This window comes from Drosophila persimilis, unplaced genomic scaffold, assembly GCF_003286085.1.
Source record: "Drosophila persimilis strain 14011-0111.01,24,50 unplaced genomic scaffold, DperRS2 tig00000000-arrow-pilon, whole genome shotgun sequence".
NCBI classification, from domain to species: Eukaryota; Metazoa; Arthropoda; class Insecta; order Diptera; family Drosophilidae; genus Drosophila; species Drosophila persimilis.
In genome coordinates, this window is record NW_020825288.1 from 11,292,558 (window position 1) to 11,359,035 (window position 66,478).

The 66,478-nt window shown below is 46.1% G+C and overlaps 9 protein-coding genes across 12 annotated transcripts; 8 read left to right on the forward strand and 1 right to left on the reverse strand.

Annotated features, from left to right (window-relative positions):
* The first annotated feature begins 3,111 nt into the window (after positions 1–3,111).
* Positions 3,112–10,631, forward strand: LOC6587809. Of its 2 annotated transcripts, none has more exons than XM_002013254.2 (6): positions 3,112–3,569; positions 8,399–9,165; positions 9,228–9,341; positions 9,404–9,565; positions 9,638–10,082; positions 10,161–10,631. In XM_002013254.2, exons 2-6 carry the CDS (start codon positions 8,478–8,480, stop codon positions 10,369–10,371), a joined length of 1,620 nt encoding a protein of 539 aa, XP_002013290.2. In that variant the 5' UTR covers positions 3,112–3,569; positions 8,399–8,477; the 3' UTR covers positions 10,372–10,631. The 2 variants fall into 2 exon arrangements, with proteins under 2 accessions (XP_002013290.2, XP_026850613.1); XM_026994812.1 differs by having other exon boundaries at positions 9,638–10,105; positions 10,161–10,185.
* Positions 10,632–15,274: 4,643 nt separating this feature from the next.
* LOC6587827 lies at positions 15,275–17,424 on the forward strand. The gene is made up of 5 exons (XM_002013255.2): positions 15,275–15,318; positions 15,805–16,195; positions 16,264–16,410; positions 16,585–16,721; positions 16,807–17,424. Exons 2-5 carry the CDS (start codon positions 15,807–15,809, stop codon positions 17,346–17,348), a joined length of 1,215 nt encoding a protein of 404 aa, XP_002013291.1. The 5' UTR covers positions 15,275–15,318; positions 15,805–15,806; the 3' UTR covers positions 17,349–17,424.
* Positions 17,425–19,873: 2,449 nt separating this feature from the next.
* LOC6587762 lies at positions 19,874–21,033 on the forward strand. Its single transcript, XM_002013256.1, has 3 exons — positions 19,874–19,963; positions 20,189–20,364; positions 20,430–21,033. Exons 1-3 carry the CDS (start codon positions 19,874–19,876, stop codon positions 21,031–21,033), a joined length of 870 nt encoding a protein of 289 aa, XP_002013292.1.
* Positions 21,034–21,768: 735 nt separating this feature from the next.
* Positions 21,769–24,405, reverse strand: LOC6587738. 2 transcript variants are annotated; one of them, XM_002013257.1, is made up of 4 exons: positions 23,904–24,405; positions 23,103–23,451; positions 22,746–23,044; positions 21,769–21,836 (listed from the first exon to the last, which is right to left on the reverse strand). In XM_002013257.1, exons 1-4 carry the CDS (start codon positions 24,403–24,405, stop codon positions 21,769–21,771), a joined length of 1,218 nt encoding a protein of 405 aa, XP_002013293.1. The 2 variants fall into 2 exon arrangements, with proteins under 2 accessions (XP_002013293.1, XP_026839897.1); XM_026984096.1 differs by having other exon boundaries at positions 22,740–23,044.
* A 5,711-nt stretch (positions 24,406–30,116) lies between these two features.
* Positions 30,117–31,004, forward strand: LOC6587857. 2 transcript variants are annotated; one of them, XM_002013258.1, is made up of 2 exons: positions 30,117–30,441; positions 30,691–31,004. In XM_002013258.1, the coding sequence occupies exons 1-2, from the start codon at positions 30,117–30,119 to the stop codon at positions 31,002–31,004; spliced, it is 639 nt and encodes a 212-aa protein (XP_002013294.1). The 2 variants fall into 2 exon arrangements, with proteins under 2 accessions (XP_002013294.1, XP_026840162.1); XM_026984361.1 differs by having other exon boundaries at positions 30,694–31,004.
* A 6,529-nt stretch (positions 31,005–37,533) lies between these two features.
* LOC6587783 (keratin, type II cytoskeletal 2 oral) lies at positions 37,534–38,798 on the forward strand. The gene is made up of 2 exons (XM_002013259.2): positions 37,534–37,692; positions 38,076–38,798. Exons 1-2 carry the CDS (start codon positions 37,549–37,551, stop codon positions 38,796–38,798), a joined length of 867 nt encoding a protein of 288 aa, XP_002013295.1. The 5' UTR covers positions 37,534–37,548.
* Positions 38,799–52,046: 13,248 nt separating this feature from the next.
* LOC6587840 lies at positions 52,047–53,056 on the forward strand. Its single transcript, XM_002013260.2, has one exon. The coding sequence runs from the start codon at positions 52,066–52,068 to the stop codon at positions 52,927–52,929; it is 864 nt and encodes a 287-aa protein (XP_002013296.1). The 5' UTR covers positions 52,047–52,065; the 3' UTR covers positions 52,930–53,056.
* Positions 53,057–58,412: 5,356 nt separating this feature from the next.
* On the forward strand, positions 58,413–59,360 carry LOC6587875. Its single transcript, XM_002013261.1, has 2 exons — positions 58,413–58,919; positions 58,992–59,360. The coding sequence occupies exons 1-2, from the start codon at positions 58,413–58,415 to the stop codon at positions 59,358–59,360; spliced, it is 876 nt and encodes a 291-aa protein (XP_002013297.1).
* Positions 59,361–62,430: 3,070 nt separating this feature from the next.
* LOC6587240 lies at positions 62,431–63,985 on the forward strand. Its single transcript, XM_002013262.2, has 3 exons — positions 62,431–62,620; positions 62,699–62,954; positions 63,579–63,985. The coding sequence occupies exons 1-3, from the start codon at positions 62,486–62,488 to the stop codon at positions 63,884–63,886; spliced, it is 699 nt and encodes a 232-aa protein (XP_002013298.1). The 5' UTR covers positions 62,431–62,485; the 3' UTR covers positions 63,887–63,985.
* The last annotated feature ends 2,493 nt before the right edge of the window (positions 63,986–66,478 follow it).

Genomic DNA, 66,478 nt, shown 5'->3' on the forward strand with positions numbered 1-66,478 from the left:
GGAAAAAAACAGCCAAAAAAGCTTTTCAGCTTATGGGACATTGAATAGGGACATCGCATATATATCCATCTGTGCAGACTGTCGCCTCTACCAGCGAAGGGCCAGACAATACTTAACCTTTGACGCTTTCCGTTGCCCTGCACGTATGCGATACTCTAGCAGCTACCACATAAAAAGCTATGACCCCATAAAAAGGGCGTAAATGTAGGCGAACTGTGATTATGGTTACACAAACATGTCTAGTTAAATGGATTCCCGGCGGAAGTTGTGTGTGGCATGAAGTCGACAAAGACTTTAAGGTGGCTAAGAGCATTCAGGAACCGTTGAGCAAAAAAAACAAAAAACATCAAAAGACCGCAGAGAATGCAACTCACATGCGGCCACGAGCATGTGGGTAATATAGTACTCATTACTCTCCAGTTTCATTCGGACGGGAAGCTTTCGTATTACCTTTTGAATACGTACTCAGGTAAGAGAGAGATGATTACAATTCAATTAGTGGAGCCTACGCTACGGTGGACCGCACACTGGGTGAAAGGTCAGCCATCACAGATGCCGGTTCCGCGACGTGTGACAGAAACGTGACCAGCGGCGAGTGAATTATGTGAGACAACAACGCGGACGAGAAAAGTGAAATGTTCCCACAAGGTAGAGTAAAACATAAAACAAAATAAAATAAACTAATTAAAAATCTCTACCCATGAGGAATCAGAGATGTCGCCAACTGGTGATGCTGCTGCGACTGCTGCCAGCCCACTGTTTTGACGGCTTGTAACGCTCTTATGCACTTGCGGCTTGTGAAAGTGTTTACTTTACGTTTCTGTCACTGTCAGACGCCGGGGCGTGGCCACAGCATAGCACAGCACAGCTCCCTCCACTGCTGCACGGCTGCGGTCGTCATTGGACGATGATTATGAAAACCCTATTCAACTTTCTTCCCAGCCAGATTGCGTAATGCAAACAAGCCCATTCTGAATATCGATGGCAAGTGTGAATCTTTTAGTCCAATGAAGTTTCCGGCGCTTGGTCATGAATTGGAATTTGACTGAGAGAGGAGCGGAGAAGAGCCCAGCGTGAGCCCACAATTAGCATATTTATGAGTAAAAGTGAAATTAATGATTGGACTGAAATGCAAAGAAAAGGTTCGCAAATATTGACAACATTCAACCAATTTTGCGGCAGCCCAAAAGCAGCTGCCTCGCATGGGGCCGGTTCGGGCTAAGACTCTTCCGGAAACGTCGAGGCATAGCATTTGGTGAGGAACAGCACAGATTCAGACGTAGACTCAGACTGATAACGTAATATTTGCCTGGGTTCAAGGCACTTACACCAAGCCTTCTGTCCGAGAGTCGGGCAGACACATATAAGTTGCATGTGACGGAGAGATGTCAGAGGGCTTTCTACTATGCCATCAATTGGCATCTCCATCTCTCCCGTTTTGCTTCGCATCGGGTCGCATCTTGTAGCCTAATAGACGCTAAATGAATTCGCTTTTAAACACTTTCACAAGAGTATGGCCAATCTTTGCAGATAATTCATGCATTGTGTTCGCATAGAAGTTGGCCCCAATACTATTTTTTAGAAAACATTGCACACCCCATTGTTGCCGTTGCCATTGGTTTGTTACATTTAGAGCGGTTATTGATTTTGCGGTCTCATAAACTGGCTTTCATTTCGTTTTGCCTTTTGAGCTCTTCAGTGCGGTCAGGGGGAGTCGTTTCCGCTTGTTGGCCACAAGTCAATGGCAAAGTTTGTCACCAGAAATTAATAACAATGTGCCGCTTAGTTGGCCAATTCTAGACGACGACTTTCTCATGCGTAAACCGGCCAACGAAATCCGCTCTCTCCCGCTCGCTCCCGCTCCCAAGCCGATCATCAATCAGAGTCTGTTCAGGTACATACATATGTATGTACGCACCATAAATAAGTGAAAATCTGCTAACACTTCTGCACTCGTTTCGCTGCCATAACCAGACCAGAAAACAACAACGAAAATGTTTGGCAAATGCGCCCAAATGAATATTTTATTATGCATGGCCACAGCATGGGCCACCATACTGCTTTCGTGCACCGTAATCCTGTAATCCCTCCGACAATACCATTGACAATACATATGCGTGTGCACACCATTATTGGTTGCACAAAGCAGGAAAAATTGGAAAGTCCTGAGAGGTACATTTAGAAATCAGTGCAGCATGGTGCTCTGACCAACCGCACACGGATTCGGATTCGAATACGGCCAATTCAGCTTCAGCTCAGACAAGAGGCGAAAAATGTTGGTAAAACTTTTTTGCTTGTCAAAAAAATTCTGCCAGAGTAGATGCGCTTATCAGATTCTTGCGTTCGCAAAATTTTTTCTTTATAAAAACTATTTTTCAGGCGCTGACCTTTTATGACCAGAGTGACCATATTGTTGAGTCTTCTTTCCCTTCTCTGCGCAATGGTGCAATTTGTGTAAAATGGCGCCTCTGGCAGAAATGCAAAAGAATGAAAATGTAAAAAAGAGTCCGAACTTTAATAAAGTTTTGTGGCAACTCATTGCCAAGTTAAGATGACCCAGATTTCCAGTTGGTAACGTCAAACAAAATCGAAAGTTCGCGGACTAAGTCACCGACTAACAGAGTGACTAAATGACCGCCTGCCGCTAATGTATTCGCAAAGAGTTTGAGGCTCATTGTGCGACATGATGCAGCGTATTTCTTGCTGTTCATAATATTTCCGAACAAAATTGACAAGCAATTTCACGACGACAACACAACATTTTCATATTACATTTCTTTCACTGGAAAAAGAAGGAGTTTTCATTAGTGACTAATTTTCCATAAGCAAGAGAAAAGTGTTACCGCTGTTGCTGTTGCTGTTGCTGCCACTGACAGGCACCCGGCGACTTTGTGTTCAGCTCCAGCTCTGGCCTTTCCCGTCAATGTCATGGCATGTGACTGTGGTGCTCTTAAGCCGCTCTCTGCAACACCAACCGAACCAGAAACCAGAAAGCTCAAACTGGTTGATCGCACCCGCCGTTAGCTTTCGGGCTTTCAGGCCACAAGCGCGCCGCAGTCCGATTCGTTGAGAGCTGAACAGCAGACGCAAACGCGCGAGAAAGCAAGCGAGCAGACCCGAGTGTCTGAGTGCCTGAACGTTTCATTGGCCCCATTGATTAAAATAAATGTCAAAATATAACTAATCATTGGCGTGTGCTAGTACGACAGTTTCGCCAAGGTGCCATTGTTCCCGCGAGACCTGGAAGTGAAGCGCAAGCGCCCCAAGTGGCTTAAAGTGAAGTGAAACGATAGAAACGCAGTAATTGCATTGACAAAGGAAGTGAATAAGAGTGAACGGGTTTCGTCGTCGGTCAGCTTTGTTCAGCATTTTCACCGAGCCAAATCCAAGAGGCGACTGACTGGCGCGCAGTGAATGCAATTCCGATTTCGAAACGAGCGAAACAAAACGAAAGTCTGGCGAAGAAAGTGCCGGAGCGAAAAGTTCTGCGCCGATGAAATGTCCATGCAAAAATTCAATTAGGCGGCGACTCCTGACGGAATTACTCGTACTGTGCGTTATACGAGAAGGTAAATTGAGTTGTAATTGATGACCCACTGCGATGGCAATCATCCATCATGGACCCAGAGAGATATTCTCAATAGCAGTAATGATTGCGAGCTTTAATTCGGTTAACAATTAATGAATCATGTACTCTACTCTGTTTTATCGCGGGAGAATGTTTAAACAACAAAACGAAAATGATTGTTAACATTTCACTGTCGACACGTTGGCTGTTGTACCTTTGTTGTTTTTTTTTTTTTTTTTTTTTGCTTTTTAAAGGCATTTATTTGTGTTTCCATCTGTATCTGTATCTGTGCACCGCCGAAGCCGCTATTTCAGCCGCTGTGTGGGCTTGGAAAGCTGGCCAGGCAGCGAACTTAATAAGAAAGCTCGGACGCTCTATAATTAATTGTTAAGAGATGCGATGCTGTTATGTAAGCCCCAGCTGGCCTACCCCAACTGACAAAGAGAATCAACCGAAACAGCTCATCTTGGCCGGCAATCGAAAAACGTCGCATCGCTTACGATACTTTCTTTTTTGCCTCGATCTGGCAGCGATTCGAGTGTGTCATGCGTACCACCGTTGGAGAGGGCCCACGGGGCCCACGGGGCCCACAAGAAAGTCGCAGCAGTCAATCAACTGCAAAATTATGAAAATGATACGGCAAGAGAGCTTCGCCCATTTATCAGTGCCTCTTAACGGGCTGTAGACCACATATTAATTACCGTTGAGCTGGACAGTGAGCCGTGGAATTGTGGTTAGTGGTGCAGCTTAGTCGAGTGCATCCTCGATGGTAGATGGCACCACTACCACTCGAGAGTCATGTCTGTTTGCCAAGTTGCAAGCTGGTTGCAATTTGCCCCACTCGCACTTTCATTTCAGCAGTGAGTGCTGCAAAAGATTTTAAAATCCCGCCTGCGGGATGCGAACGACGTGCGGAAGATGCTGAGATGCTGGGGAGGCAACTTTCTTGGCTGACACCGGTTTGAGTGCTCTCATATCCGACAGCTGCAGATCCAAGCCGAATTCATATCACATCCACTTCTGCTACACATCTACAACCCCCAAGAACTTCCATATGGAAATGTTTGTTTGCTGAAGTCTGACATTCCCTGCGGAGTGGGAGTGACATCTTCCGTGGGCGTGGGCACGGGCTTGGGCCGCCCTTGTACATGGCTATGTCAAAATGTGTTTTCCGCTCACTTGAGCTTGACACTGAATTGGCTGTGAATTGAATGTAATTTGATGAACATTTTGCTCCACCAGCGATTGCATCATTTGCAAACTCAAAGCAATTTTAATTTGGGTTTACAGCACAGCACAGTTTTAATGACATAAATGGCCGCCTGACTGCCTGCAAATGACGCAGATGAAACTTTCTAAAACAAAAGCGAAATGGCAGCGAATCGCACATATGTATGATACCAGGGATTGTTGCCACTTCAAAATATTTAAACAAAATGCGAGCAGCACAAGCACAGTACAAGTGTACAAGTACAGGCACGCATGTAAATCACTCAATTTCGGTGAGTGGCCGGGCTAGGCCCCGACGACGCCCCGAAAAACAATCAGCGCCTAATGGGCCCGCGTACATTCCGGCCAAATTGGTAGCTAATTGGCGAAAACATCATTCCATTTGACGCAACACAGAGAAATTGCATTAACAGCGCACCGAGGGATCAGCCCGAATCGAAAGTCCTACTCAAAATCGATAAAAGCCATTCGAAAAAGGTCTTGAGAAACCAGCAAGCCAAGGCAAAATGGCTCACGTAGGATCCATTAGTTTGTATAAGACAGAGAGAGAGAGAGAGAGAGAGCGCGTTTGGAATGGATTTTGATTATAAAGAAAGTTAGTGCCCATTCAGGATCGGGGCAAGGTGTTATGGAATAATATTTTATTTCTTTGACTTAAGCGAGATAAACTGTTATTACACATAACACTGTGCGACAGAGACATTTTACTTTGTATCTGACAAAAATTAGGTTGTAGGCGTATGAGTATGTATGAGTATGAGTATACCGCATCCATCCACATACTTAGAATGTGCAATTCAAAGAAGTCATTGAGAATAACAATCTCATATAAATAACATTACATCTTATTATTCTGGAATACAGATCCAGATCTGTGTCCACTAGCTCTAGTTTTTATTCCATTTAAGAACCTGTTTATGTCTGTTTATATTCTCTACATGGTATGACCTTGCGAGTAATACATTTTCATTAAATTTCTGCTGTGCCAACGCAACTTTGGGTGAATGCACTTGTCAAGCCATATAATGTTGGCCACCGACTAGACCTCCTCCATGGCTCTCTTTAGAGCTTAGAGTTTCGCGGTCGTTTCCAACTTGTTCTCGACTGCGTGCGGACTTTTGCCGGAGGGAACAGTTATGTCACACACAAACAGCTATGATGCAGCCACCACGGTTGCTTTATGACCGCTTTTGACCGTTAGTGGACGCCGTTTGTCAACCAGCTACACTCTATAGTTCAAATCCAAATCCCGACTTCAAACTGGTTGCCCGTGCCCGTGCCTCTGCCCGTGCCTCTGCCCGTGCCTCTGCCCGTGCCTCTGCCCGTGCTTTGTACTTTGTCGCTTCACAGCTGGCGTTGGCAGTAGTCGAGAGCGGTGTCGGTGTCGTTGGACGAGCGTGTCGCAAATGATAATTGTCAGCTTATTAGCCTCATGACCCTTACACTCTTATATAAAGCTAATGGATATGTGTGTGCCGATGGTGAGCTGGCGAGACTAAGACTCCACTTGCCCCCCAGCACCAAACCAGACATCATTGCGTATTACAGAAGATGGGCGCGCGGGCTGTCAGAACACTGAAAACTTTTGCGACTTAATTGAGAAACTTCGTTTTGGCTGAGCGCCGCTGCACAGAATAGACCAGAGCGCAGCACCCGAGAGAGTAGAATATGGTAAAAGCCAGGCGGCAGAGGCAGCAACAAATCTGATTAAATGCTGCTGCTGGTGCTGCTGGAACTACTAAAAGTTTGCCTCAACTATATCAGGGCGGAATATTAGAGCATGAAGGCAGACCGAGCACAAACTATAACTAATTCCTACTTTTTACCTGGCTAAAATCGGGCGAGAGGGAGTATAGAGCGGAGCAAAAGGGTTCGAAAATGACGTGCGTGTATTAGTAGCTGCTTCTAAGCTGAGGCAATTTCAAGTTCTAATTGTAATTGTTCAAACAAATTTGCATAAAGCGATAGCCACGGCCCTGAAGCGAAGCACCCTGGCTGCGAATAATTAATGCAATGCCCACACGGGATAGCATGAAATTCACATCAGCTCAGAGAATATTTTTGTGAAATATTTGGACAGCCCCATAGCAGCTGCACAACAGAAGTTCCGACTAACAGACGAATGAGAAATGATAAATGGTGCCCCTAGATGGCCAAGCAATGATACTTATGTTTCCATTACTCTGAAGGGTTCATGGCTTACTGTCGAGTAAAAGAAGATGCATCTCGCTGCATAGACAAAGTGAAGGGAAATGCTTCGCCATCAGCCCCAGGGCCAGCAATCCGATTACAACGAACCGAGTTTCCATTCAAACGCAACCAGCGTTAAATCAGTCAACGGATCATTCAAAGCCGTCTCAATTTGAATGTATTTACAAGCCTCAAAGCGCAGACCAAGATAGCTCATAGATAAAAAAGTATCTTGAGGCATTTCTGCATCTCATTTGGTGCTTTAAGTTATCACTAAGTTTAATAGGTTTTCTTGTTTAAAAAATTCTAGGCAATAAAAGAGGGAGTTTCCTGCTTGGCTCTCAAAGTAAAGGGAGTGACTTTACTCCCTCCTCGAACTGCTGAACATCCTTGACAGAAAACTACGATGAAGCGTTCTTATTACCTGCCAACATGTGTTTCAATTAAGTTTACTGTCAGCTGAAACCATCGCTGAACAAACGCAAACAAGAAGTTTTTGGTGGCGGCGGCAGTGGCATTGCGCTGTGTGCATTTTTTTTGGCGCAATTTGCGGCAATGAAACCAACAAACCGAGTTCTGTACGAGTAATCGTCATTCAAGGCATTCGTTTGTGGACCTACTTGGCGCTGTTCGTTTGTGAAAACGAAAGTGAAAATGCAACACGAAAATAACGTGATCTGGGCGTCTGATGGCAACGCCAACGCCACTGCCAGAGCTCCAGCCAGAGCTCCACCCGATGCTTGGCAAGAGCTGCTCCGCTGAAATGGCTGGGATGTGTAAATACAAACAAAACTGTGTACATTTTCACTTTTCCCCAGAGCAAAGCCTGAGTCTGACTGCCTCGCTGCCTGACTGCCTGGCTGACTGTCTGACTGTCTCTCTGTGAAGCTCGCGTGAATGGCGTGTCAAACAACGCAGGCTGGCAAAGGCAAATAAAAAGTTGGCGACGTGCATTGTTTGGCCAAGGCAAGACTGAGGTGCTTGGGAGGCGGGCACGCGCCCTTAAATTGAGAGACACCCGTCAAATTGGCAACAGAAAATCATTTGTTTTTGCCAGGCTGATTAGCGAGTTGGCAGAGCCTTAAAACGGGGTTTCGATGGGGTCAGGAGTGAATGAAGGAAAGCTGTGCATATTGTACGAACTCTATTAGCTGCCTTATACATACGTCCTACGAGATATGCCGCTTGGCAAGGTCATAATGTGCTTATCAAGCAAATCGTTTGGTTTCCTGTCACGTGCCTTAAGGTGCCATAGAGTTTGCATACAGCTTTGAAAGATCTGGGTGCGTGACTGGAACTTCTTACAATGTTTAAATGTGGCCGTCCATCGTGTGCCAGGCACTGAGTTAGTCCCCAATCTGCTCCAAAACGTGAAATAAAGCATTTTAATGATGCCATTCTTCGTTCCAGAGACTGTGCACTGCATCCGGAGTACAGAAAGCAGCGTCTGTTGTGGCATGCAAGTGAAGGAGCAGTAACCACAAGAATAATGAAAATGTTGAGCCAAGCCCTTCTCGGAGCAGGAAGCACGCAGGCAAAATTAAAAGCAAACACCCACCGGAAGCGACGGTGCAGACCGCTGTTTTGTTGCGTTCTGGTGCTGTGTCATCTCTGGCTGGTTGCCTCACAAGCTTCGGAGGCGAGTAGATCAAACTTGGAAGCACCCTACAGTCAGCCCCTGACAACGATGGGTGGTGCGCCCCGCAACGATGACAACACGTTTCGACCCATTCTACCCATCGACATTAGCCCAGAGTTCATATCCCGCAATGTTTTCACAAAGACGGGACAATATCGCGTCTTCCAGCCCGCGGAGAGCGAGAGTGACCTTCGCCTAACGGTGGCCATGAGGCGGCGCAACTTTAAGCATCGCCCAGAGGCAATTCCGGCCACAAAGGTCGAGTCCAAGAGTATTTCTGCAAAAAAAGTTGACGGTCAGCAGGGAAACAGCTCCGCCACTCTACAATCTGAGCTAAAGGGCTTGGAAGATCTGCTAATGGAATATGTGGAGCAGTTCTTCAGTCAGGGCAAGTATGAGCCCGCACCTGGCCTGGTGATTGCTCTACAACAGAATCACACGAGTGCACAGCGCATCACACGGAGTATTTTGGAAGACACCAATGTGGAGGTCAATGTCCCACGAGCTCTGGAAAGTGCCCGGCTTCTATTTTTCAGCGGTAAGCCGTGAAGGAATAAAGACTGGAATTCATTACACAAAACATACGATTTTCCATTGCAGGCTTGAAGAAAATAATGTGGCCCATATATATGGGATTACAGGTGCTGAAGAGTGTGCTTTTTGCCATGTTCCTGCCGACCATCGTTAGCAGCGTGACTCGGCTGATTGGCAAGGGTAAGATCTGTCGAATTTTCCCCAGAAATTTCAGTTGTCTTCAACATTTCAACACCGACCAGGTATTACGTCCGGCTCCGCCAGCTCCGTGCCTTTGTTTGTCCGCCCCATGGAACCGCCGCAGGAGCTGGACTTCCGAGACAACACTCTGAACTTTGACGACGACAGCAAATTCAGCTTGGCTGACGACAGCAAAACTGCTGGAGCCTACGAATACAATGCAGGTGGGTGCTAGTTGCGTTTTATCTGTGTATATAAATGCATAATAAATCAACAATTTAATTCGCGCCCCCCAGAGGCCTCCCAACAGCAGGCCCAGTATGCCAACTTCAATGGCAACTCAATCAACCAGGCGACCCTTTCCCGCTATGGCGGCCAGCAGATGATGCAGGACACCTACCTCAATGCGCTACAGAACATCGGTGCCGCCTCCTTCAAGAACTCACAGAGCCTGTCGGGGTCGTCGAGTGCAGCAGGAGCTGCCCCCGGCATGACCAAGAAGCCATCGCCGGCGGTAATGAACACATTCCAGAGCTTCCAAAAGGTACCCAACTCCTCGCTGCTGCTGTCCAACTACGACCCCTTCTACAGTCCGCTGCTGTCGCGTCTGGACTCGGTGTTCGCTCAGCTCAAGCTGAACTCGGCGAACGAGACCTGCCGCGAAAAGCTCATCTGTCTGATGTACTCCAACCCCGCGAAGTATGCTCCATATAGCAATCTGGTGTCCGCGCAGCTGAGTCGGTGAGTACGACGACGTCCGGAAAGTATGCTAGGGAATGAATTTCCCCATTAGTCTCAACAAAACTTATGTTCTTTCAGAGAGCTAAACGAGTTGCGCAAGCCCACCTCCGATAATCCGGACATCCTGCGCTTCTTCAAGTACATGCGGGCGGCCAAGGACGGACAGGATGGCGTCGACTGTGAGCAGTCGTTTGTCAAGTGCACGGAATTCAAGGATTTCGAGAATCCAGCAATGCTTTCCACCTACAACGACATCAACAAATTGGTCCAGGCCCGTAAACTGACGTAGACGAGGAGCAGCATCCAGCATCCAGAATCGGATGGGCGGAACAATGACAGCAAAAGTTCGCAAAAGTGAAGTCAAACTACGTCTGATGTCTGTTGTCTAATGTCTGAAGTCTGGGGACTCGAGCTGTAATTATGCAAATCGTACTTTAGATAGCCTAGCCATATACAAGTTCGTTAGACGCTCCACCGGAGGCAGCTGTCAGCAGACGTTGTTGCGGCCAGGTCGGCCAGGTCTGCCTCAAGAGTGGGGCTTGTTGGGGGTTTGGTTTTGGTTGATTGGGGAGGGGAAGGGGACTCCATTAACATGCTGTAAATAGAAAACTTTTTAGTTGTTTAATTAGCACGAGAGCACCAAGCAACGGATGATGCTGTTATATTTAGCCATTTAGAGGAATTTAGTATAGTATTTATTTATAGCCTAACGTATTTTTAATAATTTATTCTGTTGTTGTTATCCACGTAGTCATCAAAAGTTGTTCAAAGCATTATTTATAAATAACCAATAAAGTTATGTTGTACCATCAAGATAATTTGATAAATTAAGCGGCCTTTGATTGTCCTTTTTACTACCAAGAAATTTGGGAAAGGGAGTCTGTTGGCCACTCCTCGAAATACCCTATAACATTCATGATTGATTAATTCAATATGATGTGTGGATGTCCATAAATTCTATATATATTTCTCCCATTGATTGGAGCTGGGCCCTGACTGTCCATTTTATACGTCTCCTCAGAACTCAATTGCTTCAATTCATTATAAATAATTACATTTCAATTGTGTTAGTTATCCATTCGCTTCTGCAGCTGTTTCGTACTGGATTTTTTTCATTTAGTGTACAATTTGATTATTTCCACTCCGTTTGCTGGTTGCATAATTAATTCCAACAATAATTATTTGATTTATTTTAACGAAGTTGTTTTTGGAAACACTTTTGCAAAGTGAAAATGAAAGTGTAATTATTCGAAAATGCTTTAAGCTGTGTTTGAAACTGCAATAACTGAAAATGGAACTTAATTTATCTGCTGCGTAAAACCATAATTATTGTATCAATCCAATTGAATCCAATTAGTGCTGGTATAATATCCGCAACCGGATATTACCAGGCACGAGGGACTGCTCGCCAAGCTCAAGGTACTGCTCAACCCCCAGCTGCCCGAAATAGTCAAAAGCTTCCTGACAGAGAGGACCTTCCGTCGTCCAGGATGGTGCAGCATCATCGACCAAATCCATCAGGTCAAGAGCATCGCAAGGAAGTGTGCTTTGGCCGACGCTACACTCCCATTCACCCACGACATGCCAAAGCCCACCACGGTCCGAAGGCAAACGGGGCAGACCCTCAAGGTGGCAGCGTGACTTTCGGTAGCCGCCATCCGAAGCGTTCGGAGCAAGGCTCGAAAGATGTATTGTCTGCTTAAGCATAAAAACAAACTTAGGCTGAAAAGCAAGGCCTACAAAGAAATATTATTGTCGCTGAAACAAACCTTACGAGAATCTGTACCTTCCAGAGAAAACTGCAGCACAGGAGGAGACTGGTACATCCGGATCTGCGACAACTCCAGTCCCAATTGTTGACGACGTTATAAATGGACCAGCCGAGGGCCATGCTGTAAGGTACAGGCGACTTACCAGTACCAGACTCCTCCGTAAAGTAGCCAAGCTACACCCAGCGGACCTACCCAACAGGAGGATGTAAGATGGACCTAAGCCCTGAGAACCTGACAGAGAATTCCCGGGATAAAGACCCACATGCTGCTGACCCAGGACCGCTCCAGGACTAATCCTATCATTCGAATTTTATCCCAGCCGATTATGGAAGTAGCTGTAACAGTTTGTATAACAGTTTTGTGTTATTTTTTATTAATAATAAACAACACAATTAAAAAAAAAAATAAAACCAAATACAATTTTCATGTTGCTGTTCAAAAGTAATGTGCAACATAAACTTTATTTTTTTATGTCACTGCCTTTAAATACTCGCCTATATATTTATTTATATATATGTATGTATAACAGAGTGTGAAATATTTTTGTGAATGCATGGGTTCACTACACTGGTATACCAGTTCTGATGGCGTGATCCGAAAATAAGCTAATTAACCAATGTTTCTCCGAATCATCGAAAATACTCGTAAATAAAGCCTCGCTGTCGACTGATTGTAAATATTCATCGCACTTTCCTCAGATTTGTTTTCCCGCTGGAAAAATCCTTTGAAGGGCAAGTGGAGAATGCAATTTCCAATTGTGTAATACATTTGCATTGGATTGGGAGGCTGAGGCTAAGTAGATTGACAGTGGCCCCACGATTCCATTGTCATCGGTCTGTGCCTGCGTCACAGCCACAACACTTGACATTCTAGGAGCAGAGCCATGCTTTTGAGGCATACCCACCGAACGACCGACATGCTGAACCATTTCCGCCTGGCGAACGATTGTGTGGTCGGTCAGGGAATTGGAGGAACAATCTCAGAGGCGGCGATTGCCACAGCATCGAAATGCGGGAAAATCCACATTAATGTTGCGAGTCTCGGGGCTTTTCCCGGTTGCAAGTAGCAGTTGCTCCCGCTCCCAGCGGTAATCACGCCACTGCCACCACTGCCCCCACAGCCCTGCCCAGCTTTCGGCCAATGTGGTGCACACAGACACTTGTATGCTGATGCAGCCATTTCCATAGTTTGTTCACATTTGCCATGACTTTTGGCAATGTTTGTGGCGCCCCTTTTGTGGGCGTTTGCAAACCAGTTCAGCAAAACGGAGCTCAGTAAAAGCAATCATTGCCTGTGTGGCAATCAGTCGAAAATTACATAATCCCTGGCTGGGAGTGACGTACCTTTTCCCGCCGATCCATGTGTGGATGAGTCACCCGAACAGCGGACAGCGGCGGTGTTGTCTCTTTAAATCAAACTCAAATTAAAGCCAAGGCCTCGACGTGCGCCACAATAATTTTTGGGGTTTTCTCAAGGCACACGAACGCTCTCCCAGCCGGACACAAGTCGTTGACGTCGCACACCTACAGAGCAAGCCCTCATCGATCGGGTATCTCGACCCCCAACCTACCTCAAGCTCGAGCGTGTTGATCGCTCGGGCTCCTCTGCCTCTCAACCATCATCATTGTGGGCTGGAACCGACGACGCGTCTGGGCCATTGTCTGTTGACTCTTTTTTTTGTGCATGTTGTCTTGAGGTGCTCTGCCTGTGCCACTTCTTCTGCTGCTGCTGCTGCTGCGATTGCTCTCCTCTGCAACTTCTCGCATTTCATATAAAATCTTTGCCGGCCAGCAGCCACGGCACAGTCGCTTGTAAGCCAGCAGAAAGGCAAAGTCGCTTTAAGTCAGCCGTTAAGGATAAACCAAATAAACCACCCTCAAGCGCTTATAGGAAACAACAAAAGGTAAACGAAACACCAAACAGTGAAAACGGCGAAAAGCCAAGTGAAGTGAAGTGAAATGAACTGTCAGGCGCATTGCGTAATAAGTCAAGACGCATTGACAGTGTAATATGTTATTATTACCAGTTTTAAGCGGCCTTACAGTTATGCCCGAGAGCTGCATTTATCTGGAAACCGATAAAGCCATAATTTCCATATATCGTTCAGATGATGTTGTAATACCCGTCCACATTTCATTGACCTTCGATGGCAAATGCAAATTCGAAAGCCAAACAAATAAACAAACACGACATAGTGACCAAAATTTGGATTCGCTTTCAACATCACATTCGCAGTACATTGACTGAAGAAAATGTGGCCATGAATCATTAATTTATTCAGTAATTCAGCAATACTCCCCACGCGAATTGGGCAACAGAAATTGACCTTTAATCCTTCATCTAGCCCTTGGGTGGGTACCAACACATACAAGCTTATTAGATACTCGTATCTTATTATTTTGAGAACGATTAGTTGGGATTACATGTTGGGACATCGAATTACAAATGTAGTTAATACACGATACAGACCTGGACTTGACATAATCACTAAAATAGTGTTGCATACTTTCGGCTACCAAATTTCATGTAAAACTGATGTAGAAAAGACCAGCTAGCGAATACCATTTCGTGTTGCGGAAACGCTTCCTACTCGCTGTTCTACACAAATCTAATATAATAACAGGAAATGTTCTCGGAAAAGTTGCGACATTAAAAGTTGTCCTAATGGCACTAGTTTCCGCTTCCTTGTACTAGTTCCAACAGCTGTTGAATTATTGTGACATTTTCTATGAATTTATCAGTATCAAATAATAGTTTCGTGGCAAATTTATGTGGCATAATGTTGGTAAAACCAATACAAAGCATTGCGCTCGTTTGGCTTCCACATTAGATGGAGATGACCCTTCAAAAGGCCACCAATGCGACCCAAGCTACATTCCAATTGACGAACAATCGGCACACTGATGAGCGTGAATCGCAAAACTCGTAGCCATCCCCCCATAATGGAGGAGCGAAACGAAAGCAAGCGAGACTAGGCGCCTGAGGAGCCCCTGGAGCATAACGAACTGTTTCGTGTTTGAAGTCAGTTGGCGTCGGGCGACAGTGGGCCATGAATCGATGGCACAAGTGTCCAAGTACGTTGAAGACATGGCAATTTGGAAATAAAATGAATCACAAATAAACCCAATTTAGCCCATAGTCCGCATCGAAAGAGCATCAAATTAAGCACGGTTTAATGCACGGTTTCTGCCTGACCAAACTTTTTTGGACCTTTTTAAAGCACATTAGGTCCGCTGTTTATGCGTTTTCACACAAAATTCAATTACGTGCATTTGCCGCCTCATTGCTGCCAAAGGGTTAAGCGCACACAACCGGTTCGACCTGCATTTCACTTTGGGCGCTCGTCACGAACCCAACTTACCTCTCTGTGTCGGTTTTGTGGCTTTCTTCTGTACTCGTGTTGTGTGTAGTTTTTTTTTTCGGCCACAGAAAGCTCAGTGCGAGAAATTTGTGGCAGCTTTGCAGTAAGCAGCTGCTCGAGCAGCGTGAGCTGAAAGCGAGAGTTATTACATCTAAGCGTAAGCGTTAAGAGGCTGGCCCGAAGCTGCGCTATAGATGAACCATCGTCTTAGTCTTAGCGGACCGGCCCCTGCACGCCCCTTTACGCCGCTGAGAAGTGTGTCAGCTGTGAGTCAGAAAGCCGATGCGATCCGTTAAACCACTGAGCAGATAATGGTCTGGTCTGAGTGTAAAAGTTGCCAAAAAAAGTTTGGATTTCGGAGTCAGGTTTCTTTCGAGTTGTTTTGGCGTAGCGTGACAAAATCGAAGAGTCAAACATAATCGAACGTTGAGAGTGATAGAGAAAACTTCGGCTGACGCTGTTTTACCGGTTCAGTGTCAATTAAACGAACGAAAATTGTTTATACATCGGCTGAGGAGACGTCAACAACAATTATTGTTAGCTTGATGCCAACGGACGTGTCTAAAACTGTGTCTTCTCCTGCTTTCAGCCATGGCAATGAGAGCTATCGCCTTGCTGGCCATAGTCGGCGCAGTCGGCATGGGCCTGGTGGCCGGCGAAGGTCTCCGCCTGCCCGACCAGCAGTCTTCGAACAACATCCAGCAGGTGTATGCGCCGCAGCCGCAACTACAGCCTCAACAAATCCAGCAACAGACACAGACGCTGCAGTTCCAGCAGCAGCAGTCGCAGACTGGTCCAGTCGGAGTGGGTGAGGAGCGTGGTCGCTCTTCCATTTTGAGCATCTTTGGTCTGGGAGGCAACGACAACGATCCGTATCTGGCACGCACCAACAGCAACTGTTTGGGCGGCGATCTCTCCGAGTGCTTCAAGACCCAAGCCCTCAATACGTTCGATGAGATTTTCTACAGAGATCAGTACCGGTAAGGATGGACAATCTTGACTGATTCACTTCCTAGCTGACTCACTGAACACCAACTCGTTTCCACAGCCTCTCGGACTTTGCTCGCGTCGTGCGTCTGCCTGAGACCCAGCAGCGTTCCCTGCTGCAGGAGCCCTTCGAGTACTCCGAGGAGCCGCGTGGCGAGGATGACGACTGGAATTTGCTGGTGAAATTCGCCCTCCGTCGGGCCGAACGGTAAGCTGTCACAATTAACCAAATGACTACGGCTCGTGGCCGAGCCGTGCCGGATGCAAATTAATTTGGGTCGCTGGTCACAGTCGCCCAAGCTTATGCATAAAATATGAGATTTTTATGAAAATGCAAATTCTAATTCTCTGGCACGTTTCCATCCTCTTGCTCTTGCTACAGATTCATCAAGTCCACGGCGCTGGAGGTTGAGTGGCCCGAGGAGCTGACCGAGGCTGGCCGCTACGAGGCCCGCTTCATTGGCAACGACATTGATGATGAACTGGATGTCGTTGAGAACAAGCGCGCGGGTGCCTTCTGTAAGTCCTCTAAAACATTAAATATTAATTCTGACTGCCGGCCGCTAATCAACTTTCTCGACCCTTTTTCCCTTTTTCTGTGCAGCCCGCAAGAAGCTGAAGAAGATGATTATTCCCCTGCTGTTGGTGCTGAAGATCTTCAAGCTGAAGCTGCTCCTTTTCCTGCCCTTCATTCTGGGCATTGCTGGTCTGAAGAAGATCCTCGGTCTCGCTGCCATCATCCTGCCCGGCCTCTTCGCATACTTCAAACTTTGCCGACCACCAGGCGGAGTTGGCGGTGGTTTCGGCGGCGGCCTGTCCGGCCTCTTCGGCAGCAAGAACACTTTCCCCGAATACACGCCACAGGGAGTCGGTGCGGCCACGTACTACCATCACCATGAGCACTTCGAGGGGGGCGGCCACGGAGCACCTGGATCCTTCCCCTATCGCCAGGAGCCCAGTTTCGCCAAGCCCTACACTGACTACTACAGCAAGAGCTACCAGGGCCAGCAGCAGCAGCAGCAGGTGGGCGGCAACTCCGTCAGCTTCGGCGATCCGCAGGAGGCGGCCTACAATGGCTACTACGGCCGCAACACCGGCAAGGACATTGCCGCCGAGCCCCAACAGCAGCAGCCACAGAAGAGCTAAATGTGGATCCGAGCACTGTCCACATGTTGTTATTTATTTGGCCCTCGGCCTTGTTGCATTCCTATAAGAATATTTATTACGCTAATTGTAAATAAAACTAAACTTTAAATGGAAAATAGGTGGCGTCTAGTAAAAGTAGGAGGGGCCTTTTAATTAATGGTAACAATTTCACTGCGAAATGTTTTTCCAAATTCTGCACTCGCTCTGCTTTTACTGGCTTTGAAGTTGCTACAAATAAAATGCAGCTTTTAATTAAGGCAATGAAATACCGAGGCGAGAAAACTGAGGAAAAGTGGCCTGGCGTGTTTTTTTTATATTTTTCTTTGGACACGCGAGGGTTGCTCCATCGTCTCTGTATACATATAATTATGAGTTCTATATTGAAGAATATGTTGAAGTTTCAGGATCTTAAGAGTAATATTCTATGCAACAGAAAGTGATTCTTGTTGGAGATCCAATTAAAAAATTAGATTATTTCCAATGAAACTTCCCTTCAAAATGGTGATACTAATCGAACTCCTCTCGTCCCGGCTGCTCAGTCTTGGCCAACTTAAGAACTGGTAGTTCAAAGTCAATGCCAGAGCCAAAACCAATTTAGGGGTATTGGCGGGCTGCTGCCTGCCACTGTCTGGCGCTGTCAACGCTCCACACTCGTCGACACCGTCGGAGGAGTCGACTGGACCACATTTTCCAAAAGAAAGCGTCCCGGCGGCCGGCAGGCAGGCGACTGCTGTTGAGAAATTGTTATGACTCTCTGCCTGTGGCCAGAGCAGGCCGAGAAGGAGAAGTGCCTGCTGCGGCAACTGGATTGGGCGGACGCATTTGTGATTTTGGTGCGGTTTGATTTTTGAGCCACACAAAGATGCAACACAAACATAAAAAAGATACAACGATCGCCGGGCACATGTGCCAGGAGAGCAGAACAGCGCAGCGCAGCACAGGCAACGGTTTACGGACAGATCGCATAGCGGTTTGTGCCACTGTGCCCCACTCCCTCCGCCAACTTTCGTGGCCTGTCGCCCCACTTTGGTAGAGCACTGTCCACACTAGCCTACTTCCAGCGCTGCGGAAAATTAAACACCTCTTGCGGCTGACCGCCAATTTTCGGTGTGTGCAATAACTTTGTGGTCTTGGCATGAAAATGGATGGAAATTTGCTCGATAAATGGCCAGCGGATGGAGCACCTGTTGGGGTGCCACGGTGTTCCGCCCTTTCTCGCTGGCGATTGTGGAAACTGTAATAAATGCTATAAATTATTTCCTCTTTACTCTTAATCTTTCCCGGCTGAAAGCAAAAGGCGCTTGTACATGCTGCCCGCTGTGGCCATAACGGGGACCGGCATGTGGCAGACTGAAATTGGTAGCGACAAAGGGCGGTCCCAGGGTGGGCGTGGGTGCCCACAGATCAATGGGTAAAATAACACGAGCTTTTCCCACGAGACATCCCCACAGATAAGCTGGGCAGAGGAACAGAGGTTCATGCATACAATTTTCAGTCTGTCGCTAATGGCTACCGGAATGCGGATAAAGAACTCAAACTTAATTCATTTTATCTGTTTCGAATTTAGGTATTTTTAATGGTTGAATTTAATTTAGAATTTTAAAATTTCTCTCTCTTCTACTGCGCTACTGTCTTACTCTCTGCTTCATGTGGAATGGCGAACCTTTGACTAATTGGAACCACTAAAAAGTTTTCATGTTGGCATGCGTGTCTTCAATTGCAGTCTGGTTTCCCTTCCCCCTATCTTTCTCTCTCTCTCTCCCTCTATCACTCTCTCTCCCTGTGTGTGGGAAAATTGGCCTCTTTGTTGTTGGGAATTAGGTCTGAAGTTTACTTTCCGCTGTCTTTGTTTTTCTTGACAACCCACGCGGCAAAGACAACAAAAGCAGAAGAGAACTTGTCGTCGGGCAAAAACAAATCCAGAAGTGGCCTGGGCCTGTGCCATGCCTTGTTCAGAGACAAGGCCATAAAGTAGCAGCTTCCCAGAAACTGAGCAGAATTTCCCGAAACTGGCCAAACGAGCGCGTCCATTGGTCCGTTGGTCCATAGTCTGGTGGCTCTAGCTATGGCTGAGGCTGAGGCCAAGGCTCTCACGTCTTTTGGGGACCAGTTCCAGCCAGCAGCATCAACAACTTCAACGACAGTCGACAGTTGCCTGCAAAAACAAACGCCGGCGTCGCTGGCACTGGCTTTGGCAGAGGCCTGTTTTGTGTTTGCAATGCTTTTGGTCGCTTTTCATATAAAATCGAAGTCACTGGCGGAAAATTCGCATTAGGTTTTCTATCAAGACGACGATGTCAACAGCAGCAGAGCAGCAGACGGCGTGACATTAAAGAGCAGAGCGTAGACGCGGGCGTTGTGTGTGTTGAGAGTGTGTGTGTTTCAGTGCTAAAAGGATAAAGCCAGGATATACCAAATACGACTATATGTAAAGACAATAAGTGGCAGACAACTTTAGTGCTATCCGAAAACAAAGAAAAACATCTAACCGAAACAAAACAAAAGACAGAGAAGAGGTCCGAGCCATGCAAACATTAAAGGTCTGCACGCTGCTGGCGTTCTTCCTCGTCCTCGTATCGGCCAGAGGCAGCAAGCGAAGGGATGGCATCCTCACGGTAAGGTCCAGGAAAGTTCCGCGATAACATTGGGCATTACTTGCCAGTGACAAGGATACAAGTTTTCCCTCTAAATAAGAAGCGAAAGCCAAAGTCAGTGGGGGACCGTTTTGTTTTATCGGGATTTGCGCACTCAAAGGAAGAACAGAATGGACAACCACAAGATAGCCTGCAGCCAAACTTCATCCATTGTCCCCCATTAAGCCCCATTTCCGATCATTCCAGATAACCGATGATGAGCGGCGGAACATCGAGGATTTTCTGCTGGCCAAGCTGAAACAGAACTGCAGGCAAGAGGATGACCGTGCCTGCAGGATGATCAAGATGTCCATTGTTATGAATCACCTGTACCTGAACACTCGCTTGGACTTGGGCGACCGAGTAAAGGTCACGGAGAACTGGTAAGTGGGTGTTGGGTGGTGGGAGGCTGACGAGTGTCCCATTAGCTGTATTGTCGCATCCGTAGGAACATTTCGATGGTACCAGATGACCCGGAGGTCAACCAGTTGCTAGCACGTTCCATGGGCTCCGATGAGGAGACGTTTGCCCTGCTGATGGCCAACAAAATGTGGAAGTACATCCGGTCACGTTCGCTGCGCTACAAGTTCACGGACAATGCCGACTTTGTGATGAACAGCGATCCGGAGGGCAGCCTCAATATTGGCGTCTCCGTGCGGCCCCTAGAGGCACTACAGGAGGGTCGTGGCAAGATGAAGAACATGGGTCCCATGCTCATGATGATGGCGGCCAAGACGGGCATGGTCGGCGCCTTACTGCTTAAGGGTTTATTCCTGCTGGCCGGAAAGGCTCTAATTGTGTCAAAGATTGCCCTGCTGCTGGCGGTCATTATATCGCTGAAGAAGCTTCTTTCCAGCAAGAAGACGATTGTCGAGGTGCCCTCCCACCACGACAGCTACAGCTCCGGCTGGGCGCGTGCCTTCGACGGCTTCGTGGAGGGCCTGGTAGATGTGCCGGCCGATATTCTGGCGAAAGAGGTGCAGCACCAGCAGGAGTCCCACGCCCAGGACATGGCCTACAGCGCACAGCAGCCGGCCAAGGTGACGCAATAAAAGTAGTAGTTCAACTGCAATTCAATTGTTATTTATGTTATTAGATCAGGAATGAACTAAATTGGGTTTTCTGCTTAACAGCACTTTCCTGACGGCTTAGGGAAACTTTTCTCATGCTCTCTCTGTGTCTCCATCTACCCCTTTGAATCTCTGTTTGTATCTCTACATGGTAGGTAGTTTGTGCTTTCTCCACTTTCTCTCTTCCTCCTGCACAATTGCTCTCTTTCTTCACTCTCTTTTCACTTACTTTCCCTCTGTGTGTTTTCTCAATGATGCTCATTCTCTCATTTGTAATTTATTTATACTTACTTTAACGTATGTATTTATTAATATTTATTGCATAAATAAAAATTATACCCGAATCATTTTAATTTCTGAACAACTTTGTGCTCCATTCTTTAATGTTTTTTTTTAGTTTTTGTAGCATTTGATTGCTAATTACAGAGACATTGAACTAGACTAAACGTGTGCGCTAGGTTTCACTAAATTAAGAATAAATAATAAATAATAACAATAAATAAGCTCATTAAATTAAAAGCAGCCTAAAGCACTCCACGTGGCCGGGCGAGTGGGATCCCTCATCTTTCGCAATCGTGTGTCACGTCCGCTGTTCCTCCTATGGCAGCAGAACAACCTTCTCCTCACCTCCTCCTCCTCCTGGTCGACGCGTCTACGGTCTTTGGTAGCGGGCATTGGGGTGGGCGGGCCAGCTGCACTAATTGCCTAATCATCGCCTCAGGAGCGGTAGTAGGGCATGTGCGGCTGGACGTAGTTATAGATGAGTGGTCGCCTGGCTGGATTGGCTGCAACATACACAGATGAGATATTTAATCAGAGCTTTTCTGCTTTCTTGAGTGCAAATAGTTGGCCATCGGTAGTGGAGAAAAATTTAGTATATCAGGGCGTGCCCAGGTGTGATAATCACACCCCTAGAAACTCTATCCCGAGTGTCTCCTAAGAGTTAAAAAGTATTAGAGACGGAGAAAATCGTTCCAGTTGACTCCATTATTTATTTTCAATTAAGATTTTCTGTCAGCTGCGAAGTATGCAACGATTTCCACAGAGACATAGAGACCAGTGTGTACACATTCGCCTTTTAAAGACTCCATTCAGTGACAATATTTTCAGGAAACTCAGCTTTCATTGAGGTGTGAGTGTGTTTCTGTTGATTTGAATTAAAGTTTCATTCATTTCTAACACTTTCTGTTGTAGATATGCAAGGAACATAGAAAAGACTTTTGACACGAGACGCATTGAACACTCCATACGCTTGAAAAGTATGCAATTCGTAGTGGAAGACCCCTCAAATTTGAGGGGGAAGTCGAAATATCCAAAACCATATAATGGGAAATGTGAATAACGCATTTTAGAAATAAATTCTCTGCGGAAAGTGTTTGTGCTTTGACTTTGTGATCCGCAGAGAGTGCTTTGGACAGGACACCATCCCAAAATACAGCAAGTGCGCGTGCCAAGAAAAAAATAAAATAGATAAATACACTGCTCAGTCATCATCCTCATAGTCGTCCTCTATGCTGGCCTCGGCCGCCACAGCAGCTTCCGCCAACGTATTGAAAGTGTTCATTTTAGCGAGGGAAGAATAGGCTGGACGTCGGCCACGATATCTGGTATGGCGCCGCGACCACTTAGGACCACCCCAACCCATACCCATGGCTATCTGGAAAATCGAGAGGACTGCATCAACTTACACTTACTCTTCGCCATCCAAGAGTCCTCACGTTTGATTTTATGGCCCAGGCCGCCGAGACCGCCCAGAGCTGCCAGCACCTGGGTGTGGTTGCTGCCGTCGCTGGAGACCTGTGAGTGCAGATGACTCTCGGCGCTGAGGCTCTCCAGGCCAGGATGACCGGGCAGTTGGCCGCCGCCGGCCATTGCCAGATGATGCAGCGAGCCTGGATACATCTCTGGAGAGATATCGCCGCCATGAAGACCACCATAGTCCATCCCATAAGGCATCATATAGGGAGTTTGCTCCGGAAACTGATACATCATCCTAGTAAAATCAAAGTCGGACTAGGTAAAGAGACTTGTTAAAAGATCGGCAGACTTACTTTTCGCTGGCATTATCCATCAGCTTCTTGATCAGGACTATAGCGGCCACGACAAATGCGATTTTTGATAGGATTAGAGCCTTCAGAGTGAGCAGACCCACCGCCTTGGCGGCCACCATTGTCCAACCAAATGTTGTCGCTGCCAGATACATGGGTATGAGCATCTGGAACTGCTTCTTGTCCTGGTGCTGATGTCGTCGGCGTAAGACTCCTCCACCTCCACCCCCACCTCCGCTATCGCCACCTCCTAGTCCACTTAGTAGGCCGCCTCCCCCGTTACCGCCGCCTCCAAGGCCGCTGCCACCTCCGCCTCCGAGCAGACCTCCACCGCCGTTGCCCTGCAGCCGCCCTGTAGTTGGATTTGAGAAACAAGACACGTTTTATGCTTTATGGCCGTAATGGCTACGGTACGTATACGTAATAGTACGACAGAGGACAGGACTGGCTTGGCTTGTTCTCTGATGTTATGTGATGTGATGTGATATGATTGATGGGATCCTGAGTCTAATGTGTATCGAACGTCGGTCTAAATGAGGATAAATAATGGCAGTTTGGGCTGCCAATTTCATTGATATGCAGCAGGCAATGTAATAGAGGATTCTGCCAAGTTTTAACTCAGGCAGGGTCTGGGTCGGAAGCCTAAAGTGTTGTGACATATGTAGCCTGTCGGTAACTGGTTGCATGCCAAGTGGAAGCAGCTGGTGATGGCTCTCGAACAGAGCTAAATTTTGGTTGTTTGGTTGTCAAACACATGTACGAGTACATATGTCAAGTGTTGATTGGGTTCCTGTCATTCATTACCTGTGCCGCTGGAGGCCTTCTTCAGGAGCGCCACCTCAATGTAATCAGTGTCGTCTTCCGATCGCTGCACACTAAAGACCATGGGGCCAACGGGCACCCGCACGGCATTGCCACTGACAAAGTCCATGAAGCTGGCCAGGCCTCGGCCTGTGCCCCACTTGTGCTTGTGTGTTGCGTCCAGGTCGGGGAGCCTGACCAGGTCGAAGAGTCCCAGCTTGATGGTTTCGCCCCGTCGGTACGAGGCCATGATCCCATTGGCAACGCCGTACAGACAGCTCGCATTGTTGGCGCACTTCCAGCTCAGTTTATCCAAGAGGTCCGTGTTCTCGACGCTCCCTGTCGGATTAGGCGCATGCTTTGAGTGGGAGTGGGCGGTGCTCGCTGACTCTTCTCCCAGCCCGTTGGCCGCGTTGGCACCGCTCCGTTTGTGGATGGCCGCGGTCGTTGGCTGCAGGCAGCTTAGAGCCAGCAGCAAGCAGCTGGCAGCAAGGTAGGGCAACATTTTTTTTAATGATAGTTGTTTATTTTTTGTTTAATTTGGAAGACAACACAACACTGCAAAAAGGACGAGAGCGAGGCGAGCGCGGCGTATCCTTCACATGGATAGTTGTCGACGGGGACGCGAATAGTTGGCAGTTGATGCAGCGCCTTGCAACACGCTGCTGTAAAGACTAATTACTAGACGTTGCATGCAACTCAGTTTTATTGGAGCAGCAGCCCCCATCTGTGGTTGTAGCAGCCGCCGCAGCAGCAGCAGCATCTAACACCGGCTGCGTGCAGCCCCAGCGGCTGCCACAACAACAACAACAAATGCAACACCATAAAGTCTGCTCGCAAACAATTTTGCTACAGTTTTGATTTCAAGTCAACCAGCTGAGTGACGGCCATCGCTCAGCAGGCAGCCGCAGCATCAGAAATCAGACTCTGACTCTGATGCTATGCAGTCCCACGTCACTCTGTGCACAGTGGAGCTGATTCGAACAAATCAAACCATTTTCTTTAGTTGGAGTTCGAAATTCATGTTCAATTAGCTAACGATACGCTTCAACAATCGAATGCCAGAATAAACAATATGGTGTTCTACAAAAGTCCATTCCAACTGGTCTTCATGTGCCTTGATTGCTATACCCAACGATTGAAAATAGGAGATTTTGAGTTTAAAAAATACACCTTCACTATTTGCTCGGTTTTTATCTAACAACATTAAATAGAATTCACTTTGATTTAAACGTAAATGCATTTAAAAGAGTTTTTAATAATTGAAATAAATGTCAAAATGCAATCCTTAACATTTTATTTTTAGAATTTCCACTCTTGTAGAAAATATATTGGTATTCATTTTTAAATCTGACTTTTAATACTAAAAATGCAGGGATTTTTTTCTCTGGGTGTAGTAATTTAAGTTGGCATCAACAAAATAAATTGATCCTATAAGTACAGCCTACCAATCGGCATTGCAGCGCCGATTGAATTTAGTGTTGATAAAACCAAATTCGCCCCACTGTAATAATATCCCTGAGTGCATTCGCCTGGCTGAAATTTGTTTTGTTTTGCATGGAGCTTCTTTTCATCTGCTCGGGATGGGGAGCCACTCCCAAAAGGGTCATAGGGTGATCTAATTACCGACAATTGCATTAACCACATGACATTAAAGTCAGAGTTTTTAAGGTGCAGGTGCAGGGAACTCCACATGAGTCTTGGTCGTTGGCCGTGGACGTGGCCAGGCAAATTGTCTGCGCCGCCGGCGTCAACGGCATGCGGCCGCTGTACTAATGCGGCTAATTTACTGCTCATTAATTTGCCAGTAATTTGCGAGAAATAATTTTCGCAGGCAAAAGTAAAAGCAAGGCACACAACAACTCTACACTCTACAACACTCAGCACTTTGCAGTGAGTACTCGCAGTAGTCACAGTCGACAATTAAATTGCAACTTTGTGGTACGGGGACGGGAGCGGCAATGGTACTGGGAGGAGCAGGAGTATGTGGGCACGGCACGCCTCGTCGCCTGCGCCGGACGGGCAGCATATGCAGCGCCACAATTCACAATAAATAAATAAATAATAAGAAAGAAAAGTGAAACGAACTATTAGCTCTCGTTTTTCATAGATCGCCGCAGCGGCGCGTCGGCGGCTCGGCTCAGTTACATTCTGTTGCACACTAGACCGGGAGCGGGGGATGTAACGGGAGGCAGATGCATCATGAGCGAGCTAATAAATATTCACTTTTGAGGCGTTGAGGCAGCCAGCAGAGAATCCACCTGGGCTGCTGGCACTGGCACGCAGACCATCGCGAGTGAGCGAAATAATTGCGGCAGAGCCGCTGCGGCATTGTCTGCAATTTGGAGGCAGTAACACTGGCAATCAGACCTCGACCATTCTTGCTGCGGCACCATTTTGCAGCCATCCAACTGAGCTATCCATCTATCCAGTTATCCTATCTTTCTATTGTAATAACCATAATCTGGTCATCCCACAGCGATGCCAACTTGACACCCAATACCCAATATCCGAGCTCAAAGCGCAACGCACAAGCCAACGCGCCGGTCAATGGCAGCGATGGCCACAAAAGCACAAGTAATGCGAGGCGACTTGGCGTGGTTTTGTTTACCAAGAAAGTGAACCACTCGCAACCGCAGCAGCAGCATCTGCTCCGCCATTGCAACAATGCGCCGGACTGACTGGCCGAGGCCGAGGCGCGGACCAATGTCAGGCCAAAGCCCAGGCCCAGACCGAGGATAGTCATTGAAAGGAAAGTGACGACGCGGCTCGCTGCAAATTGTTGCGGGCGGTCGGTCATTCCGAAAGCGGTAATCCGATAACGCTAATATTCGCCATTCATCCATCTTCTTGCCCATCCGCAGCACCAGATTTCTATGTCTTTGGGTTTTCGTGTGCTACCGAAGTTTAATGATCCTTGACTGCAACTGGATCCATTTTAAGCTACAGGGCGGGGCAGCCAACGGAGTTTTGGGCTCTTGAAAATTCGCCCCGTCTTAATTGGCATTCATTTCAATATTCCAAAGGGGTGGTACGCACAGTGGCCGCACTTAAGTGAAACTAAAAGTTGGCCCAATAACATTTCCTTTCATTATAATTAAAATGACTTCCCGAACCCTTTATTTTCTCTTGTATTAGCAACTGAAATTAATTTAATAATTAATTCTAAAAGTATCACTGCAACAAAAAAGTTGTATTATATTCGCACATTGAATGCATGATCTAGCTTCTTGGTCCTCAACAAGTGCTTCGACCAGTGCTAATTGAAGCTTACTTCTTAACCTCGTGCAACCTGCAAGGACTTTCCTGAGCCACCCCCAAAAGTTTTGGCCACTTTGTTGACGACGAAACTTTGTCTGTCTTTGGGCCAGAATGCAAGAGCGCCATGGGCTAAAGTTTATACTGCATTCCCAACAAATTGCTTAGCTATTCGCGCTTACACTCCAATGAGAAGCAATCCAACTGCGAGCTCATTGAAAGAGTTTTAAGCCTAATTCCTTTTGAGAGCACTCGGTTTGCTCTTTGAATTGTTCACTCTAGATATAATCTAACCCATCTTGAGCCGCAAAAGGTGTTGGCCACCTGAATGACCGCCGGATTTGTCAAGGCTGACAGGCAAATTGACTCTCTGGCAGTCAATCAGCCCCAAATTGTCAAGAGTCATGCAAGATATGTAAGTCGCCTGGAAATAGGCGAGCAATTAAAGCCATTTGCTACTTTAAATGGGTTTTATTTTCTTTCCAATAGTATTGTTTATTTTGCTGCCAATTACGTGGCATCTGTTGTGTGCTTTTGCCACTGTTGCATTGCTGCAACTTATTTATTTTCACCGGCACAAATTTCGCTTGCGTTTCAACCGCACTGGGCCTTGTTTTCTTGTTTATTTTCTTCGGTTGTTTTTCTTCACATGGCTTATCGATTGCCTGAGCCCAGCGATTCGTTTAATTTATTTTAATCTAATTGTTTTATAATTAAAAAATATTTCTATTGGATTTCACCAGTGCGTGTCAAAAGTAAACACACTTGCGGTTGCCGTGGCATCTGCCAGCAGTTTAAAGATTTGTTTTTGCAGTTGCCGTCTACTTGCTACTTGGTCGCTAATTATATTTTAGTTATGTCTCCTGCTGTTCCTGCTGCTGCTGCTGATTCCCAAAAGCCGCACGATACGGGATAGCAGTGCACTTCGTGGCTGATTTTCATGACAGTTATGAAAATGTTTTGTGGTTCACAAATGTGGTGCATACTTTGCGGCGGAAGAAGTATACTGTATCTGTGGTATACTTCCAGGAGTTGACTCACAACGCAGTGGAGCCTCGTAAATGAAGAACACGATATTTTTGAATACATTTTACAAATAATAAAAGATATCAAGTGCATAGAAATAATATTATGTATCGAATCATTTTTATTTTTGGGTTTCAAACTAAAGAGCTAATGGCATCGAATCGCTTGCTGATAGACCAGTATTTGTATCGCCCAATATGAATTCCAATCAAAGCCAAGTTTCTGTTAACTTCCCATTAGACATGCATACTTCACCTGCCCCAGTCCCAGCCCCACGCCCCACGCCCCACCCAATTCACTTAACAATTGCTGCTTCATTCAATCAAGTCGATTCCGTGCAGTACAATGCACATTGCATCGTTGGGCCCATTGTTGAATGTGCGGCAAATAAGACTCTTCTAATGATGATGATGATGATGCTGCACAACAATCAATTATAACAAGTTTCCGATTCGAATAGAGATACAGATAGAGGAGCCGCATTTGGATTCGGGTTCAGATTCACGTTAAGCCACAATGGGCCCCACTCAGATGAAGCGAATCGAACTGTGTCTGCTCAGCACTTTCCTCCACTTCCACTTCCAATGAACCTGAATCTGAATCTGAAGCTGATGATCTGCTGCCAAAGGGAGAGACTTTCTTTTTATTGCCGTCAGTATGGCCGACACCGAAACCGACACCGACACCGACTCCGATTCCGTCTCCGACACAAGGCAAATGTAACGAGCTCAGATCAATTTTCGGTTCAATAACGTATTGACTTGACTTTTTTGTTGTTGCGGTAATGTATTTAGTTTTTTACTTCGTTTGGGTTTTCCAGAAAATGTTTGTTTGTGTGTGTTTGTGTTGGACAACAATATGATAAATATAAAAATTAATACATTGAGAGTGAAAGTTATTGCTTTTGGAGCGCAGTTGATCATTATCATCATCATTGTGATCATCGCTTCCAAATGGAGCGGGGCAGTGGCAGAGAAATGGCGATAATGACGATCGAAGTGGGATTTCGAGATGCTGAAAAGGTGATTTCTTTCCGCGGCTCTGATGGACCAAAGTCACGTTAAGTTGATTAATAAATTTTGTGGTATTACAAAATACCCAAAAGATGGCCATGCTGTTCGTTTGTTGGCTGTTGGCTTATGAAATCCACAGAAGACTCTCTTTGGTAGCCTCTTTCTAATTAAATGATGGCCTCGCAGACACCCCGATTTGTTTTACACGCTAACCAAGGCACCCTGTTACCATTTCTACGGTCGGGCGACCCATTTTTATGACCGTTGCATGAGCAGTCCAACGCAAATTGCTACTAAACGTCTTCATTGCTCATCTATGGGGCGGGGTAACTTTCGCTTTTTTCGCTTTTTTCGCTTACACGCTTCCCCTCCTCAGTGGCGTGTCGGTGTCGGCTAATAGAGTTGTTTGGGCCAGAGAACCGCAGATCGTGCAGGGTACTAGGTGTGTGGTAGGAACAAGCCCAGCAGCACTTTGACCACTTCTAATTTGTATAATTTGGTGGCACTGGATAGCTGCCGTTGAGTTGAGTGAACCATTCCATCCCAGAGAGAGAGAGAGAAAGAACCAGCCGAGCGCATCCCACGGCTGGTCGACCAACTGACCGTTGAAAATTGAAAATTGCAACGGCCACTGAAGAAGAAAATTGCACGGAAAAAGCAGACGCAAACGCAAAGCCAAAGAAACGCGAACAGAAAGCATTTTTCTTTCCAGTTTTCAGGAGCGGAGCACCATTGTTTTAATTTACAATTGTACAATTGTGACAATTTGGATTCCGAGATGCTTCACTGCCCTCTCGTCTGGCCTGGGCAGGCCGGCCTTTCTGGGCCCTTGTGGGAAAGTGGCCTGGGAAATGGCGACTATAAAATATGACCAGGTGATTGTCAAGGCTTTTAGTTGAACTTGGATCGTATTGCCAACATGTTCCGCGTCTTGCCACTACTCTGCCTTCTTCTGGGCATCGCCACTGCCCGGTCGGAGAACTGCGATCATGACGTTATTGCCCCCACGCTCTTCTGCCGAGGAGAGCGCGCCCTTCGCAACGTCCTGCGGAACTTAAACAAAAGCGACAAGCCGCTGGAGGTGGTCCGTGGCCTGGAGATTGTGCCCCTGCAGAATGCCACATCAGTCGAGGAGGATTCGGAGCAGGGCCTGCTGGACAGTCTGGCCTTCTATCTACGGACCCACGAGGTGAATGTGAAGCTGGCCTACCTACTGGAGGACGACAGCAAAGGCGAGGTTGCAGGTGGGTTTGTTTTGGATTAAAGTGGCAAAAAGAATAATTTTATTATATGTCAAACAAGAAATTTGGTGTTCGTGGATGTCTAGGCTCCACACATGTACGAGTATGTCAGAGCCACATAGCAAAAATATTTGAGCCACAAACTGGACGGCACAAAGACTAGAATTTGCATGGATTCCGACATACGTAGAGCAGAAAAAACTAAAACCAAAAGAAGTCCAGTCATAACTGTGGGGCATTTTTCTTTTTCAGAAGCCCGCAAAAAGGACAAGGGCCAGGGAATGATTTTGGCAATGGCGTTGATGTTTGGCAAAATGATGGCTGTTCTGGGAATTGGGGGCATTGGAGCACTGGCGATGAAGGCGCTCGGCGTGGCGATGGTAGCCCTAATGATGGCTGGAATGCTGGGTCTGAAAACAGCAGCGCAGCACGGCGGAGAATCCAGTCACAGCATTTCATACGTAACCGGAGAGGGACATCATCACAAACGCCGGCGGCGTTCCACAATGCAGAAGCCCGTCGCAGTCGCGGGTCAGCAACCCATGGCCTACAGGGGCTGGAATTGAATCCCCGCTGTTGTTGTTGCGCTCTTTGTTAGTACCTATATATAGCATATTAATAACTTATCCATCATGCAATAGACACACACAAGTTTTTTTGTTTCTGTTCCCAAACGAATAGAGTGCAGTGGCGAGACACTCGAGAGATGGACTCTGGACAGTCGAGTCGCTCTTTTGCTACGGTTTCTGCTGCTGTTGCTGCCTTGGATGCTGCTGCTCTTCGGTTTATGAAATCGGTGAAAGTTTATTTGAGCAGAGCTCGTATTGTGCTGCCAGCATCAACAGCACAAAGCTGGAGGCACCAGAAGGCAACCTACACATGGCCACTGCCACATCAGTTGTATCTGTCGCTATACACTGGCTTCGGACTGGGACACACAGTTACTCAGGAAACTTGGAATTTTGTAATGCAATTTTCTTTAGGACATCAGAAAAGACTCCAGGAAAAAGTAGGAACGCTCTTCCGTTTAACTACTCTTTAATTTAATATGTTAAACAGGAAAATATGGGGTACATTGAAGAGCATTAGGCGTTCGTCGTGCCAAAGAAAGACGTCGTATGCATGTTGTCATCATTTGTCAGCCAGCTTTCTTGCACTCTTATCGATGTTTGGTCCAAGATACCGGATATCAGAGTTCAGATACTTTTCAGCTGGAGATTGAGATTAAATCTGAACTTTTATTTTCGGTGGAATCTGGTACACGAACACAGATACAGATACGAGTGGAATTTGCATAATGCGTGGCCAACTTTCACTGTATTTTGGCAGCAGCTCAACGGTTCTTTCTGGTGCCTCCAACGGTCGTCGGACGACCACCTAAACTGCCATGGGCAACAGTAACAAGAAATAACTGCCATGACAGGCCCGAATTTTTTGGTTTTGGGCACGCTGCGTTCTGTTACACAATATCATTAAAAGCAACAGCAACCACAGCACTCGAACAGAAAACCCGTTGAGCGCTCGGCAGGGATACCACCATTCCACCGTACCTCATGCCATGCCTTACCATACCCGAGAGCAACTTGCTCTACCTCTACCTCTACCACTCCGTCTGGCTCTGCCTCTGCTTCTGCCTCGAACCTTGCGCCTCTGCCTAATTGCTGTGTCTACTACGGTGGCTACTCTGGTGGCTGCTGCCGCTGCTGCTTCTTCTGCGGCTTTTTCTGTTGCCTCTTCTGCTGCGGCTGCTGGTAACTTTCCCTTTTCAACGGTGGTTTACGAGCTCGACTTGAGCTCGCGTTTGGTCAACGTCTCGTCTGCCGCTGGTAATTAAATTATAAAATAAGTTCATAAAAGTGTATTTCTTGTTTTACAATTTGTATAAGATCTCCACACACTGGAGTTTATATAAACCACAAGAGTAAGTAGTTGCGCGAAATAGAATCTCTAAATTGGATATCGTTCAGGCATCCCACCAGTTGGTTGACAATAAAACCCCAATGCCTTCGACTGGGTTTATGAGCACGAAAACTTTAAAGATGATGATGACGACGACGACGTGTGTGAATGCTGGCTTCGGTCCACACTCCACTGCATAAATGAAAGTTCATAAAGAAATTAGCTGATTAATCGTCGTTCGATGAGCTTGGAAAATGACCAAGACAAGACGAGCTGGGGCTGAAGCTGATGCCGAAACTGACTGAAAGTGTCACGCAGCCTACATTTTAGTCGCTGCCACAAAATTTCACTTTTCAATGATGCTGCGCTGCCATCAGCTGAGCGCTCCCCGTTTCGAATGTAAATTAATATTTAACCCAAATACCGCAAATTCTTTATACGAAATGCTGCGCCTCCATATACTCGCACGAGTATCGGCTGAGATGGAGGTCTGGTTTGGGCCTAAATCGTAGTCGGAGTCGGAGTCTGTATACATAATCTTCTTTTTTTGGTACCAGCATTATTATGCAAATTTCGGATTAATTCAAATGACCGTAAAAGGGAAAATCTGTTCTATTAACTTGACATTTTTATGGTTTTGTGAAATCTTCGGGGTGTGTTGTGGGTTTTGTCTCCAAGTTACTTTTACTTATTAAATTATGCAGCTCCGATGTTAATCTGAAAGGAAGCTGCTGAGGAAAGTAATTATTTAATTAATATTTAATCGAAACTCGATAGCCAATTATCTTTAACCGGAGATTGTGAGATTCCCCCGACTCCTTAATACGTACTCGTGTAGTCCTCTGGTCGAATATCAGGTTTTATTCTTTTTTTCTTATGCAAACTAAATTGCATCATCGCATTTCACTTTCCTTGATTCCTTGACACCGTTAACCAATTTATTTTATTGCAAATATTTCACATATAAATATATACATATCTGCTGCCTGATGTGTGTCCGCTGCTACGGCTGCTGTGTGAATATGGCTTACTTCTGACCACGACTTTCACCGAAAAATTTCTGCTATTTATTCATTAAATTTTTGCTGCTCTGGTGCTGGTGTTGGCCCTCCGATGCCTTTGTTAGTGGTTCTGCTTGTGCTGTAGTTGTTGTTTAATAATACACACGCGCACACTTACATGGAGAGATACGGCATTCTTTTTGCATGACCACTTTGAAAAAAAAAAACTTCATATAAAATTAAATGTAAAATCCACAAGAAATTTTTGTAGCTTTGCAAACGCAAACAAACCCGCAATGTGGCAATTGATTGGCAAAATACGAGCCAGGGCCAGGTGGAAAAAAGATGTCAGCAAACAATGTGAAATGGTGCTGCCAATTGATTCGCTGTTCAATCAGTCTTTCACTGCTTTTGTTACTGTTGGTGTTGCTGCTTTGGTACGGTACATCAACATCACCGTTAACTGCAACGCCAGCGCCGGCGATAGCCATCAAAGCTATGAAGCTTCGTCTCTAATTGGTGGACAGACTGTTCCGTAACGCATGCTTTTCCGCCAGCCAGTCAGCCAGTCAGCCATCCCCGGCGATGATTTCGATGCTTATGCAAATCAGTCGAAAAATAAAAGGAAAAAAACTTTCACGGCTAAACATTTTGACTTTAATTTAATTCAAATGGCCAGGAAAAATAACAACACAACAACGGCCGACTGCTGATAAATAATACAGTAAAATTATCTCTGTGTGGGACACAACGGTCATCCCAGTCCCCGCCGTCATCGTGGTCTCGCAGTCGTTCGACTAAACTAATGATTTTGGAGCCCAAATTGATGTCAGCCAAAATGAAAGTGAGAACACGATGATATCTCCCCATCCAATGATGATGGCTGGGCCTTAAAGTAATCTTCCATTTAAATCAGCTCTCAGATCTCGGATCACCGATCTGCTGGTTGGCCATTGCCGTTGGCCTATAAGTAATGTAATTATGTAGATTTCCTGGATTGATATTTGCTCACATTTTGGGGTGCGTGCAACCAACTTTCTTAAGATACTTTTAAGATTATAGCTTAAAATAAAAACAGTTACAATTTGATTAATGTCCAAAACTATGTAAATTCCCAGTTGGCTTTTTATTTTATTTTATTTTATTTGTTTTTATTTTCTATGTATGAAATATTTTCATACACTTCTGATTTCCGTTCAAAAACCATTGTGCTATAGATTTTTGCCTGCTGTTGAATGTGTCCTGAATTTTTTGTAAATATTTGTCTTAATTAATCCTTGAAATAATACTTATAAAATATCCATTGACATATGACATCCCGATTCCTCTTGTTCCACTCCTTGAAAGAAATGGAAAATAAATAAAATGTGAAAAAGCGTCTGTTTATTTTAATGGAAAAATGGTTTTCTACCGTTGGGTCACTTTGGGTGTCTTATGTAATATTCAGACACCCAAGCAGAGCATGGTTTTTTCTTTGTTTTTGTCGAGCATTTCGAGTTATTTGGCAATTTGTTTACCCTGCTCTGTGACAGCCATAAACAATAACAACAGCAGCGGCAGTGGCAGTGGCAGTGCCAGTGCCAGTAGCAAGAAAAGTGGCAAGAGCAACACCCCAAACATAGCAGCAACAACGGCAACGGCAACGGGAACGGCAACAGCCATAACATCATGCAGTGGAGGGTCCGTCCAACTACGAGCGAAATTCATTCATAAACAGCACACATTGGTCGACACTTGGACGGCTGCTTTTCGCATGAATGGCCTGCTGGCCATGCCTGCTGGCTGGCTTGGCTGTTTGTCTGTTCGGCCATTGGCCATGCCATCGGACGAACGCTGGCACATGCCAAATGGCTGGACGCGTTCGGCGTTCGGTGTTCGGCGCGTGGACCAACATAAGTTTGTGGTAAAACGGATGTGCATCGGGGTGTGATTGAGTGCACAACTAAGTGTGTGCGCTTGCAGCGCAGCTATGTTTTATGTTTGTGGCGCACACTGAACTCATTTGCATTCAAATATATGCCAATTGCCATCCGGTGAAAATTGAAAACAAAATTTCGACTTGAAGATGGACCCCAGACCCCAGACCAGACCACAGGCTTTGTTGTGTTGCCGCTTTGATTTTCTCTTGTGGCCATGCGGATGCTGCACCCTTTAGTTACGAAATGCTCCGATGGGTGTTCAGCTTTAAGCGCTTTATGCTGTTACCGTTACTACCATCTACGTCACATGGACCGGCCACGAAAGCTGATTAAAGTGTGGTAGAAAATTACACATACGCCCCACTGGCAAGCGACAATTTGGCATCCATTATGCGCATGATTCAGGGGTTTCATAAGCCGCACAACAGATCCGTCTGATAGTGTCGGATGTCGTCAGCCACATTCACCTTGAAACGGGAGCCCGAATCGGAGTGCCAGCCATTGACTCTTGGCCACTGCGCCTCGCCTCGTGAATTCGACTTCAACTCTGTGCTAGCAATGCCCGCAATGCCAGCCATTCCCAACAAAACAACCAACCATCCATCCATCCATCTGTATATCTATCTCATCTCATCTCTCTCCTCGCATCCGTTTCAGTGTGCTCTTCGTGTAATTTCTCTTTCATTTCACTTGAGCAATTGAAGCGCGTTGTTATTTGCACTTTTGCTAAGCTCAAATTGTTGACTAATGTGTCACAATTGCAGAGTCAGGCAGTTTTTAATGGTTGTGGCCCAAAGCAGCGTTTTCACTTGCTGAGTCGACCCCATAAGTCTATAAGCGAATGTGGCCCAAACCCAGACCCGGGCACAGGTAAAGAACGTGGCATATCGTATATCCTGATCAAATCTTCCTGCGTCCTGCTGCCCTAGTTGCATAACCGACGATATAAATCACAGTTTATGTTGCGTAATAAAACCTAACCGGCAACAACAATAACTAAAATGGTAGCAGCAGCAACAATAAAGCCACGAAAATGAAAAGTAATTTCAAGGCGCGCACATGCGATAAACCAAAAACTATTCCCAGTCTGCCCTGCCCTGACGGCCCTCCCGTCACCCCTCGCATGCGGTGGGGAACGGAGATGACACACAGTGGAGACCAGGGGCCAGAAATAACAGTAGTATGAAAATATAATACATACAACTTTCATTTCTTGCGGGCAAAAAAACGGAGAGGAGAAGAGAAAAAAAACAAAAGCGTTCAAAATTAACAAAAGCAGAAGAATATGACATACATATGGTTGTAAAGAGGGCGGGGGAGGGGAAATGGGAGAGAAAAGAGCATAGACCATCCGATCCGGGAGAGAGGCAAGAAAGGCTGCTGTTGGTGCTCTCTGCGGAAGGTTAAGCGGCTGCACAGCGCACCTGTTTATCACCTCATGTGTTGTAATCTGTGCGGCTCCAGAAACAAAAGCAGCAGCACCAGCCACAAGCATCTAAAAATATACGTATTTACTACGTATACGTAGATGTTTGTTGTGTGTGTTTGTAGAATGCTACAAAAGCCACTACTCTCTGCTCATGTGTGTGTGTGTATGTGTGCGAAGATGAGCAGAAGAGTCTCGTGGATATGTGTGTGTGTGAGTAGGCGCGAGAGCAAGCAGACAACCTTGGTGCTGGCTGGAGCTGGCGCGCATGCTCTCTCTGAAGAAACTTTCTCGCGCTCACACAGAGCCCTGTGAAGCCGCCGTCTCCGCTGCCGCAGCCGCACATTGACGTCGCCAGCGACTTTCTTTAATGCGGAAGCAGACAAAAGCTTGTAAGCGCGCTGCCTGCGCCTGCCTAATGCGTCTTCTAAGCGTAGATGCTGAGATGCTGGCACTGCCGCTGCCGCTGCTGCCGCTGCTGCCACCGCTACTGGTGCTGCTGCCATTACTGAGCGAGAGAGCAGCAGCAGACACGTGTGAAGACGTTGCCGTCGCGGTCGTGTCGTAGGGAACGCCGAGCCCTCTCGCATTGTACGGGCGGCATATATCCGCTGTCGGCGTCGCTGCGCTGCCTGGGTCTTGGCCTGGCCCGGCTCTGATCTGGCTGTGTGGCTCTGTGTGTGTGCACTTTTTACATAATTTTACGTTATGCCGCGGCAAGGCATCCGTTAGGTTGGAAACTCTTTAAAAACAGCCTGACAGCGTCGAAAAATTATCAAACCGCAGCTTGTTCCATTCGAATGAACACACAGTGATTTCGGTGGTGCCCAAGGAATTCAGTTTAGTTCAAAACCAACACACAACCATGAAGTTCTTCATTGCCACCGCTTGTGTCCTGCTCTTGGCAGCGGGCATCTCGGCCGATCCTGTCAAGGCCGCCACCGAGGAGCAGTCGGGTGCATTTGCCAAGTGCCTCGACACCGACTCCATTTCGTGTCTGCAGCTCACGGTACGGATTAACCATCAAGGATTACATTGCCCATTTATCTATACTAAAACCCGCCCAATAAGAACACTCTAAATTGGCACAGTGAAAGTGAAACGCCCACAAAAAAAGAAAAGAAAACTATAATTTGTACCAATCATCAGCATCAGCTGATGTGATCGATTCGATCTCAGTGAAAGTCCCTGTGTCATGTGATTTCCCCAGACATACATAAGCAACACAAAATTCCCCAAGGATGCGAAAGTGAAAGTGCAAGACCTTGAGTCATTCTCTGCGGAGTGTGCCTGCACTGCAGCAAATTAACCATAAAACAAATCAAGTCAACATACCACCACGAGTTTTGCTAATCTGTGCCTTCCTTCCGTGTCTCCCTTCTTTCTCTGCAGCTCTTCCGCAAGGCAAAGTCCATCTTCGACAATCCCCAAATCGAACTCTTCGGCGGCGTCTCTCTGGTCAAGGCCAACGAAGGACGTCAGGGCAAGTCTCTAGACAACTCGGTCGCCGTCGAGGCCGCCCCAACTGTGGAGGCCCGCACCGCTGAGATGGGCAACTACTTCATGGACAACGCCAAGAGCTTCTTCGCTGAGCGCTCGCTGAACTTCAACTTCGCCAATGCTGCCCGCAGCGTTGCCCGCGCCATTCCCGATGACATCAAGGCTGATCTCCGTGAACTGGTTGTGGAGTCCCGTACCCGCAAGAAGAAGCTCCTCAAGAAGTTCCTGCCAATCCTGTTGGGCGTTGGTGCTAAGATCGCTGTCCTCGGCGTTGGCTCCATCTTCGGTCTGCTCTTCCTGGCCAAGAAGGCTCTGGTTGTGTCCGTTATCGCCTTCTTCCTAGCTCTGGCTGCCGGCGCGTCCAGCGGTCTTGGTCGCATTGGCGGCTCAGGCGGCAGCGGTGGTCTGCTCGGCGGTCTGGGTGGACTTTTCGGTGGCAAGAACGCCGGTAGCTCCTCGTCTGCCAGCTCCGGTGGTTGGTCCTCGGGCGGCGGTGCCCCCGCCAGCAATGGCTGGTCCTCGGGTGGTAGCTCTGGCTGGGATACACATGGTGCCTACAGCTCCCCAGTTGCCCAGACCATCGCCTACCAGGGCTACAAGCAGGCCAGGCGGTAAGCTCTGAGCCCCATATCCCCTCGAAGCAGGACCCCATCGATGTCCGGGTCCGTGAAGGAGAGAGAACATTCGCGAAAATGATGACCAGTTAATTAATGCCTATATTTATATTTACTTATAAATTATTTATTTTAATTTATTTACTTGAACGAGACGAGAGCGGGGCGGCGGTCGCTACTGGCTGTCGCACCCCAACAAAAAGTGCCTTCCATTAGTAACTCTCGGCCCAGAGAGCCACCACTACAACCACACAAACACACACCACCACGTTTCATCTACACCAATAACACCAGCCACAATGAAAACAACAACCGTCAACAACCTCCACCGCCTTTCTACACACCCAAATTTCATTCCTCTCTTCACACTTCTTCACCCTCTAGAGCTCTCTACAGCTCTACACTCTATACTCTTTCTGTAATTTCACGGCTGCACCTCTGATTAATGGACTCTCAGTGTTTGCAACCGACTAGTCGCGTCCATCAATCAAGGTCAGCCGCCGCCTTCTCTCCCTACCCATCTAACTGTAACTGTCTTTCATATCTTTTCACTATACATCTATCTGTCTATCTATCTATATATCTGTCTTTCTTTATCTACATCTGTACCTTTATCTAAATCTATCTGATTTTTCCAACTTTACCGCAAAGGAAAACTCAATCAAATGCTGATAAATCAAAGAATCAAATAATAATTCAACATAAAAGAAAAATCCTATACACAAATTGACTATCTTTTCCATATACTCCTACTATCTTCCTATCTTTCTTTTTCTATACAGCCATCTCTGTCTTTCTGAAAAAACTTTTCCCTTTCAATTTGCATACGCAACCTTTCATTCTATCTCTTCTGCAATCTTAACAGCCTCTCCAAAACATCACTCATACGCCTGGTTGTCTGGCCGAGCAATTTGCATTTGAATGGCGCGAGCAACTTTCATTTCATTCTTTGCTATCAGACACAAAAATCGAACTCTGAAAATGTTTTCTAAAATTTCACCCACTTATTTCATTTTTTCCTCCATCTCTGCCTACTCTTCTTCGTCTTCATCTTCTTCCTCTGAATCTTCATTTTCACTGCACTTTCTTCGGCTGTGCTCTCTGGGGTCTCTCATAGCCAGAATACGAACAAAGCAATTTGCTAAAAATAAAAACAAACATTTAGCTACGCGCATTTTGGCTCATTCAAGGCGGGGCCGAAGCCAAAGCTGTCCAAGGCACCAGACCAGGCAACAATGGGCACTTGTATTTTAATATTTTTCACCTGCCATTCTGGCTATTGTTGTGCGTCGCTTAACACCTTTGCCTAAAGAAAGTTTGAGACGGGACGGGACGGGACGCCAGTTGAGGGCCTGGCTCAATTGAGCCTAAGTAACTGCAGTTGCTGGCAAAACGGCACTTTACAGCCGCCGCTGCCGCCGCTGATGGGTGCTTTACTTATGAATATGACCCAGTTACCAGGCTCGCTCTGCGATGGAGAAGTCGATTGGGATGCTGATGCTGTCGATGTAGATGCTGTGAGCTGTGCACGTAGACAGATGCCATTGACTGCCTCTGACTCTGACTTCTGCTTGCGTTCTGTGTACTTTGGGCCCTGGCTTTCTTTACTCGTACGCCAGCAATTAATGTGTCGCCGACTGCTTTCTGAGCACTTTTCTATGCTCATTTGGGCCGCATCGTATCTGGCCGCTTCACAGTGTTTTGTTGTTTGATTTGTTAAGCATCCAAAATTCTGCTTTTTGCTGTCGTTTATAGCACTGTTTCTTCTTTGGTAGTGGGCACACATACTCGTGCACACGCTTGCTCAAACAACTCTCTCATGACTCGGTTTTTTCGGGTTGGTTGTTTGTTAAGTGAAATTTCTAAGTAGTACTCCATTGACGGTGTCACGCTTAAAATCAATTGCCATTGTCCAGATAGAGATACACAGAAACATGTCTGGTTCGACAAGTCATTCCCGTGTGTCAATCACACCCAAGAAAAGGCAGTGAAAGACAATCAATCTCCAACACAATCGTGTCATAAATGTTCTGCCTCTGAGAAAAGGGAAAGTGTGAGGAAATCGATGTAGCTGCAGGGTCGTTTGTGAAAAATCATTCTTCGCATAATTTTGATTCAATCAATTTGAGTCTTAGCCTGGGGTGTCCTGTGCAATCCATTCCTTAAGATTGAAATTAATTTCTAAAGAATGGAATAAATCGCCCTTGCGGCAACAGCATACAATTTAAATAGCTCAGACACCTTTCATATTTCAAATGAATGAAATGTGTTAATCCGCTGGGCGGTTCAGTGGAATCCGTGACGAAGTCAGAATAAACAATATAAAACTTTGCGATTTCAAAGAAAATTATTTTTATTTTTTTGCGATTAAGACTTGAGATGCCGATATGGTCTAAGCTTTTGATCTAGTGGCGACACCTATTTAAAGAACTACCGTTACCGAAACTCTACGTAAATTATACACAACGATCGTTTGGTTGGATTACAACTCTGCTTGATCTAAAATCAAAGCTTTCGGTTGCAGATCTTTGATAAAAGCTTTACTAAAAGTTCGGAGCATAAAAGCTTCGAAAAGCTTCAAAAATATCGATACTACTGATCTACCTCTTGCACCTTGCAAAATTACATGTAAAAGTCATGTAGAAATTCCTTTCGATCCTTCATTAAAACTCTGAGAAAATAAAATCCATATATAATTTCTTTTGCCAATACACTGGGTATTGGACTATTTTTATACCCGATACTCAAAATGAGTATTGGGGTATATTAGATTTGTGGTGAAAATGGATGTGTGTAACGTCCAGAAGGAATCGTTTCCGACCCCATAAAGTATATATATTCTTGATCAGCATCAATAGCCGAGTCGATTGAGCCCTGTCTGTCTGTCCGTCTGTCCGTCCGTCCGTCCGTCTGTCCGTCCGTCTGTCCGTCCGCTTCAGCGCCTAGTGCTCAAAGACTATAAGAGCTAGAGCAACGATGTTTTGGATCCAGACTTCTGTGATATGTCACTGCTACAAGAATAGTTCAAAACTTTGCCCCGCCCACTTCCGCCCCCCCAAAGGACCAAAATCTAGGGCATCCACAAATATCAGAGACTAATAAGGCTAGAGTAACCAAATTTGGTATCCGCACTCCTGTTAGATCTCACTATAAAACGTATATCTCAGAATTTCGCCCCACCCCCTTCCGCCCACACAAAGGACAAAAATCTGTTGCATCCACAATATTGCAGATTCGAGAAAACTAAAAACGCAGAATCATAGATAATGACCATATCTATCAGGTTGCTGAATCTGGATCAGATCAGATAATTTTTATAGCCAACAGGAACAAATCAATTGTCAGTGGCTACGAAGCGCCCGACGTCACGCTCAGACTGATTTTCTGTCTCTCTCGCACGCACTCTTTGTCGTGTCGTTTAATTTTAGCGGCGTCTGCCGGAGGAGAGCCATACTGACTTAGTATCGGGTATAACTGTAGAGTTGCGGTGTCCGCAGCAACTCACAACGTTCTCCCTCGTTTTTATTAAAAAATTTTCAAACTTTGTCGAACTTTTATTTTTAAAATTAAGAAAGTGTTGTTGAAAATACTCCACAAAAATACACAAAGCTTTGCCAAACAAAATTATCAAAAATTATATATTCGTATATATACCCACATCTTAAGATCGATGTATAAATATACATATATACTATGTTCATATATATGTATTTGTGAACAAATATATTATATTATAAATCCCCCATTGTAATTCAAACCATGTAAGGAATCATTCTAAAGAAGCTGCCAAATGAGCTGAGAGCAAACTTTTGATTATTCTTTTTTTTAAAAGACCGCTTAAATTAACCTAAAGAAAATAAATATAATGGAATAGAATAGAAAAGGGAATTCCTTCACTCATTCCTGATTTATTTGCCTTTGTCAGAGCCTTTTACGGTTTGGAAAACCTGTAATCTGGCGTGGAGTGCTAGTGCTGCAGCCGTTGCCCAGTCCGAGAGCTTTTCCGGTTTGGCGGATGGCAGTTGGCGGTTGGCGGTTAGTGGCAAGCGGTTGTCGGTTTGGAGTTTGTAGTTGGTGGTCGCCACTTCTCTTGGGTCAATGTACACTTTACGGATTTGGCTTTGAAACGCTGGCCATTTCACTTCGCAGTGGCAGGGACGGAACCGCGTCCGATGGCTGGTGCAAGGTGCCGGGTGCTAGGAGGCCAGGTGCAGTGCAGTCTGTGAAAGTGTTGCAACTTCCATAGGTGGTGGGATATGTTCATATTATGGTGAGGCCTGACATTGAATAATACAGTCGCCAGTGCAGGGTCGCCAGTACGGATCAGAGTGGAAACAAAGCAAATGCAATGGATCTGTGCCTGGGCCAAAAGCAGTAAAGGTGTGATTTTCAAGTAGCATTTACAACATTTCGCACAATGCTAAGCCCCGGCAGAAGTGTGAAAGTTGTCAGTTTGCCATTGCCAGTGGCCATTGTCAACATATTAACGAATGGAACGGGGAACCAAACAAGACGATGATGTCCATCATAATGATCACTGGTTGACTTGGACAACTTGTTTAACGATTACAAAGCGTGCAATGGAGAGTTGAGTTGAGTTGCTTTTGGCCAACAAAAGAACAAATGTCGACCGACGACAACGAAAGTGAAATGCTTCCTCCACTCTGCTCAACTCGACTCGATCATAATTACGACAATGACAAATTTTTCGTAATGAAATGAAATTGAATTGCCTTGAAAGTGAAACCTGAGCAATTAAAACGGCTATAGCCACGCCCCTGTTGCTGCCTTCGAGCTTTCGTTTCTTGGTGAACTTTTTCTTGGTTTTTTTTTTTTTTGCTTCTAGCTCTCTTTGCCGTTTCCTCCCCTCCTCCGTGATCTTTGGCGATTATACAATCTGGGCGGAGCTGCAGAAAGGAGCGCAAGGTATTTGCATTTCATGATTCGGCAATTTTGGGCAACAAAAATTTTAGAAAAGAAAGACAAAGCCAAATCCCAAGCCGAGGCTAAAACTGATTATGAAGTGGAAACTCTCACTTTTACGATTATTTTTCTTATGGCTTTTGGTCGGGCATGATCATGATCTCCACCATCCACGATCATACTCATCGTTGTATGCTGTCGTTGTCGCTAGCCTGGGCCTGGCTCTGCCATCTCCATTGTTACTCGAATTGTGTCTTCTGTCCCGCTAGAAAAGCAGGCATAAAAGTCAATTTTATGCTCAGTTTTTGTTAGTGATTGGCCAACCCAAGCCCAACCCCAACCCCAACCCCAACACAACCGATCGGTGTCATGACAGCCGTCATTGCATGTGATTTGGAGCAACACTAAATATCTCAATTAGAAGTTATTGTAGGGAGGACTGGAAATCACCTGATCTGGGTCACGCCTTTCTCGGCCTCTCCGCCACTCGAAAGCCCAAATAAATTCCCCAGCCAGCGATGCGCTGCCATCGATATGGATATGGGACGCATTTGTCCATCCCAGATGCCAGCATTCATTCATTCATTCAGCCAAATATCTAGCCCAACCCTCTGACAATTAATTAAAGTCAAATTGTTATTTGACGTTGGGCTATGTCTGTCTCTGTCTCCGTCTCCGTCCCCGTGTCCGTCTCTGTCCCTGTGCCTGCTGTGTCTGTTGCTGTGGCAGTGGCAGTGGCAGTGACAGTGACTGTGGCTTTGCTTGTGGCTGCCACGCGCTCCAAGTCCGAGGCGAACTATTTTTATTTCGATACCGGTTGGCAGTTGTTGTTGCTATTGTTGCATTTCGGCCTGGTCTGGCCTGGCCGAAGCCAAAGCCAAAGCCAAAGCGACTCTTTCAATTTTCAATTTCTATCATTTTTAAGGCTGCAGCCAGGCAAACGAGTTGCCCCAGCAGCAGCCGCCGAAGAAAGTGCCGGGGCCTTTGGGTTCGCGTCGGTTTGGGCCGCGCCGCGTCGCTCCCCGCTGCTGCTCGACTTTGGCCATCTACATTTTCTGTCTCTCTTCTTCTTTTTGTTGTTTTTTAGTGCGGGCCATATCCGTTTTTGGCTCGATTTATGCCTTTTGATAAAACCCCAGCCAAACACAATCAAGGCTGCGCGCAGACACAGAGGGGCGGCCGGCCATTCATTCAGTTACATCGATGTCGCTGTCGATGTCGATGCCGATGACGAGCGCCGGCCATCGCATCGATTTGGCCATTGGGCAGCCGCCACGGCACGGCCATAGGTGAGGCAGCGCAATCGGAAAGATTAAAAAACAAGAAAAAAGTTTCACTTTCTCAAGAGTTTACAGTTACTTATAAATATGGAAGATTTCGGGCTGGCAAAGTTATTGCTCTTTGGCCCAAGGATAAAATGAATGGCAGAATGAAAAGGAGGGAAAGAGGGAAAGCACAAAAAGGAAGTGACTGACAGAGAAGCCTTTAGGCTTCAGGCTGGCATTGTATTTACCACAAAGAGAGGCAGAATCTCTCTCTGCTGCCAGCAGCAAAGGGTATTATGTAGCATGAAGAAATGGCATTATTTGGCTGAAAGAGTAGATAAAGGAATAAAGATAGGGCAGCCGATAGAAGCATTGATATTGCATTGAACACAAATTCATTGTACTGTCAATGTTTCTCATTACGCATACGCCTGTTGGTCATCCTATGTTGATGTCGATTCAATTGCTTGGATAAGCCAAAATTCATTTCATTTAGATTTCGGACACACACAGGTCTCAATAGACAATGGCTGCTGTAAAACATAAAATTATGTGGACACTGATGGAGCGCCGAATCGATGCATCAGGTGCAATTTGTCATAGATAGAGTAGAGTTTTTACCACATCCGCCACACGGCTACACGAGACATGTTTTGATTTATGATCCAACACGAGGCACAAAAAACATACTGGGGCACGAGCATTCCGGAGTGGCTTGGCTTAGGTCAGGCGTGAAATTCCCCAGTGACACTTCTGTAAACGAATTATAATCCATTAAGTGCCCTGACCAGCCCCCTGGGCGATGGTGTATCGCAAACTGTCGAAGGAAACATGGGACTTTTAAGCAAATCTCTTTCGGCATACTAATTACACGTGGGGGCAAGAAGACAATGGTAATAACCATAAGCAATAACAATGGCTAAGAGCACCGCCAAAGTGTAATGGACATTGACCAGCAGTTGGGCCACTCTAATGGGCCTTGTCTTTGGGCCTTGGTGAGTGCTTCGAGAGCTGCAAGTTCATTTCATATTCGCACTCGGACTCGGACTCGGACTCAGACTCGGATTTGGATTCATATTCACTCGCACTCGCACTTGTGGCCATGAACATAAATGCTGAGATATACTCGAACTCGGTCGTACTCGTACTCGTACTCGTGAATTTTGTGGCCAGAAACTTTCACTGAAGTTGATTTCGAGCGGCGGTTGTGGTTGTGGTTGTTGTAGTTGTAGTTTTTGTTGTCGCCTCTGCTCCTGTCAAAAAGCATGTACATTTCATTATTAATACCATCATCATGGGGTCCCATGCTGGCCTGGTCATAAGCCGCGACGCGGCCCAGTCGTGACGAAAAGCCATCATGTGCCGCCTTATAGTAACAGACTGGACATTGACACCTGCCGCAGCTATACTTTCATTTGGCAAACATTTTGAGGCTGTTTTGAAGAGTAGAGCTCTGTTTCTACACCGATTCGGGGGCCTCTTGAAAAAGGCCTTAATTATAAGTTTTAATTGGCCATGTCGCACTTGGCCAGGCACTCGAGTCTACTCGGGTTGGAATCAAAGCGAGCATGCTCTAGTTGGTTGGCCAAGACAAGCCTTTTTGTGGCTCTGCAGGTCAACCGGAAATACAGTTTTATCAATCAATTCATTGCTTGGAACTTCTCATCATCATCTGAGTATTTTTTGTTGTTGTTGTCATTATCACCATCATCGTCGGTTGGAATTTATTCCTTTGGAAGTTTTTTGACCGAAATACCATTGAAAGCAAAAGAAGAAAGTTTCTCAATGCCATCGCGCGCACACACACAGACACACACTCACACACACGTGCACAGATATACGTATTGTCTTCTTTATTCACTTGCCAGCATTTCCTTCATCGCATTCATTGCGAACCAGTTGGTGGTTATGCGCCTTTTTATTCGACTTAATTTAATTAACAGCGTCGTTTTGAGCAGCAATAAAATAAAAAGTTGTAGAAGAAACTAAAGAAGCTTTGGCTAATCACGAAAATAATGATCATTAAAGGGGAAGGTAATGATCATCCGCAGTGCTGCTTACAGAAATTTCACTTTAAAGAATGCACTGAACGGCCAACAGATCGACATCAGACCCATCACTCGACGATCATACGCTCTCCCCAGTCTCCAGTCTCCAGTCCCCAGTCCCCAGTCCGCAAAGATTGCCCCCGGGCCCGGGCCCGGGACCACCGAAACGTTGCATTATTTATGCTGCAAAGTGGGGCACCGAGCATCCAGCACCACGCCCTTGGTAGTAGTAGAGATGCCGATGCTGCTGCAGCAATTGCGTGAAAGTTGCGGAAGCTGTCGAGCTCCAAAGTTATCCTCCAGAAAAAGCGAAAGGGCTTGGAGCTTGGGGCAGAGCACACGTGCGCCGCACCGGCAGATATCGGGCCATGAAAACTGCAATTTCGGCAAACTTCTCATGCCGGAAAGGCACTCAAAGTCAAGGAGGAAGGCAGCAAGGCAGGAAGGCAGCCAGGGTGGGCATGACGCTTGATGAGAAGTGAAATCCTTTCTCTTTCGAAAGAAAGCGATTGCGGTGCGGTCCCAGTGTGAATTTCTGTACAAAATTTCAGCGAGTAACTGCACTCGTATGCCATAAAAGTTTTTCACGCATTATATAAGCATTTTAATGTTGGCGGCGGCGGCAGCGGAGCTCCAGCTTCCCTTGCCTGATATTGCGCCATCATTTGCTTACACTTGGCCATCATTTATTCAATATGAACGTCATTTAACGCCAGAGAAATTACATAAAAATGGAAAGAAAAACAACGCTAATAAATTATTAAATAAGTGCAGCAATAAACTAGCAACGGTACACCAGCAAAACACGAACAGCACATACCCTATTGATAACCGCTCAACTTTATAACCACAAAAATGTGTGTGTTTTCAAACCGTCAAACCGCTGATTGCAGCGATGACAGTGGCGATTTTACAGAAAATTATTTAATGTATGAACGCCCAGCTGAAAAAATATATATAATTTTTAGCTAAATATAATCATATTTAGACCAAGTATTTGTTCTACAAATGCAATATATATTTTAATATTAACTAAGAACCCTATTAAAGATACTTTTTTTATTAAACATATGTTCTCTATGTTTGTATTTCAAAACCCTATGTTTAAGTGAAATATGTTGAGTTTCGTTTGGTTATGACATTTTTCTTTGGGTGTATGCTGGAGAGTGTCAATATCCCCTGATATATTTTGTATACCCCGTGTAAAGTCTAGGAAAAAGCCTTGGTCCGTGCTTTGATTTTGCAATAGACGGTATCGACATCGACACCGTCACCGTAGCATCGAAATACGAGTAGCTGTAAATTTTTGGTAGAGTTTGTTGAATTAGATAATTTTAGATTTCAGCCATATCCATAAACGTTTTGTTTTTGGTTCGTCATGGGTTTTCTATTTGGAAGCTGGACGGCGTTGGGGCGTCATGGAAAGTGAAAGTGATGCCACAGATTACATACCCGATTCGTGCATTTATAATTTGTATCTTCGACCAGGTTGCCAGGTGTGCTAAAAACAACGGTTATGCTAATGGGCGTGGCAGGTTTTCGAGCTAAATGATTACAACACAAGCCGCTAATTTTCGTCTGCCTGTGCTGCAGTCGGTCGCGCTGGCTGACCTTTCCCTGCGCCTGTTGGTTCCCATGACACAGGGTAGCTAAGCAAAAAAAAAAACTCAAACTCCCAATTAGACGAACTGCCAGTTGACGGTAAAAGTAGTCATAAATGAGCAAGAGTGAGCTTGCAGCTCTCTGGCTGCAGCACTGGACAGCCAGCCAGCCGGAGAGTGGGCATTATGACTGTGGCATCAGGCCCTGGCTCAAAGAAATTCTCATATTTGCAGAGCCGTAAATAGAAGAAAGAAAATCAATTACTCTTAAATTTAAATGGGAAATTTTGAGATATTTTATGGTTTTTAAATTGTTATAAATGTAATTAATATTTTTTTTTTAAATAAATATTTATAAAATCTTTACCCGTTTAAGATTCTACTTTGATGAGTGAATATCCTAAAATGTGTATTATTTTAATTGAAAGAACTCCAAAATTTCACTATGAACAAATTTTAAGAGTAACCAATCTTCGCAGTCCCAGCGAAGATAATTTCCGCTTATCTGATCTTTGTCTTTTTGCCCTTAACTGGGCCAAAGAAAAAGAAAGAAACGCCCACTTGCCTCTTTTCATTGCGGTCGCAAGTTCAAAATGAAGCTATTAAGTGGCAGTTGCAGTTGCAGTTGCAGTTTGTTTTGCGTTTTCACCCTGTGATTGACTGCAGGGGCATCCGTCTTATCATTGACATTGGTATTCATGGGCTGCTGCTATTGTTGTCTTGTCGGTATGGGACTGCGAGTGTCAACACCCACTCAGTGGCACTCGTAATGGCCATGGCCATGGGAATGGCAATCGGGAGTGCTAGGTCCGGCACTCACTTCGTCATTCATTCATGCCGTTTGTTAGCTTATATTTTCGAGTTGCAATGTTGCACGCGTCACCACGGTCGCCTCGCTCTTCGCTCGCAAAGGCAGCGAATGTTGTTGTCTTTGGTAAAAAAGAAGAAAAATTTAAGCTGAACTTTCTTTTTTTGTGTACTGCTGGATGCTGCAGCAGCCTCCTCTGTGGCAGTGGCAGTGTCGGCACCAGCAACAACTGCGATATAAATAAAATATATGTGTACTTATATATACATATATATTTCAGCGCCACTCTGCAGCTCTTATTGTTATGTTCACAGCCACATTTTGGGTTTTTATGGTCTTGCAGCTGGAACTCGTTGGGCTGTTATGAGTTTACTCTTCATTTTTCTTCAGACTCCAGACAAAAGCAAAAACATAACCTGTTGAAATGGCTGGGCCACAACAATAGAACCCAAAAGCGGTTCACAGGCGTCGTCAAATGTCGATCCGTTGCACTCTGGAGATGCACTCTGGTGCATCTCACTTGGGGCATGGGCATGGCTGTGTGGCTGTGTGGCATGGCCGGGGTGAGAGGTTTTCCGCGGCCCATGCCAATGCAGTGAAAGTGTCGTTTCTCATGTTTCGCGGCACACTCTTACAAAATTTAATTAAATGTCAAATAATTCAACATTCAGTGTCTCGCAGATTTGCATCCCTATATACAAACGAGTACTACTATAAGCTGGAGGAGCCTCACGCAATGCGTGGAAGCCCCCGCTGGCCGTCGCCCCCAGCCAGTCACCAGCTAGTAGGACCAGCCACCAGATGCATATGAAATTCGCTTTCACTGAGGCCAGCTCTGCCTCAAAGCTGGGCTTTGGCTGATCTGGAAAAGCGTTTTCACGCCGCTTGGTGCTTGGTGCTTGGTGGCTTGGTGGCTTGTCTGCTGCTCTGGCTGCCGAGTCCGAGTCCAATTCATAAGCGCATTTTTATTGCGTTTTCACACATTCATAACACTTTAATTAACTATTTTCAACACTTTCTTGGGGCCAGCCAGGCCCGGCATACCGGCATTTGTATCCTGCTCGCGGTCATTTGCCCAGATATTTGGCAAAACTCTCTCGCCGCTGGGCTGATGACTTTCATTTGTTTGGGATCCCGACCCCACTGGCGAATGGCTCCTGGCTGTCTATTTGCGTACTTTTACTTGTCGCATCCAGTTAGTTAGTCACTCTTGCTGGCTGCTGGGACAGACAGCCCGGGGCCTTGCTACTGGTGTTTGACAGTTGGTTGACTTTTTAGTCAATAACTTAGCGAGATAGTTTGCCAACCAGCCCAGCCAGCCAGTCAGCCTGTTAGCCAGCTTCAGTTATTTGCTTGAGCCGTTTCTTCTTTGACAACGCATAAAATTTGCACACCATTTCGTGTGCAACAAAAAAAACAGAAACAACAATATGCGAGAGCCACCACAAGAAAGGGCAAAGCAAACCACATACCACATACTTCAGAGATGTATCGCAAAACTTTCCCTTTTCTGAATGAGGTTATGATTATTATTATTGGCACTGTCACCGGCACCGGCACTGTCAGAGGTACTGCCCCTGGCCAACGGTGCTGGTGGAGTGCAGTGGATCTCATTTCTTGTGGCGTGTGGCATAGATTTCCAACTGTCAGAACGTGCTCGTTTTTTTATGTTACGTGAGTGAGTTCTAACGGGCTTAAGAGGAGGCGGTGACCACTGAACATAGAACATCAGCAGGCAGCTGCACCTGCAACGGCTTCATCACCTGCTCCTGCCACTCGTATGCCTCGCAGAGTGCCTCCGGTGCCACTACTGCGCCTGCTGCGACTGCTGATGATGAAAGGGAAATGCTTTTATTTACTTTTACAAAAATTCAATTTCAATTAAAGAGAAGACAATTAAGATTACGACTACGATTTTTCGGCTCTTTTTGGCTCGCTTTTGGCCGAGTAAAAGTGACTTGCGTTCCCACAGGCAGGCAGGAGGCTGTGGCTGTGGCTGTGGCTGTGGCAGCGGCAGTGCCTGTTGACAATGTTACATGAACTTCAGGCGAAAGCAGCGCTGCGGCAGAGACGGCTTACAAATTACAGTAACAATGCTTTTCCAAGTCAAAGATTCTGCCGCTGTTGCTGCCGCTGCCGCTGTCGCTGTCGTGGCTGCTCGTGCGATGTCGGCGTCGACTGAGCATTACCGTTGGCTGGGCAAAACGAAAGACTGAAGCGAGAAACTTGTACGACTAGTTTCTTGGTCGGGAAGAGAGCGGAGAGCGGTGAGCAGAGAGCATAGAGCGGCGGCATGGAGAAATGCTTTCGTTCGGGGCAGCAGCAGATGAGCATGCCTCTGCCGCTGTTCCAGCTACAGTCGCTGCTGCCACTGCCACTGCCGCCGTATATAAATTGCCGTGTGCCTAGGAAAATTGTATCATTTCATCCTTACCCGTCAAAGCAGCAGCACGCCAGCTAGCAGAGTTGTGTGGCACGCCCCAAAACCCAAAAAGTTTCAATTTCAAAGAGAAAGTGCGTTCGTGCGGTAGCCAAACCCGATTAAGTGCACAGCCCTCGAAGGACTATAAACAACAACAACAAAACGAACCCAAGTGCAAAAAAAAAGCCGAAAAAGAACAAAATGGCAAACAATAAAGTTATATTCGGTGTCTTGTGTTTGGTCACACTGGCCGCGGCCCTTCCGGCCGAGGAGACGCGCGGCCATGCCCGCAACGCAATCGGCGGCGAGAACGACATTATGGATAGCATCTACAGCGACTGCCTGAGGAAGGATTCGGTGTCGTGCGTCAAGTACAAGCTGTTCAACTTCGTGGACAAGGTGCTCGGTGCCCGCGACCAGTTCGCCCTCACCGAAGGTGTGACCGTTGTGCGCTCCCCTGATGCCCCAGCGCAGGAGGCTGCTCGCTCCATCTCTGGAGACGAGTCGTTCGAGTCTTTGGCCCTCAACCGTATCAGCAGCTTCCTCAACTCGCACACCATTAAGGTTGAGCTGAAGGGCGCCGACATTGTCCAGGCCGTCAGCTCTACCGGACGCGCCCTCGAGGATGCCTCCGAGTCCCTGTTCGGCAGCAACGACCCCAACGCTCCCGAAGAGAGCCGTGGCAAGAAGAAGAAGGCCGCCAAGATCCTTGGCCCCATTCTGGCTCTGGTTGCCCTGAAGGCCGCCGCTCTGCTTCCCCTGCTCCTTGGTGCCATCGCTCTGATCGCCGGCAAGGCCCTGCTCATCGGTAAGATCGCTCTGGTTCTCTCCGCCGTGATCGGCCTGAAGAAGCTGCTCTCCCAGGAGAAGCACGTCACCTACGAGGTCGTCGCCCATCCCCATCACAGCAGCAGCCACTCGGCCAGCCACGACTCCTACGGCAGCGGCTACAGCGCCGATGCGGGCGCCTCCTCTGCCTCGTACGGCAGCAGCGGTCATGGTGGCTGGGGACGCTCCATCGATGCCCAGGATCTGGCCTACGGTGCCCAGAAGCCCCAGGCTTAAGTTGGACAGACAGTCAGCGACATCAGCGAGAACCTGAACAATCTGAAGCAACCACAATCAACAACCACATTCACAAGAAGAACATCACAAACGACTTGAGCCACAGCGCTCGTAAGAGACTCTTGAAGAGGAGAAACATATTATTTATCGTTCGTTTTAATTAATTTATTAATTTAATTTATTTTATTTATTTCTCCACGCAAACACGAAGAAAGCAAAAGCAAAGAATGAAAAACGCACAAAAAACGCAAGCAAAATCAATTTAAGCAGATAAAATGAAACAGAAATATGTAAAAAAAACAAAGACAAAGCGACATCGTAGCGAAAAGAGAAGAAGAATCACAAGCAGTAGAAGAAGCAGAAGCTAAACCAGAGCCACGTTAGGTTTGTAATGCCGAGTGTTACATGTGCATCTAGTTGTTATGTATATCCCCATGATAGCTGATAAAGCTAACGATAAGATTGTAAAAAAGAAGTCGGTCGGTACCTTATGCAACAAAAACACATCTCCAATACTCATAAGCCCAGCGGCGTCCAGCCTTAAGTCTAAGCTTGCACCAGCACCCAGCTTACATTCTCATTCTCTCTCCATCATCAGCGCCCTGGAAGGACCTCAGACAGGTTGACAATCGAACTGTAACTCTTTTTAACCCTGTTTCACTCCAGCGCACTTTCACTCTCACTATCACTCTCATCTGACTTACTTTCTATCACTTTCTGACTATCACTGTCTATGTTTCTATCTCTATTTCTATTTCTGTATCTGTATCTGTATCTGTAACTGTCTCTGTCAAACTCTGTCTTTCAGACTATCACTGTCTATCACTGCCTATACCAAAACAAACGTACAAATCTGAAAACTATACTTAACTCTATATGTACTTCTCTAACCTGTACCTGTACCTGTGCCTGTACCCGTACTGCTACTTGCTCGACTATCAACTATTCTTCACATGCAATTCTAGTCTTAAAATACAACAAAATCAGCATCAATGAAACAACAATGCCTACCTACTATTAGCTTTAACTCTATCAACTATCAACTAGCTCTAACTTTATCCACTATCACTACACCTGTTCTTTCTTCTCCGCCTCCAACGCTGTCCATCTCTTTCTCTCTCTCTCTTTCTTCTGGCTTTCCATCTAGATCTTGAGTCATAGTTTTGGTCATTTGCATGCCATAACTTGCCATAGGTTTCCACACACACACACACGTACCACACCGAACTGAACTCATTTTCCAACTCTGCTCAACTCTATAGTATTTCTTCACTCCATCTCAAAACTCCAATTCCACTTTAACTCTTCAACTTTCTCATTTCTCTGTGCACCTTCATCTCGCTATCTCAGTCTGTCTCTCTCTCTTTGTGCCTATGCATCTGTCACTTTCTGGCGCTCTACTTTCCAAAAACAACAAGCACACGCACGCACATACTCGTACGAACACCTGTTTTCCGTAACCATAGTTCACTGTAATGTTAAAAATATTAACTTTTTTTTTAATATCTTAACTCCTCAATCGTACACCTGTACTACTACATCCATCTGCGACTTGAGCCCTTGCCGAGCCTGTGTGTTTGCGCCGGGCTTTCCTACATTGTGGCCTTAAACATATTTTTAATCCGCTTAAAAATACTCTGTTTAAAACATTTGGAAAGCTCTCTAGCCGCAGGCCGCAAGCCTCGAGTCGCCAGCATGTCGGCTACTTTAATTTAAATATTTGAGCAAAGTCGTACGGCACTTTCACAACTATAGCTTCCAACAGAAGATGAGGAAGGAGAAGAAGCGCACAGCAGAAGCTGCAGATGTGGGCAACACCCAACTCACACAAAATCACACAAATCACGCACAAAGGAATGTAAATTTCATAGATTACAATATTCTCTCTCTGTCATACATGCATGTCATTAAAAAATGAAGAAAAACAATACACAAAAAAAACAAGTTGAAAAAAATACAAGCAAGGAAGATTAATAAATAAAAAATCAATGAAAAATCAAGCTCTTTGCTTTGTATATAATTTATGGCATACCCTCGGGTCGGGTGAAAGCGAAACGACAAAACTGAAATCCATTATGCATAATTCCCCGCCCTCCAGCCTCAGACGCACCCCTCTGACCATTGGCTATTGGCTATTGGCTGGGACCAAGACGAACGCGAAAAGTTGCCGTTGACAAGTCCATCTTTGTCCGAGATGCTTTCATTTCAAGTGAAATTGATTTGCGACCCAGTTGCCCAGGCCTCATAAAGATTTGCCCGCTAATAGGTGTAGATAATTATGAGTCTGGTCTTGCCAAGTCAGGTTAACACAAAAATACAACAAAGTGCTGCCCGGCAAAGTGTGCCCCGCTGGCTTTCGACAGCGACAGCCGCAGTGGCAGCAACCGACAGTGAAAGTAAACAGTTAGGAAACCGAAACAGCAGCTAAGGCCACAGTCCAAAATCCAGAAACATCGCCACCAACAAATACAAAACGTGCAGTGAAAAGTCCAACGAAATCACGGCACATGGCCAGAGCCGAAAAACGTTTTCCAACCGCTAAGCCAATGCGGCGGCTGCCGCTGAATGGTCGAGTCAAAAACAAAAGACAAGGTAATGCGATTTAATGTTAACAACTCATTTGAGCAGCTTTCAAGCTTGGGCAAACATTGACTGACCAGTTCAGAGCCGTAGCTGCCTCAACAACAACAAAAATTACAAACAATCTTAGGGTACACTCTATTTAGAGACATCTTAAAGGTGGCTTGTATTAATGCTGTTTAAAGATAGCAGAAGAAAGTTTATTTACGGATTGGTCGCATGGGAGATCGAGATCCCATTTTGATAGCGTTTCAGCTTTGGAATCAACCAACCAACCATTTGGTTCCACTACAGAACGGTATTTTCGAACATTAATTTGATAATTGTTTACTTTCTTTGTTTCTAATCCAAATGAAATGAGCCCCAGCCTATTTTCGATTCTAATAAATTTTGTTAATGGCTGGTGGCAGTATATGCAAATCGACAAACCAAAACGAAAGCCTTGCTAAGTGATTTGGAGCGAACAACCGTTGTGCCGCTAGAGAAATGCGGTTCTTCAGTTGCAGCCAAACTGGTGCAGCATCATCACCAGAAGCAGCAGCAAACTCAGCTGCATTGGTTGTTGGCCACCAATTTCACATTCTGAAAAACGAGATAAAAAACCACACAAAATTTGCAATAATTCATAAGCCGGCAGCGCAATGTTCGCACACACAAGAAGAGTTAATGCAACGACCACAGCAGCAGCAGCAGCAGCACCATCAGCAGCAGGAGGAGGAGAGTCGTGCAGAGTGGCCAATTTGAAAGCAATTTCACTGTCAACTGAGAGGGGGAGGATGGTAAGCAGGGGCGGAGAGGGGTTGTTCAAGCCAAGTGGATGCCTACAAGGGCGGCGTCGTGCGCAGAATGTTCAGTGAAATGAAAACGAGTTTTTGGCTCAGAAAGCAGGTCAGCAGAACGTAGACAACCGACAACCGAAGTCCAGAAGAAAAAGTTGATTGTCGGCCTTGCTGCACTGCGCTTTCGAACAAAGCCCGAGAATACAAAGACAGCAGAGGAAGGGAAGCCCGAAGCCCGACCCCCCAAAGCCTCCCAATGCTCGACTAATAATATTATTAAGCGCTTTGAATGAATGTAGCTGCTATAATTTTCCGCTCCAGCACGTTTTTCCCACACTCGAAAAAAAACAACAAAATGTACGTACAACGTGCCACACAACACGCATGATATTTTGTATGGCTCTGTAATTGGTGTTGCCGTTCTTCACGTTGCTTTGCTCACAGAGCATTTAATTTATTAGGCGCCAGTGCCTATGATTAATTGAAAGTTAATTGTCCGCGAGAGATCCACAGAGCTGTGAAACAGTTTGGTCACTCAAGCGTTTGTCTGATTTGTATTGAAGCAGAGCTGCTGCTGTCGTTAGTGGTCAATTTGCATTACGGATTACGGATATACTCTACAGATAGCGGTTAGCAACAATCGGCCATAATTGACGAACGGTCGTCGCCAGTTCGGTCAGCGGTTGCATCGCCGCATCGATGGTTATCGCGCATATTGCGTGATGACTTTGATTGCCAGTTAAATATGAAATGAAAAGCGATTCAGTGCGGTCAGTCTATGGCGCTTAGGTTGTATTGCAATTAAGCAAAAATGGTAAGAATTTAATAAAGATTTCACGAAGTTTATGACAATTGTTATTGCAAAAGAAACCATTAATCGTCACTGGGCACTGTCACCGGAGATATCACCTCAAACAATTGAAATTAGTAAGCTGGCAGGCTCTGTGAAATGGACATTGGAACACAGCAGATTTGAATGCCCTCCACCAAAACCAGAGTTCTTAACTTCATTAAAAGGCGAAACACAAAACAATAGTATTAATATATGGTCGAAATGCAATAAGCCATTGCTATCATATCACAAAAATATAGTATAAAAGAATCCTAACATATGGAACTCTCTGTAAAATGGGGTATTCAAACTAATTATCTGTGGGAAGATGCCACAGATCAGTGCGACTCACATCAACCATTTGTAGCTTTTCTTCCACAACTTTTCCGTCATTTGCCCACTGGTTATCACTTCAATTCATTTTCATTAGCACCTTAATTATGCAAAGCGCCACCTTCCGATATTTTCCCAAGAAAGCTGTGCTGGTGGTCAATGTTTCAAGCTTTCTTTGTTCGTTTCGTCAAGTCGGATCGAATCGGATCAAGTTCGTTTGGCGGTTGCACTTTTCCGCGAGCACCGAAAAGTATGCAGCAAAACGTACACAATATGAAGCTGCAAAATTGAGTAAGTATGAAAAAAAGAAAAGTTTTGCGGAAAACTAGGTGACGACAGTGAATCTGCAGAATGATGGCTGCAATAAAACACTGAAAAACCGAAAATGTGTGCATGGTTGCGGTCTAGTAAGCGGCGCCAAGAGAGCGAGATACAAAGACGGAGGCCGACTACACGAGGAACTGCTGCCTTGGCAGCGCCAGAGCTGGCAGCAAATCACGCACGCTCTCTCATAGAACGAGCTGCAACTTTGAATATAATTGCGAATGAACGCTGCAACGCCACAACGCCGCAATGCTCCCAACGGGAGGCTGGAGGCTGGTTGCAAGCAGATACTTTGGTTGCTTTCGCAGCGAAATCACGAAAGCGCAGCTCCACTGGCCATCCAGCGCCCGCCAACTGGCTAATTGCCGTGATATTTAGACTAAGACAAAAAGTATGTTTTTCAATTTCAGCTGCCGCTTGACATGCGAGGCGCAATTATACCGCCGCGGCGGTATAAAATGCATACGATCGGCTTGCCACCACTCAGTTGAACATCAAAAGTGCAGTGCCCCGTTTGGACGAGTTGCGTCAGTGCATCAGTGCCTCATCCATAAGGATAGCCCAAGGAGCAGCTTCTCATCACCAGTATCTAACAGACACCAGGCCCAAGCACCAGCACCAGCACCAGCCCAGACATGATCAAGTACGTGTGGCATGTGGCAGCCCTCATGATTGTCTTCTGCTGGCTGTCAACTGCTCGCAGCGCCAGCTACCAGCACCAGCACCAACACCAGAGTCTGAACAGCCTCGGCGTCGGGCAGAAGCCGCAGCCGCAGCCGCAGCCGAGTGCCTCCAGCTCCGCATCCACTCCCACCGGCTTCTGGAAAGACATGTCGCTGGTTTACCGAATCTACCAGCAATGCACGGGCGAGAATATGTCTGTCTGCTTGAAGGTCAAGCTGTTGACCGGCCTGGAGAAGGTCTTTCGCTCGGCGAAAACTCTGGCGCTCTTCGAGGGCGTGCAGTTCGTTAGCTCTGGCAGTGGCAGCGGCGGTGAGGAGCAGAAGCGGGCCAAGTTGCCGCCAATCAGTGAGCAGGACATTGTGGCTGTTCTGCCTCGCAGCACGGACGCCAAGGATCAGGTTCTCAACAGCATGATCTTCAAGCGGGTAGGCAACTTTCTCCAGGACCACACGCTGCAGGTGAGATCATGATGTTGACAGATCGAGAGAGGGAGTGGGATTACTTATGATGTCGGATGCTTTTTCCAATAGGTAAAGTTTCCGGACATGCGCGACTCGGACAGCAGCACTGCGGAGGGTCGCAAGAAAAAGGATAAAAAGGGCAATGGCGCCTACATTATGATTCCTCTGCTCCTCGGCGGCACATTTGTGCCAATCGCCTACGGCGCCTTGGCCATGCTGGCCGGCAAGGCGCTGATTGTGTCCAAACTGGCTCTGGTGCTCGCATCCATCATTGGCATCAAGAAACTGCTCAGTGGCGGCGGCGGTGGCAAGGAGTCTTCGCATGAGGTCGTCGTCTCTGGTGGCAGCCACTCGGGCTGGGGACGTGACTTCGACATGGCCTACAGCGGCTGGAAGCCAGCCAAAGAGCAGCAAGCGGGCAGCGCAAAGAGCTTGTAGGCCGCCATCGCACGAGCATCACGGCAGCAGGCGAGGCATAGGCCTGCATTTGCATTTGGAGGAGAGAGTTGGAGGTCGAGAGTTGAGCTAACCAAAGAAAAGATGCCGCACGAACTGTCTGACTAATGTCTAGTTTAATTTGTCTAATCGATTATTAATTTTAACGAACTAAATGTGTGTGTTAGGTTTAAGTAAGCGCTAATTAAATATAGTAAATTCTGCTACACGAAACGCACTCCCGCACCCCGGTAAATTTTTGGGCCACTCCACTCCCTGACCGGGACGCACTTAAATTTATGATAACAATTACAGTTTCGATGATATGTGCTTACGTGCGTGCTAAAAATGGCAGACGAGCTGCTTCGCTTTCTACCATGCACATATGCATATACATATTGAATATATTCAGCTATACATACATATTTACACATGTTTGCGTTCACTCAAAGTCCAATGCAATATTCATAGATGAAATAAGCTCCAACACTGGCCTGCCTCTTCTTCTCAGGTATGCGACAATTTCACTTTTGAGCCCCTGCACGAAATATTAATGAGCTGCTCAGAGTACGAGTAGAACATTGAACCTGGCTAACGACATTGCTGCTGCTGAGCAGCAGCGCCTTGCCCTTGGCGCTTTCCAGGGCCTATACAAGAGTTAGTTGTGGGAGCCACATTTACTTAGAGACTACTGACGTCACAAGCACGGGACTTTCATTAATTGAAAATTACTCAAGCGCATTACAGTCCCGCCATGTAAACACCAACGTATCCGAGGCTGCAGCTGAAGGTGAAGATGAAGCAGGAGACGGAGATGGAGACGGAGATGAAGACGGAGACGGAGCTACCCGGAATTCGGATTCGGACTCAGGCCCAGTCAGCCATGCGGAATGAAAGTGAAACTTTAAAAAGGTGTCAATTTTGGAGATGCCACTGAGAAGGGTTTCGTTGCGACAGTCGCGGGTGGGGCCGCACTGCTGATTGTTTGCCTTCGGTTGGGCATCAATGTGAGAGGAGATGCTTTAGGCAAAACTTTTTCCCCAAAGCGTGAATTTCGCATGACTATTTGGGTCAGACAAGAGTGCGGATATACTTAGGAACAGGCTGATTGAGAATTAATTGAGCATACTTGATTGAAAGCACATTCTTTTCTTAGAGTGAAGTAGTCAGATTATCATAAATTTCGGAATTCAAAGTCGACTATCTACTTTTCGCATTAAATTGTTCATTTATTTTCATCTCTCTTTAAAGCAAACGTTTCTTTTTTATATTTTTTAACTCCAACTTAATTCCCAGATAATTCCCATAGACCAATGACATTGCGTAACTCAATGCCCGCTGTGGCAGAGCTTGAATTTAATAAAATTGTAAGCTCATGAAAATGACTTTTTCACTTTCATTGCGCACGCACGTGGGTAAAATATATATATTTTTTTCATTTCAATTCGGGAAACATGTCGACCGCATTATGCCCTACACGAAGAATCATCTATCAGAGTTCCTCTTCAGGAAAGTATTGTGGTAGGGAAGTCCCATCCATCTTTGTCCACGTGCAAGGCATTTGCATATTCCATCACCGGATTTGGAGCTCGGACTCATGCTGCTGGCTGCAGATAATCGTCTGGACTGTGGAGTGCTGAGTGACTTTTGCATTTACATTTGTCTATTGATTTATTTTCCATTGGACAGCATGCAAATCCGAGGCGTAGCTTTCTTTTGGGGCACTTGTCTAATGCGTAAATTACACGGCAAAACGATGAAGCGAGAAACGAGAAGCGCTAAGCGGGCAGAAAAAGACGAACACACGCGACGTGTGGCAATTTTCGAGTGCTGCAAATTAAAGCGACATAATGCCAATGAAACTCTCGTGTATCTCGTGTATCTGTATCTGTATCTGTATCTGGCGGTGTGTGTGTGTGTTTCTACTCTGTGTATTTGTATCTGCTGATGTTTCTGCGGCAACTGTGCAACTGTCGACGATTGGATTGGCATACAAAACTGCAGATACATTATGCGAGAGATACTTGCTGGAGTGGAGGCAAAAACAAACACATAAATAAAAAGCAAAATTAAAGTGAAATTTTTTCCACCATGCCTCCGCCTGCCGCCTGCAAACTAGTTAATTTTCTATTTTACTCCAATTTGAGCTGCGGCTCTTGATGCGCTTGCTTTCGACCAATGGACGCCATTTTAAATGGTGTTGTTGATTAGCCTCCCCTTCCCACTCCACCCCGCCTTCCACATCCAACACCGCTTGCACGGGCCGTCCCTTCTCTAGTGCCAGCTCCCCTCAATGCAGTTTCAGTCACGTGTTTGCAATTTGAAATGAAACCATGACCAGCACCTTTTGGCGTCTGCTCTGGCTAATATTAGGCCTTAAAGTCTGCCTTCACATGAGTTAAATCAAGGTGCCTGAGAAGGTGTATCTGTATCAAAGATACATAAAGCAATTAGCAATCGCTCTCACATATCCCCCCTTTACGATACATATGATACATGTGTGTGCTGGTAGGCAAATAGCTAACTGCTGGCTAAGTACGTTGACAAACAGCCAGGCCTGAGCCAACAAGAAGCTCTGCCCGACGTCCGCTGGCATGTACTGCGACTTCAGCTGCGACGACTGCGACGTCTTTGTCGGGGGCATCTCGGTAGTCACTTCGGCTATGGCTTTGCGGCCAGTCCAGGCTGCAGCCGATGCGCCTCATCGTCTTCGTATCCGTCGGGTCGGGCTGGTGATTTAAATTCTAAGCTCGGCTACCGACTCCATTACTGGCCGAGTGTTGGGGGAGGGGGACAAGGGACACCCGAGAGTCCACTAGCGTCGCGCTAAAGCGTCAACATCGTCTCCAGCGTCGTTGTCGTCGCTGCTGCTGTCGGCGCTGCTGCTGCTCTGCTGGCCGGGAATAAAACTCGATCCGCGTGCGTCTTCTAGCCACAGTTTACCGGTTGCCTTCTGACCGACAGATCGAACAAGCCAATCGAGCGCAGTGCATTCATTCAAGTGAACAAATAATCAGCAAAGGCACTCACAGGAAGTGCACAGTACGAGTACGAGTAGACAGGATAACGCCGCCAGTGTGTCAAGTGTTTTTGTGAATTGAGTTGATCAATTAATCAACCAATCAATCATGTTCAAGTTTGTGTGCTTATTCGCGCTGATCGCCTCAACGGCGGCAGCCGCCTCCGAGGCAGACAGTCTGCTGACCAGTGCCCTGAAAATGGTCAAGGACTGCGGTGATCGATCGATGGTATTGTGTATGAAGGTAACGAATGCCCTAACCCACAGCGTGGCCCAGACAGAAGGCTAACACAATTCCACAACCACTTCCCCCGCCATATAGGAACGCGCCCTGCACTATTTCGACACGGAGAACGGCGATGTGAGGTTGACCGAGGGCATTGCTCTGGTGAAGACAGACGACATACCCGTGGGACGATCACTCAACGATATCCAGCTGCCCGAGGAAGTGGAGTCCCGGGAGGCTGAGGTCGACTCTCTGCTGGTGGAGCGTGTGGCCCGCTTCTTTGGCACACACACCCTGCAGTTCAAGGTGCCCAAGGACTCGATCCAGGACATGCAGCGCGCACTCGAGGAGTGTAAGTATTCTGTCAATAAGACTCTGATCGATCATACATAAATTAATGATCGATTCGATGGCCATTCTGGTTAGTGAACATGTTACCTATTTGGGCTACTAATGCAACTACCAGTTTACGACCAGGCAGATGGCAGTCCCAGTGCCAGTCCCAGTCTTGGAACAAATCCTGTTTTCACTGTTAAATTCTAGTCACATTGAGGTCATCCTGCTGGCTGATTCCAAACAATCTAACCATCTAGCGGTGCATTGACAGTACCAATACCAATACAAGTCCCAGTCTCAGTCTCAGACCGAGACTCAGGCTCAGGCAACTCGTTGGCTGATGCTGTTATTAATTGCACTTTAGTTAGCCAGTTAGTTAGGCTTACTTTCTTTTCTACGATCCGTGATCCGTGATCCGCGATCCGCGATCAACGCTCTTCGCTGACTGCTGCAATTTCCGATTTCTAAACGCAGCCAGCTATCCAGCCACATAGAAAGCTGCCGATCCTGTTCGCTTATTAATTATCTGTGTGCTCCAGTTGCTAATTAGCGGTCAGCGTATACTCGTACGACTTTGAATCAAGCGAAAGTAAATCATGCAAATGTATCTATATCTGTATGTGTATCTTTTTGTCTTTAGCGCGTGGCAAGAAGAAGGAGAAGAAGAAGTACCTGATGCCCCTGCTGATGTTGTTCAAGCTGAAGATGGCCGCCCTTCTGCCCTTGGCCATTGGCTTCCTGGCACTGATCTCATTCAAGGCTCTGGTCATTGGCAAGATCGCCCTCTTGCTGTCGGGCATCATCGGCCTGAAGAAGCTGCTGGAGTCCAAGAAGGAGAACTACGAGGTGGTGGCGCATCCGCACTACGAGCACGAGCACAGCTACGGACGGGCCCTGCCCGGCGGCGGCGAAGCACAGAACCTGGCCTACGCGGCGTATAAGCAATAAGCAAATAGCCAAAAACCAATTCTGGAGCATCATAAAAAGCAATATTCAGTGCAATAGAAGGCGAATATGGGAAAGGAGAGAGACCGCTTGGAGAAAGCTGAATGGAGAGTAGAGCTTCGAAGGCTCGATGTTTAATTTATTCTATTTATTTAATTTATTTGTATAGCATAGTTCATGCCAAGCTTACACATAAGGCGCCATCATCTGCAACTGTTACATGAGAGAGGAAATTGTCCAAAATAAGTCCAAATACCCATAGGGAATAAGTTCAAATTTGGGGGCTAAGGAGGCTGAGGAGGTCGAGGAGTCGGTTCGGGGCTCTGTTTCTTGGGGGCCTTTGCGCGGCCTTTACCTTAAACTATAATCTTAAACAACTCACATCACAAATGACTGTAACTTTTGTATTAATACTCAGAGCTTTACTATTGACTATTTTAACGCTTTACGCTTTATGCTTAACTTAACTCAACTCCTAACTAAAACTAAACTAATCTAAACATAACTATTTAATCTCTGAACTACTGCCAGGCGAAGGCCACTCAGGAAGAGTCTAGCCAGCCAGTCCTCGCCCTTCGCCTCACTTCCACCTCTTTATCACCCCCTAACCAGTCTAATGAGAAATCAAAAATCAATAAAAGAAATCCTGCATTTATCTCGAAACGCTATTTTATATTTGAAATGTTGCACATACGCAACTGGTGTCCAGCATTTTTCAAGCGAAATGCTTTCACTCTTTCACCAAGTATGGCAATCGAGGCCAGTGATATCAATTGCATGTGTGCGACATACAAAACCATGGCCGCGGCCGGTGCAGAGCAAAAGAAACGGCAAATTTCACTGGAGCCACCGAGGCGTAGCCAGGCCACATTCAGAAACAGAAACACATTCGGAGGCAGATACAGAGATGCAAAGCCAATGCCAGAGCCAGAGAAGACGTTCAGCCAGTTAGTGCCATCCCACATGGCCAGCCGGCCGGCTGGGAGTGTCTTCCTGCTACTCTGCCCACGCACCCCCCGTCTCGGGTATCGTATCCAATGTCGCTCCAGAAAGCACACTCGAAAAATCTAATGAAAGTTGCGACCTCCTTTTTGCATTTGCAACGTGCAACACGTACGCCCATTTACCGCCGATGCCCGATCCCCGATCCCCGACGCTCTGTGCGATGGGGTGTGTGCACAATGTCAATGAGATGGACATGGGCGATGGACATGGGCGGAGAGTACGGGGCCTGCACTCGCTCTGGGGACTGGGGACTGGGGAGCACGCCCCGAGCTGCAATTTATGGCCGTTGGCATTTGGCATATAAATGGCCAAAACAGCCAAAAGTCTGCCGACTGGCTCGTATATCTTCTCAACTATTTGTGAACAATGTTCGGTTGCCTGCTGCAGCCCAGCAGCAACTGGCCGTGAATTTCAAGTATTGTCGGTGAAAGTGTTTATTAATACAATTTCTTTTTTGTCTCTGCGTGAATTACAACTGGAAATTTATTGAGCAGCGAGCACACTGCTCTTCAGACATCAGCCTCAGCCCCATCTCGTATCATCTTTATTCTCAGCTCAGACTTTTGTATACAAAACCTCGAACTTTTGCCACACTTTCGAAATGGCAGAAATTACAAAAGTTTTCCCGTCAACCGAAAACATTAAACCATAAATCTAACACAGAAAATCCTTCGAATAGCCAAATCAAGTCGGAAGAAGAAAAGGACGGCCATGAAAAGTTTTCGCGCTCGGTTTGTCTGTTTTTTCATTAGTGGAAAAGGCAGAGGAAGGGCACCGCGCCACCTCTCGAAATGGCGTCTAGGTGTCAGACACTTTTTGTCTGGGCGGTGTCTCAAATTTCTCCACCCTCAACAACACAACCTTACCTTCCCAGACCACGCTGTTTGTGGTTTCCGTCCAACGTGCTTGACGCGCTGGCAACACCAAACTTTTCACTCAGCTTTCACATTGACAGCCCGAAAGTAGGCAAGCCTTTTTGCTCTCAGTCTCTTCGGTGTATTATATTTCGAAGTGTATTATTTTTTATACCTACCCTTTGCTTGCGACTTTTACCACGCAGTAGACAAAGGTGCAAGCATTTCCATTCTAAAAATATATTTTACAGGAACTTTCTAATATCAAAATTTATTATTAAGTTGGTCCTTTAACTTTGATTTTAACTGAATGATAGTAATACATATATAGCAGCGTACACTTAGCGAAAACTAGCATAGAAAATTTCAACACATCCATACTTAAATTAAATATCCAGTTTATAAATACGAACCTAGCGAAATTAAGTAGAATTCACTTTGATTTAAACATAAATGTACTAAAAAGTCTTTTTCATACGGCCCATATTTATTATAAATATAAAAAACACTCGAAAATATAAAAAGAAGTCTTTAATTTTGTAGGAAATATATTTAATACATACATATATGAAAATATTGATTTTACAATTTCCACTCTCGAAGTAATACATTTTCAAATCTAAGTCGAAATATTCGATTCTCAGGCCTTTTTTCTCTGGCAGTGTATAGTAGCATAATAACTAAGATTTTCGGCTAAGCTTTTGCCTCTTTTCCTTTTGTTTGTTTATTTGCTTTT

Excerpts from the sequence above, each read along its gene's own strand:
- LOC6587809 (XM_002013254.2), top strand. The coding sequence starts at position 8,478 with ATGAAAATGTTGAGCCAAGCCCTTCTCGGAGCAGGAAGCACGCAGGCA. Across the intron at positions 9,166-9,227 it reads CCGGCTTCTATTTTTCAGCG|GCTTGAAGAAAATAATGTGG; the intron begins GTAAGCCGTGAA and ends TTTCCATTGCAG. Across the intron at positions 9,566-9,637 it reads AGCCTACGAATACAATGCAG|AGGCCTCCCAACAGCAGGCC; the intron begins GTGGGTGCTAGT and ends CGCGCCCCCCAG.
- LOC6587840 (XM_002013260.2), top strand. The coding sequence starts at position 52,066 with ATGGCAAACAATAAAGTTATATTCGGTGTCTTGTGTTTGGTCACACTG.
- LOC6587738 (XM_026984096.1), bottom strand. The coding sequence starts at position 24,405 with ATGTTGCCCTACCTTGCTGCCAGCTGCTTGCTGCTGGCTCTAAGCTGC. Across the intron at positions 23,452-23,903 it reads GAAGGCCTCCAGCGGCACAG|GGCGGCTGCAGGGCAACGGC; the intron begins GTAATGAATGAC and ends ATCCAACTACAG. Across the intron at positions 21,837-22,739 it reads TTGGATGGCGAAGAGTAAGT|CCAATCCAGCCAGGCGACCA; the intron begins GTAAGTTGATGC and ends TGTATGTTGCAG.
- LOC6587857 (XM_002013258.1), top strand. The coding sequence starts at position 30,117 with ATGTTCCGCGTCTTGCCACTACTCTGCCTTCTTCTGGGCATCGCCACT. Across the intron at positions 30,442-30,690 it reads CAGCAAAGGCGAGGTTGCAG|AAGCCCGCAAAAAGGACAAG; the intron begins GTGGGTTTGTTT and ends TTTCTTTTTCAG.
- LOC6587827 (XM_002013255.2), top strand. The coding sequence starts at position 15,807 with ATGGCAATGAGAGCTATCGCCTTGCTGGCCATAGTCGGCGCAGTCGGC. Across the intron at positions 16,196-16,263 it reads TTCTACAGAGATCAGTACCG|CCTCTCGGACTTTGCTCGCG; the intron begins GTAAGGATGGAC and ends TCGTTTCCACAG. Across the intron at positions 16,722-16,806 it reads CAAGCGCGCGGGTGCCTTCT|CCCGCAAGAAGCTGAAGAAG; the intron begins GTAAGTCCTCTA and ends TTTTCTGTGCAG.
- LOC6587762 (XM_002013256.1), top strand. The coding sequence starts at position 19,874 with ATGCAAACATTAAAGGTCTGCACGCTGCTGGCGTTCTTCCTCGTCCTC. Across the intron at positions 19,964-20,188 it reads GAAGGGATGGCATCCTCACG|ATAACCGATGATGAGCGGCG; the intron begins GTAAGGTCCAGG and ends CGATCATTCCAG. Across the intron at positions 20,365-20,429 it reads GTAAAGGTCACGGAGAACTG|GAACATTTCGATGGTACCAG; the intron begins GTAAGTGGGTGT and ends TCGCATCCGTAG.
- LOC6587875 (XM_002013261.1), top strand. The coding sequence starts at position 58,413 with ATGATCAAGTACGTGTGGCATGTGGCAGCCCTCATGATTGTCTTCTGC. Across the intron at positions 58,920-58,991 it reads TCCAGGACCACACGCTGCAG|GTAAAGTTTCCGGACATGCG; the intron begins GTGAGATCATGA and ends TTTTTCCAATAG.
- LOC6587783 (XM_002013259.2), top strand. The coding sequence starts at position 37,549 with ATGAAGTTCTTCATTGCCACCGCTTGTGTCCTGCTCTTGGCAGCGGGC. Across the intron at positions 37,693-38,075 it reads TTTCGTGTCTGCAGCTCACG|CTCTTCCGCAAGGCAAAGTC; the intron begins GTACGGATTAAC and ends CTTTCTCTGCAG.
- LOC6587240 (XM_002013262.2), top strand. The coding sequence starts at position 62,486 with ATGTTCAAGTTTGTGTGCTTATTCGCGCTGATCGCCTCAACGGCGGCA. Across the intron at positions 62,621-62,698 it reads CGATGGTATTGTGTATGAAG|GAACGCGCCCTGCACTATTT; the intron begins GTAACGAATGCC and ends CCCGCCATATAG. Across the intron at positions 62,955-63,578 it reads GCAGCGCGCACTCGAGGAGT|CGCGTGGCAAGAAGAAGGAG; the intron begins GTAAGTATTCTG and ends TTTTGTCTTTAG.